The 72,089-nt window shown below is 38.2% G+C and overlaps 5 protein-coding genes across 7 annotated transcripts; 4 read left to right on the top strand and 1 right to left on the bottom strand.

Moving 5' to 3' along the window:
- Window positions 1-3,923: 3,923 nt before the first annotated feature.
- LOC145768882 (uncharacterized) lies at window positions 3,924-4,667 on the top strand. The gene is made up of 2 exons (XM_082580488.1): window positions 3,924-4,151; window positions 4,453-4,667. The coding sequence occupies exons 1-2, from the start codon at window positions 3,941-3,943 to the stop codon at window positions 4,665-4,667; spliced, it is 426 nt and encodes a 141-aa protein (XP_082436614.1). The 5' UTR covers window positions 3,924-3,940.
- A 10,054-nt stretch (window positions 4,668-14,721) lies between these two features.
- Window positions 14,722-19,389, top strand: LOC145768587 (zinc finger SWIM domain-containing protein 3-like). Of its 3 annotated transcripts, none has more exons than XR_014288958.1 (5): window positions 14,722-16,085; window positions 16,352-16,522; window positions 16,677-16,829; window positions 16,988-17,638; window positions 18,099-19,389. XR_014288958.1 is itself a non-coding variant. In XM_082580115.1 (4 exons), the coding sequence occupies exons 1-4, from the start codon at window positions 14,786-14,788 to the stop codon at window positions 17,362-17,364; spliced, it is 2,001 nt and encodes a 666-aa protein (XP_082436241.1). In that variant the 5' UTR covers window positions 14,722-14,785; the 3' UTR covers window positions 17,365-19,389. The 3 variants fall into 3 exon arrangements, 1 of the variants encoding a protein (XP_082436241.1); XR_014288957.1 differs by having other exon boundaries at window positions 16,988-19,041; window positions 19,167-19,389; XM_082580115.1 differs by having other exon boundaries at window positions 16,988-19,389.
- A 4,887-nt stretch (window positions 19,390-24,276) lies between these two features.
- LOC145768767 (baculoviral IAP repeat-containing protein 3-like) lies at window positions 24,277-46,297 on the top strand. The gene is made up of 13 exons (XM_082580356.1): window positions 24,277-25,757; window positions 27,461-27,653; window positions 28,700-28,864; window positions 32,951-33,344; window positions 34,000-34,189; window positions 34,416-34,641; window positions 35,556-35,695; window positions 39,577-39,716; window positions 40,189-40,299; window positions 43,518-43,664; window positions 44,162-44,308; window positions 44,506-44,670; window positions 45,424-46,297. The coding sequence occupies exons 1-13, from the start codon at window positions 24,845-24,847 to the stop codon at window positions 45,565-45,567; spliced, it is 3,075 nt and encodes a 1,024-aa protein (XP_082436482.1). The 5' UTR covers window positions 24,277-24,844; the 3' UTR covers window positions 45,568-46,297.
- Window positions 46,298-54,711: 8,414 nt separating this feature from the next.
- Window positions 54,712-58,693, top strand: LOC145769555 (uncharacterized). The gene is made up of 4 exons (XM_082581208.1): window positions 54,712-55,346; window positions 56,960-57,113; window positions 57,647-57,894; window positions 58,548-58,693. Exons 1-4 carry the CDS (start codon window positions 55,187-55,189, stop codon window positions 58,691-58,693), a joined length of 708 nt encoding a protein of 235 aa, XP_082437334.1. The 5' UTR covers window positions 54,712-55,186.
- Window positions 58,694-59,460, bottom strand: LOC145769556 (uncharacterized). Its single transcript, XM_082581209.1, has one exon. It carries the CDS (start codon window positions 59,451-59,453, stop codon window positions 58,809-58,811), a length of 645 nt encoding a protein of 214 aa, XP_082437335.1. The 5' UTR covers window positions 59,454-59,460; the 3' UTR covers window positions 58,694-58,808.
- Window positions 59,461-72,089: the final 12,629 nt, after the last annotated feature.

Raw genomic sequence — 72,089 nt, 5'->3', positions numbered from 1 at the left:
TGTTATTTGTTCGGGACATTCCACAGATGGATTGTTTATCCCTTCGTTTGGACTCCCGGGATCCGGCAAACTAAGAGTCGACTCGTCAAGGCCACCACGAGCAGTTGGAGCGATGTCACGAATTGACACTGTGGTTTCGCGTCCGTTCGCGAAACGAACGTGCGCGTAGTTCGGAGTTGCATGAGTCATTTCCACTTCTTCGACAAGCGGTTCATACTTGCTAGCACGAACGTGTCGTCTCAATAAAACCTTTTGAGGACATTTAACCCAAGTAGGTATGGAAAGACCTAGACTTGAACGACGCTGAAAATTAAAAAATCGCTCGTGTGGTGTCACGTTTGTTGCAGTACATAATAAAGAGCGCATAGAATGTAAAACATCAGGTAGAACACACTCCCATTTAGAAATAGGAAGATCTCGAGTTTTCAAAGCAAGTTTTACAGAAGTCCAAATTACGTCGTTGTATCTTTCGCATTGGCCATTAGCCCGTGGATTGTATATAGAGGTTCTGCTGGTAGGAATACGCAAACTGTACATGTAAGACACAAAATCCTTAGACATAAACGATGCACCTCTATCCGAATGCACATAACCACATTTACCAAACATTGCAAAAAGACTAGACATGCACGAGATTACAGTTTCAGTGTCTACTTTACTACAAGGAAAGGCGAAAGGAAATCGAGAGTACTCATCTACTACAGTCAGAATGTATTTGTTATTCGTAGCAGAAGGTAAAGGTCCTTTGAAATCGATGCTTAAGCGCTCCATAGGTTGCGTAGCTTTTATCAATGGAATTTCAATTGGCTTGTAGAACTTAGGTTTCAACTCAGCACAAATTTCACAAGCGGATGTCATTTTACGGATGTCATCAATAGAATAAGGCAAATTCTTTGTTTTAACATAATGATGCATGCGAGTTACTCCAGGGTGGCATAAGGCCGCATGAATTTCATACAACGAATTGTCCATCATAGTTGCACAATACACTCTAGATAAAGTGTCGGGAGCAGTATTATACTTCCCTGCTCGATAAACAATTTCATAATCGTACTGTGATAGTTCCAGTCGCCATCTCAAAATTTTTGCGTTTTTTACCTTGCCATGGTTGTTGCTGTTGTACATGAATGCCACCGATTTTTGATCTGTGACAAGTTTGAATCGGCGTCCCGCTAGAAAATGACTCCATTTTCGAATGGCTTCGATAATTGCCGTCGCTTCTTTCTCTATGCTTGAGTGAACTTTTTCACTTTTGTTGAGTGTCCTGGAAAAAAAAGCAACGGGTCGCCCGTTCTGATTTAAAGTGGCTGAAATGGCAATGTCAGATGCGTCAGTTTCTACTGTAAATGAAATTTCTTCATCTATCACCCCAAGCGTAACTTGAGCCAGTTCAGCTTTCAACGTCGCGAAAGAGTTTAGGGCTGCATCATTCAGAGGAAAGGTAGTGTTTCGAATTAGAGGCTGAATCTTGTCAGAATAACGCGAAATCCATTGCGCATAATACGCAAATAAACCGACAATCCTCTGCTGTTGTTTACTACTTTTTGGAGGCGGGATTTTTAGCAAAGATTCCACTCTTTCGGGGTTAGGACTTAAAGTACCTTTAGAGATTCTATATCCAAGCAAGTCGATTGTATCTGCCGAATAAGTACTTTTTGCTTCATTGAAAGTTAGATTGCATTCTCGAGCTACTGCAAGAAATTTTGATAAATTTTGATCGTGCTCTTCTTGGGTTTTCCCGCAAATGGTAATATTGTTAAGATAAGCGTACGTACCTTTGCACTCGTAGTCTTTGATAATGTTGTCCATTATCCGTTGAAAACCAGGTACTGCATTCGTTAGACCAAACGGCGTTCTCTTCCATTGCCACAAGCTTCCATCGGCTTCGAAAGCAGTGTAATTTCGATCTTGCAGAGGAACTTCTACCTGGTGGTACGCACTTTTTAAATCTAGCGTTGTATAGATGCTGTACCTAGCAACATTGTTCACTACGTCTGACATAAGAGGTAAAGGATACGCGTCCAAACAAGTGAATTTGTTTATGGTTTGGCTAAAATCGATGACCATACGCTTTTTGTGATTTTCTTGAGTGACCACAAGAGGTTGTGCTCGCCATGGCGAACGACTCGGCTCAATTAAACCTTCCTTATAAAGTCGCTGCACCTCTGAAGAGATAAAACTTCTATCGGCTTGAGAATACTTTCTAGGCTTTGTAGCAATCGGATGGCACTCCTTCCTTAAGTGTTTGAAAAGCTGTATTGAAGTAGACGTTTTAATAGCTTCTAATGCTCCGATCTGTAACGTTGGCATAGGCCCTCCAAATTGAATGTTCACGCTTTTGTGCTGTTTCATAAAAGTTTGTCCGATAATTAGGTCGGTGAGCAAATTTTTCAAAACAGTGACTCCTACATTATCATACTCTTGTCCAAAAAGCGCGACTTTTACGTTACAGATTCCTAAACTTTGCGATGAACATCCTTTCACGGCTAAACCAATGCGGCATTCACTTTCTTCAAGATTTAGTTTTAGACGCTTTCTTAAACGGTCGCTCATGTGACAAAGGGTAGAGCCAGTGTCGATGAAAGCATTGGCTTGAACTCCGTTAACTGTAACAGGGACATTGACCTTTGCGTGGGTGTCGAAAGATTCGGTTGTCATATTAATAATGACATCTCGTGACTCAACGTTACTAAATGCAATTAGGCTTTGAATATCAGTTAAATACGGTACTGCAAATAAGTTTGATGAGCTAGGAGGTTAAAAAATGCTTTGAGAACAATTGACTAAAAAGTAAATTGTGGTGTCACTGCTGAAAACTTAAACCAACAAATAGAGTGATCCTTTGATTTGAAATACGATTAATTAGGAGCGATATAAATAATTGTGCAAAAGACTTTAAAGATAAAGAAAGGATTATTGTTTAAATTGTACGGTATAAAATTTTAACAAGGTAAGGTTATGGTTCAAGTGAACACTTCAAGGAGAAAGGAAGTTATGGAAGATGCGTGTTTCAGATGCAAGAAAAGAAAGTTTGAATGGATTTGGTAGACAACTGGCAACACTAGATTACCAATACAGGAGTTTGAATGCCGAGATTTCGAAAATTAACTGAACAAGGGGGTTTAATTGGGGTAAAAAAGAAAGATTTTCGGATGGATTTATTATTGCTATAGAGGCACAAGTCTATGAATTAACCCTTTACACGCCAACGTTCCCAAAATGGGAACATGGAGTTGAAGTCGCGCACAGCTTTACACAGACCTCATTTTAAAAAAAATTTGTTTTGGATATTGTTGTTAAATGATTACTGTTTTAGATGCATTTGTTGAAAAAATAGTATCTGCAAATTTTTTCCTTGATGAAAGCGATAGATTTAGCCAAAAATCATGTTTTTCATCCTTCGAAAAAAAGTGCTTCTCGAAAATACAAATTAAACTTTTTTCGAAATATCTGCGTTTTTTATGTGAGATTATTACTAATAATTTGTTTCCCCTACCATTTGTGTCGTTATATTTAACATTTTTCTTCACATAATTAAATTTATACGTTGTTCCCAAAATGGGAACGTTGGCAACATGTGATACACAAATAACGGAGTTTATCTCAAAAAAGTTCTCACTACTTTCACGAAGTTCTCACTACTTTTGATCAGAACTGACGATGCATTGAATAAGTGCGAAATGTATTTTCTGTAACATCTACTGACAACTGATCCCTGTTACCTTAGCAATCGAGGTTTTAGCTTTTACTTTCACGAAGAGAACATTTTCACTGCTTGATGCTGTCACAGCTTTATCTTAGCAGAAAACACTTCTATGACGTGATAAAAGTAATTGTTATCACTAGGCACTAGCTGCAACAGGTAGGCTAGAAACTAGTAATCATTTCAATTTAGATAAGCTAAGTAGCCTACAGGTGGTTAGTTTTTGCAAGAGCAGTAATGAATGGAAGAATATTTTATGGGGCATCAAGGCCAAGGCCGCGACTGAGGTTTTTGGAATCGGCAGCAGATATTATCGAGTCTGCGGAGGCTGCTGATGATTTAGAGCTCGTGGTACTTCCACCCGACTCAGGTGATAAAGGAATAGACAGCGATGAAGAGATAAACGACGACATTCTTGACGAAGATACAATTCCTGATGAAGTTGCAGGTAAGCGATATTTTGAAAATATAAACTTGATGTAAGACGGATGATGGCGGGATTGTTAGGGCGCGCGGCTCACGATCGAGAGGTTGTGGGTTCGATGTCTTACCAGGCCATTCTTTATATCTCTGAGCAAGACACTTAACGCTCACTTGCTCACCTGGAAACTCGACGACACTCAGGAGTCTGGTTCAGACCATGTTATAACCGCAAGTGGTTCTGTACTCCCGAGGATAAACATGCAGTCATAACGTTATTCTTGTTACTGCAGGAAAGTAATACTAATAAAACCTACTTGAAATTACAGGTGAGATCGAAATACACCGAGGCGAGTTCATTGATGATTTAGAAGAGTCTATCGAAGGAACGGAAAGAGCTTCCAAATGGCGAAAAAAAGACAAAGCATCATTGAGCGACCCGAAAGAACTGCACCCATCCGATAAGGTTCAAGCTCATGGAGGGAAAAGCATGTTTGAGATATTTCTCTGTTCTTTACTGATGACATGTTCTCTTTACTCGTAGAGCAAACAAACTTATATGCAAGAAGAGACAAGAATAAGATAAACTTCAAAGTTGATAAGGCTGATATGAGAAAATTTATTGGTTTACTAATTATCAGTGTTTACCGCAGTCCTCCATCAGAAAATGATCATTGGTCCACAGCAGATGACATGGAGGCACCAATATTTTCTAAGACCATGAGCAGAGACCGTTTCCGCAATATAAAAACGTACTTGCACCTTGCTGACAATCATAATCTAGCTCAGTCTAGAATGGCCAAGGTACTGCCGCTGTTAGATCTGCTAAGGTCAAATTGTCAACAATTTGGTATATTTCACCAGTTACTAAGCATTGACGAATCGATGGTTCCTTATCGAGGACTACACAGTGCAAAGCAATACATAAAAGGAAAGCCAGTAAAGTTTGGTTACAAGTAATGGATGCTGTGTAGCTCCGATGGTTATCTTTACAACTTCGAAATCTACTGTGGTAAAGATGAAAGAAGAACTAAACCTTTGGGAGCACACATAGTTGAGACAATGCTGTCATGTGTTGCCAACAAAGATCAACATATTGTATTCGTTGACAATTTTTTTACAAGCCATCAACTACTTACTGATCTTGCTGGAGAAAATATCAGAGCATGTGGTACAATTAGAGAGAACAGGACCGGTTCCTGTCCTCTCTCCAGCAAGAAAACCTTCCAGAAAAAGCCTAGAGGAGAATTTGATTATCGATCAGACGGCACTGTAATTTGTGCTAGATGGAACGATAATTGTGCTGTCACTGTTGCAAGCAATTACTACGGTGTAGCACCAACTCAAACAGTTCAACAAAGAGTGAAACATGAAAAGAAAAAATGAGTGACACAACCATTTTTGATTGCAATGTACAATCAGGGAATGGGGGGTGTAGATGTATGTGACCGGTTGCTATCTTCTCACCGACCACGACTTCAATCGAAAAAATGGTGGTGGAATCTTTTTGCCCATATTGTCAACCTTTCTACTGTAGCTGCCTTCAGTTTTTATAATCACGTAAATCAATGTTCTGAAAAACACCTTCAGTTCAGGCGCGAGATTGCTCGGTCATTGGTGAAAGTGGAGAAACCTAGGCGTCGACTTGAGGGACCTACTGCACCTTCGTCTGCAACCGTGCGATTCGACTCGTTGAATCATTTTCTTGTATCATCTTCACAAGGAAGATGTGTAGTGTGTATGAAAAATACAAGGTTGCAATGCACAAAATGCGAAAAACAGATGCATAAGTTATGCAGTGACACATACCACCAAAAGTAATGTTAGTGACCCTTGGGTAGAAAGAAGCCTACATTTGTTGTTTATGGATCTCTGAAACGTGTGGACTTTTGTTTATTGTCTTTTTCAATGCTATTGCACCGAAAAAAGTAGGCTACCCAAGTTTACGTCGTATTCAAATAAACAACACGATGCGATACTTTTGGTACCTTTCCATGCCAACGTTCCCATTTTGGGAACATAATAAAAAACAAACAAAGCAATAAAATTTTTAAATTTTTTTCATAAAGATTTCTTAGTTAGACTAAAAACTACAATATACAAAAATACTACCGTACGAACAATAAGAGGTAGTCTTCGCCGCCTGTAAAGGGTTAATTAATTTAAGTAGCAAGATACTAACTGATTAGAATTATGGTTAAAAATGAAATAACAAGGCGAAACAGAAAAATAGGCTAGGAATTAATTTAAAAACTTGATAAAGCTGAATTTAGGTTGAACAATGAACATATAGCAATTAGTATACAATTAACACGACATAAATAATTACAGTTTTATATGATTCCTTTCTTGTGAAATTTTTTTTCCTTTTCTTCTGATACCTTGTTCTTCGGGGAAAAAGATAGGGATACCAAGCCCGGGCTAGAATTGCGGATCCCAGGGCTTGATTGGGGTGGAAATAGTTAACTAGGATAGGGGTGGGGATAAAAAAAGGGGAGTTTTCAGAACAACTTACTTTTTCTTTAAATTCTTTCTTCTTTTTTGACAGAGATTTGGAACTAAGCATCCAGTAATTCGCAGTCGCACGACAGAACGGTGATCTGATTCTAACTTTATGCTTTCTTTGTAGTCCTTTCTTTATTTATTTCAGCACTTCCGCAATAACAACTAATTTGTAGCCTTTTAACGGTGACCTGATGTTGAACTGTTTTATTTTGATCAACGACGCACGAGTACAAAATATTTGACACGGCGAGAAGAACACAATAAACATAGCCAGGTCAGAGACTTTAAAGAACCGGCCTGCCACGCCCGCGGAGGTGGGGAGCGGCGTGATTATGGGGTGGCGATGCACCCGGAAGGAAGTCCACCAGCTTTGGTCGCGGGGGCCAGGCTGGGGAGTCTAGGTAGCCTACCTGTGGAAGGAGAGTGTGGGTCGAGAATTTTGTGCAACTCGTCCGCAAAAGTTAGAATGGCGGAACGGGCCAAGGAGACGGGCTTAGCTTTCTGAAAACGCAAAAAGGTCAGCTCACGACGGGCCGGGCGACAGAAATTTTATAAAGCCAGGCAGCGGCCACGTCTCCATCACGTGACCGTAACACAGGTACGTTTGACTCCTATACCCGGTCTGCCCGTAGGCAGAGCGGATAAACTTTGGGGTCTCCCACGAGGAAGAGAAGCTTAGCTACAAGGACGATTTGAATACTCGTGGGAGACAAAAATTATATAAAATCTGGAGCAAAGGCTCAATTAATTGGTGTAAAAAAAAGAAGGTATGTGGGAATATATTGTATGCTTTACTTACTGGAAAAGTGTTGACGTTGAACCAACGAGCACTGATGTGCACTGGCCAGACGTTGAGGCAGGTTCGCCCAGATGGGTCGGGGGGACTAGCGATCGAAGCGTAGATATGACTAGGCTACATTACCAGGAAAAATATAGAATAGTGGGATGAAACTTTGGAGGTTGCATCGAGTTGATCGGGAAATCATGTTTATCGATGCAGTAGCGTAGCCAGGAATTTTGAAAGGGGGGGGTTTTGACGACCTAGCGGCGGGGGGTCTGGGGGGCCTCCCCCAGAAAGTTTTGAAAAATTGCTTTGAATTTGGTGCATTCTGAGAGCATTTTCAACAAGAATGTGAGTATGAATATTCCTGTAATATGGTGCTGTCCGGTGGCATAGCAAAAGGATAAGATCATGTTTTCTTCGGCATTTTTCGGAAATAAAGCTAATTCTCTATGTTTTCTTGTTTCTAATTCCTGGCTGAGATGTTTGGTATTGGCAAAACTCGGTCTTTTAATGCAGTTTTGTTTAAAATTAGGCAATTTTTTTTAGACTGAAAGCATCATTCTCAATATCGTGACGTCACACGTGTGCCAAAGGGGGGGGTTGTAACCCCCAAAACCCCCCCCTTGGCTACGCCACTGTATCGATGTGTTAAAAGCAACGCGAGGTTGATCCGAGCGGGAAAGAGCAGCATATCGGGAGAAGGTAGTGCGTGATATTCTAAAATATTGAAAATATGAAAATACAGATTTAGTGTTGTTAATGATATTACGTCATTGATAGATGATATGAGTCCATTCACGATATGCAATATATACTTAATTCATATATTGCTATTTTATTTTATTGATGATGATTGTATTCTTCATTGAGCTGCAGCATGCTGATGAAACGACAATTGTTTACAGATAAATTGATAATGAAACAATGGATTTAACATACTATGACGTCACACAATTACTGGCGGGTTTTGAGGTTTGCTGTCTTGCGCGCTCGGATGCTTACTGCAGAGCTTCTGTTGTTGGGGAATTGAGCTTCTGATCGCTAGAATCGTCTTTTATATGACGTAGCCCCTCCACGAGTGAGCCCGGCGTTCCAAGCTTTCCAGACACGGAGGGAACCTTCGATTGAGAGGGAGGCCACTTTTCTAGCCACCTCTGCTACCCCACGAGCAGGAACACCCAAGGCCGCCAAAGCCCGAGAGCTCAACGGAGCATAACAAGAATCTTGAAGGCCTGGGCTATCGAAAGCGTGTCGCTTTCGCGACACAGATTCAACACACCAAAGCCCCCCAATGCAGGCTTACAGTAAAAGAAAGCGCTGCACGCCCACCTGGGAAGACGCCACGCCACCTTCAAACACTGCAATACCAGTCGATCGAGCTTCAGAAGCTCATACTGTCTGAAGCGCCGCACTCGCAGATGGTATGACGCGGACGGAAGAACTGCCAACCTTGCCAAAGTGCTCCAACTGCAAGCAGTGAGCTTTGCGCAATGCATTGCAAGGTGCCCCCAGTAATTTTGCTTGTTCAATTTCATTTTGTGTTTGTTTAAAAGATCAATAAAAGTCGTTTGAGACAACTAAAAAATCTCAAAGTCTAGACAATTGCTGATCAAGGTGTAGGCTATATCATATTAGTATGGGTTGCCCACAAACCTTTGAATCACTGTGTGGGTAGCCCATGGTCTGCCCATAAAAAGTGTGGCAGCCCATGGTCTGCCCATGAAAAATGTGGGCAGTCCATGGTCTGCCCATAAAAAATATGGGCAGCCCATGGCCTGCCCATGAAAAATGTGGGTAGCCCATGGTCTGCCCATAAAAAAAGTGGGCAGCCCATGGTCTGCCCATAAAAAATGTGGGCAGCCCATGGCCTGCCCATGAAAAATGTGGGCAGCCCATGTTCTGCCCATAAAAAATGTGGGCAGCTCATGTTCTGCCCATAAAAAATGTGGGCAGCCCATGGTCTGCCCATAAACAAAGTGGGCAGCCCATGGTCTGCCCATAAACAAAGTGGGAAGCCCATCAATATTTCATGCTTAGCCCATGATCAATAATTTTATGTGGCTAAATTTATTAAAATGCATTTATATGATCACGCATTTGAAGACTGGAAGTTTTATATTCCACCTTGTCATACATTTAAAAACACATTCTGCAAGAAAGCCCATATTGGGCACATATGGCAAAAACACAAAAACCCACATGCCCACAAGCCCATTAAAATAGTATATGGGGCCCATATGGGCTTGCTGGCTGGAACGAGAATAACGAACTTTTATGATTTAATTTAGGGTGCTTTTAAGAGAACCTTTTTGAACGTAAACCATTAAATCACCACTTTGGGCCCCTAATTTGTGCACAATAATGCACTCAATTATCTTTCCGAACCCTTGCTACATTACGCCCCCCTCCCCCAGAAGTAAAGAATAACAACTTTTATGCTTGAATTTAGTCGTTTAGGATGGTTTTAGCCAAACATTTCTGCGCGTGAACTATAAAATCACAATTTCGGGCTCTCCAACAATCACAGGCCTGGGCATTCAAAGGTATGCCGTACCGGCGTACCCCCTCTCATAGGCCTTGAATCCATGTAGGCCTACATCTCTGGTGGCCGGCAGTGGCGCAAAGTGGTGGTGGCAGTTGGGCAAATAGGTGGCAGGTGTCGCACGAACTAGTGGCAGGTGTCGCATAAATTGTGGCAAGTGCCACGCAAACTGGTGGCAGGTGTCACATAAATCGTGGTACGTGCCACGCAAACTGGTGGCAGGTGCCGCGGCAGGTGCCACTGCCACAAAATTGTGACAACCCCTGTTGCAAAACCGAGCTGTAGCCTAGACATTCCCAAATAACACTCAACGTTTGCAGGTTACGGACGGTTTTAATGTTCACACTTTTTGCGATCAATGAAAAGTTTACATACGTTTGTGATAGGCCTACTTGTTTTTCAAAATTTTAGAATCCTACTAAGGTGTTTTGCGACCGTGCCATAGCCTACTACACTGACTCTCCTGTCTCGGAATCAAGCACGTTATAACGTTTGCGTTTTGTCGCTTCTACTTTTTTCAAACCTCTGCTATGTTTGGCAAATATTGTTTTTTGTTGTGATGGTCAAAAATAAAAACTAACTGAAAAACCTTTCCAAGATTGTTGAAATGACGAGACACCTTGGATGATGTGACATTTACCGTAACAGCAAGAACAAATATATAGTTTTTTTTATCAGAAAAGATAGATATATCTGCCAGCATAACTGAATAATTAAACGAATAAAATCGTTTTTGGTGATTTTAAGTGTGATGAGTAAAATACTTGTATGCTTCGGCTCTTTTTTTGACTTGTGGCAAAAAACTTGCCTCGTTTTGGGCTGGTTTGAAACTTGTTTTTCCTGGGAAATTTTTGCGGTCTGGCAATAATATTTTGTCTGAAATTCGGAAATAAAACAAGCAGAAATTCCGACAGGGTGATTACTGATTACCTATGATAACAAAATAAAGAGGTTCCTTAAATTTGAAATCCTAACGCTGAAAAACTTCAATTTTTTGTTTTTAACACTACCGGTCATCAGAGTTGCACTGTTGCTTCAGTCATATAACCTAGATTAGGCAATAACTTGATCTAGCTTATATATATGTTCTGCCATTCTGGATAGGCTATGAATTAATATTTTACTTCTGCTTTTCAAGAAATGTTTGTTGCAATTTAATTGATTATTATTATTATATACGTATAATCATACCAATTCTAAAAGTGGAAGAATCATATAGAAACCTTTATTGTATAATACGGTACGGTACCGTATGTTTCAAGTTCACAAATGACCACAACCCCTATTGGCCAGTGGCATACGCATGATTTTCTTAAAGGGGAGCGTTCAATTTTTTTCCAATCAAAACCCATTGGCAAAATGCCCATTTGCTTATAATACCGTAACCGATTAGTCATGTGTAAGATTAGTCTACTGTACCAGGGGAGCGTTAGATATATTTTGACATTTCTTTTTTCGAAGTGACTATTCTTACAACATATTGTAAAACTAGCCTCTGAAGCTATTCTTACAAGCACCACTCAAGCAAGACGTTGTTTACTCGAGCAAGACCTTAATGCGCTCAGGCGTTTCATCCGACGACGCTCATACGTAATTTCGCGCGCATGCGTATTGGCTTGTGCTGCACACTTGATCGTAGAGTGAACCGCGGTAGTTGCTGATTTTGCTGATCGAAACTACACGTCAATGAATCCATTGTCATCATGATTACGAAGGGAGCATTATATTACAGTTTTGAGACACTTTCTTCGGCTATTAAACAATGGGAAAAAGAAAACTTTGTCAATACAATACAGTATGCTTGTGTGCATGGAGGAAGAACACCCAAATCATGTAGTCAAGGAAAAAGACCAAATCAAAGGTAAGTAATGATGGTTTTGTCCTTGGTGCCCATAGGTTGAGCTACTCATGTAGCCTATATGCATAAGTTTTGCTAATAGATTGAGTTTTGCATAAGTGCAAATTGCCTACATTCCTTATGAATGCTAAGAACTTAGCAAAATGCATATATTCTACTGAACCATTCCCGCATGCTGTCTATTGTAATAAGTTTTGCTAATAGATTGAGTTTTGCATAAGTGCAAATTGCCTACATTCCTTATGAATGCTTAGAACTTAGCAAAATGCATATATTCTGCTGAACCATTCCCGCATGCTGTCTATTGTAATTTCCATTGAATTGTCATGCCCAGAATTATTCCTAAGTTGCATTGAATTACCCATTAGTTTTGTCAATTTACCCATATGTTACGTCGAATTGCTCATCAGCACAATTCGTCGAATTACCCGTAAGTCTCATGAAATTATCCATAAAGACATGCCTTATGGGTACTTCAACGCAGCTTTTTGGCAATTTGACGTCACTTATGGGTAAATCGACTAGATTTATGAGAATGCTCGGCTGAACTTGTGGTAATTCAACGTGACTTTATGGGTAATTCAGGTGGGCTTATCGGTAATTGGATGCAACTTATGGGCAATTTGACATGACTTGCTGTATGGCTACTTTAACGTGAGTTATGGCTAATTCAGGTGTACTTATGGGTGATTCAACACGGCCTATGTCACCTCATCTTTGTTGTTTTTCAGTACTTTTATCAAAGGTTGTCCATTTGGAATCAAAGTAAATGCAACGTCAGATGGAAAAGCGCTATGCATCACTGAGATTAGTAATGTCAATGATCATAATCATGATTTCAATGAAGTAAGTGGAAATAACCCTTTGTAGTAGTCATAGCCTTTGAGCTATGGTCACACTAGCCCTGTATATGATAAGGAGGCTTTCATCAGAAATTATGTGAAGGATAAAAAAGAGCAATAACATTAGGGGGGGGGGGGGGGGGTTAATCGGCTTTTTTTTCAAATTCAATTTTAACCCAGGTTTTAGGATACAACAGTACATTCTAAGACCACTAGTAAAAAAAATTGAAATTTCCGTCCAAAACCCCCTCTATCCAAAAAATTACTTTTCGTGTATAATTGCATTTTGATTATGACACTTGAAGTTCAAATATTGTTTGCTACTGTACTAAAACACGTTAAGAATGTTGCAAGACAGTTTTTCTGATCTTGACTTCATCGTAAGACACGGTAAAGTGGTCATTTCACTTTGCGCGCATGACTACGCACATGCTGAATATGACCAGTTTGTGCGAAACTGGTCATATTCAAGCCGCCGATTCACCAAACCTGGTGATCTTGCCCATCTCTGTGGGTTGGACACCTGTCAAAAGATATGTCGTTTTCTTGATTATGTGCATATAAATTATTTTTCAGAATGCATTTAATTTGATGCCTAAACAACGAAGATTAAATGAAACAGAAAGCAGTGTGATCGGAGAAATGCTTGCCACCAAAGCAAATAAAAAGTTGGTACAAAAGCACATTCCAGCTTCTACAGGAAAAACAGTTATTCTTGAAGATCTGCATAATATTGCCGCAAAACAGAGACCTTTGTATGAAAACACCTATGATGAACTTATTAATGAAATGAACAAAGAAAAAGGTTAGTCGACAGACAAAACTTTTTTGTCTGTTATACAGTACAAGATATGTTCATGCTAAATAGTAGAGATGACTTTCTAATTTCTATGTGCAGTATGATAAGTAGTGATAGAATGAGCTCCGGTTCCGGTCAAATTCTGGCTCCGTACTGGAGGTGATGTGACTCCGGCCTAGAGCCGGATGTGTGTGTGCAAGCTGTGGTCAGGGTCATGACCTTGGAAAAATCTAATTTTTTGCATCATTGTAGTACTGCAGCAATGCAAGAATAGGCTACCAGGTTGCCTGTAACATTGGTCAACACCGTAGGCGTATTTGCAATCTACAGGTCGCTGCTGCAGATTGAGTGTCACATGATATTGTGAGCATTCTTCTTGAACCATTTCAGATATAATGTCAATTAAGCAATTCGCGATTGACCTCTTGCCGTAATGGTTTAGACTGCAGATGAATTATTTCGATGACGTGGGTTCAATCTCACCATTGCCAGTTCAATTTAAAGTGTTGACCGCCTGGTTTACCGGTCAATAGACTCCGTCTACTGCAGCAAACTGCGGATTACCAGTACGCACATCATAGTAGGCTACACAAGAAAAATATCTAATTTTCAGACGTTTTTCTATTCAGAAAACGTTTGTCTAGTATAACCAACACAGAACATTAGCAGTACCCTACAACGTGTGGAAAATTTGCAACATTGAGCTATAAAGGGTCAATTGAGAGTATTTTTTGCTTCATTTTCTTCACAAGAATTCATTCTACTTTCCCAAACTCATGCTCCAAAGATTTTTGTTGCAACATAAGGCGCTATGGGGATTGTAAGATTGAAAGCGGGATCAAGGAATTCAATCAAAGGTCTTCAATATCTTGAAACAATTCTACTTTGAGTGGATAGAAATAGAAAACATTGCTAAATTTGAAATCTACGTAAAAGTTTACTCCTAATGGATCCTTTTAACGGACCCTAAGCATTGCAATGTGGCATCTTTTAGAGAATGGGGTGAGAGTGGTATACAACCGCTCAGTTGGAACATTGATTATATGATGTAAATATTACCAAAGGCCTAAACATCCTTCCTCTGGCCAATAATTAAAATAACATAGAATAGAAAACAAATTTCACTAAAAGTTGATGTTTTTGCTTTTAAATCTGATGGAGTGCCTAATAGGCCTAATTGTTTTGCGCTATTTTAGTCTGGCCCAGGATTGTCAAGATTCTTGCTTTGTAGGGTATACTAATCCTCAGTTTATTTTCATTTTAGGTGCTGCAGTAGATGTGTTTGCAGATGATGACAAACAATTGCAGGCGATATACTTTCAAACGAAAGACATGCGGGAAACCTTTGCGGCATATCCCGAAATGCTGCTGATTGATGCAACCTACAAACTTAATGACTTGAGAATGCCATTATATGTGATGCTGAATGTTGATGGCTTAGGTCAGAGTGAAATTGTGTGTCTGTGGCTTGTAGCCACTGAAGACAAACTGACCATCAGCAAGCTGTTAACTCAGTTTAAACTCCACAATCCAGCTTGGGATAAAGTGGAGGTTGTAATGGCTGACAAAGACATGGCAGAGCGGGATGCCATGATGAAAATGCTGCCTACTGCAGAAATTTTAATTTGCTATTTTCATACCCTTCGCACTTTTCGTAGAGAAGTTTCCATGGAAAAATTAGGCATTTCTTCAGCCCAAAGGCAGGTATCACTGGAAATTTTAGGAAAACTGGCAAATGCCAAAAATGAGTCAGCTTATAATTTACTGTATAACCAATTCGTTGACACAGTCCCAATTGCTGTCACAACATATTATAACGATAACTGGCATGCTATTCGACATCAATGGGTGGATGGACTGAGCAACTTGAAAGCTAATTTTTTGAACAGAACTAATAATCGACTGGAATCCATCAATGGAAAGTTGAAAAGTGTCATAACAAGATACTCAGGAATGACCATGTTTTTTAAAGATCTGATGGCATGTATCCAATCTCTTTCCACCGAACGTGACCACAAAGCGTCAAATGCTTTCCTTAAGGTTCCAATTGATGCGATTTCAAGTGTGGCGGAGAGACAATACCAACAGCTACTGACACCATTTGCATATATTCATGTGCAACAACAATTCAAGTTAGCGGAAAAGGTTGCCATGTCAGAGATTTTGAATGATTCTGCCATAGTAAAATCTCGTGTCCATGGGGAATTGGCAGTCACAACAACAGCATGTCCTTGTGGATTCACATCATCAATGCTGCTACCTTGTAGGCATGTCTTGGCAGTTAGAAGGCAGCTCCATATGTCAGAGTACAATCCCAATCTTTGTTCAGAACGGTGGACAATGCAATATTTTCTTAAATCCCATCGCCTGACAAGAAACTCACTGGACAACGGTCCTGCATCCACATTACCAGCTGTTGAGATTCTTAACAAGCCTCAAAGAAGATGTGTTTTATCAGAACAGCAAAAGTATCGCCGTGTTCAAGATATTTCCCAGAAGATTGCGTTAATGATATCTGAACAAGGAATGGATGAATTCCAATACAACCTGGATAATTTACGACAAATTGCAGAGTTCTTGCAGGAAGGAAAGAAATTCCAAGTTGTGAACTTTTTGGGTCAAACTCAGAAAGGTAGGCCTATATGCTAGCACTATTTACTAAATCAGAAAAACTAGCCTACTTTTTCAAATATCTGAAGAGATATGGGTTAGTTACTGCAACTTGCGTCGTGATTTTGCAGTCAATTTTTTTTTGAGCAATGATTTTTATGGCGTTGAGCTATCCAATATGTGGGCTAATATGTACTGCATGCGCAGTTGCGCACTAATTTACGATTATACAAGGTTGCAGATGCTCAGTAATTCTGCTTTTGTGAACAACTGCATGATCCTTTTCAGGCACTGATACTGGAAGTGCTGCTGCAACATCTTCCAGCAATGATCCTGGAATTGTATTTCCTACGGTCTCAAACAGTACTTTACAGCACACACCCGGTGACGTCTTGTCGACCGTTGATACCAGTGCGATTATGATGCAGACACCGTCCAGTTCTATTCAGTCTTTTACAAGTATGTGCTGTTTCTGAAACATTCATTTCTGATTAGTTGTTTTTTCTTGCATTGCATAATGCATTATGTTTATTAATTTTTTAATAAAAACGTTGAAATAGTGATGTTTTCTACGTTGTAGCCTATATTCGATTCTCGTTGTGTTTATTAACAGATGATGCAGGATCAATTAAATTTCCACCGAAGATGATGAAACGTGGCAGGCCAAAAGGAGCTGGATTGACAGTCATTGGGTTACCACGCAAGAGACAAAAAAAGAGCGGACCAATTTCATTCAGACTGAAGTCGTCTTTTCAGAAAGAAGCAGGTTTGTTGCATTTATGTTTGTGTGACTTCATTTTTGTTATAGCCTACGTTAGTTTAAAAAACTACACTTTGACTTCTGTGGGTCTGCCTAGCCGATAGGCTACGTCAAAGCGTACGTAGGCTACATCAAACAAAGTCACCCATGGTCATATTTTTCAGCAATACTCAGTTGGTTTGTCGATTCTGAGGTAGTAGAAGAGGTCTTGCGTCCATTCAGCGATCGACTGATCGAAGAAAATGAAATTGAAACGTTGCCCGAAAGAATTCCAATGAAGTGTTTAGATGAAAACATTGCCATTGCTTCTGTGCGAAGACATTTTTCTTTTGACGGTTGGACGTTGATGGAGAACCTACTGACCACTTTGCGAAATAAAGGCCGCTGGTTGTGCATCTCCTGTTATTTAGATCTTGATGCAGGCGACAGCATCATGTGCGACTCGTGTCTGGATTGGCACCATCTGAGATGTCTTGGTAGAACAATGCCGCCAAAAACGAAGTCTTGGTTCTGCAGGAAATGCAACCTTATGGAGAAGTGACATTGAATGTTCAGGTGATACTGCAATCTCGCTTTGTCAATTAAACCAAGGTTATGTAAACCGTGAACTACGAAAAGACTTATTGGCCTTGACGCGTTATGCTTGAAACTTGTAACATTTGATAAAAATCGTTTCTTCAATGGTCCTCACATAAAACGCTAACGATGTGTTCTTGAATGACTAATGAGTCCAATCCTGGCATTAAAAGTTCTGATGCATTTAGGACATTTAACATTCTTTGGGAGAGTTGGCTGAAAGTCATGGACTAGTACAGGTTTGTAATGTAGTTGCTGCAATATACTACGGTCCAACAAGACCTTCAACAGTTCATCAATATTCAACTATTTTACTGTTTCCAACTTAACACAATTAGTATACGTATGTTGAACTCTTTCATAGCAAATGGTGGTACAGAACTTGAAAATAGCAAGTAAAAGGTAGCTCGAAGCTGCAGTTTTTTTTTTGACTGACTCATCAGGAGCTGTCATCAGAATAAAACAAACCTAAATGTGGTGAAGTACTTATAGTAGAAGGAAAGAAGAAAAACTGGAGCTTCAAACTATCAGCTACCTTATACTCGCTAAATCCAGATTTGTTGCATGTGTGTAGTATTTACATTTCTTCACTGTAATCTTAGGCTATGGCATAAATGCTTTGATTTCTTATGGCAAAAAATGGGTGATGAAGATCCATAAGTTTATAACAGTAAAAAATCAATTGTTTATTGTTGAAAGTGGTTGGCTTCAGTTGAAGATGCCATGAGATCCATTGAAGAGTACGAAGCAAAAGCAGGAACGAAGCTTGTTGTTGTTCAGAAACGAGCATACGGTGCCATGTTAATGTTGATTTTTAACATCCTGTCATTGTAATTCACTAGTGTACTAAGTGTTGATATTCATACTACAATAATAAGCCTTTTCTTTGTTGACAAAGATTCTGAAAAGGTTTCTGCAAAGCACAGTGTTTTCACCAAAGTGGAGGTTAGGCATCATAAAAGAGGAAACGGTTTACTAACTGCAAAAAATGCTATAAACATATGTAAATGTGTTCTGTTTCATCAACTTTGCATCTCGTTTCTTAAAGACACTCAGTTTTCAGGTGTAAAAGCTTTGTTGATTCAGAGTAGCCTAGCCTACTTCACTGACCTCTTTTGTATTTTTTCCATCTAGTGTGCCAAATCCATACGCCTATGTGGTGTTATTGATTGGACCAAGTGACATGTCCAGCGGTAACCAAAGGCAGGGTTTGGGTCACAACCAATCTTTTTGAGACAATTTATTTTTTACCATATTCACGTAGTAGGCTTGGTGGTTTTCAATGTTACGTACAGTACCGTATATTATTTCTGTAGGCTACTATCATAAGATGAAAATTTAGTTGATTGTAACTCATCTTAGATGAAGATAATACGATTGTTGCATCGTTGCGGCCAAGGCATTTGCCTCTTGGATGCAACTTACAAGACGTCCAAGTATTCCCTTCCTCTATTTTTTCTTTGCGTCAGAACGAATGTTGGTTACCAGGTTGTTGCTACGTTTATTATCCAAAATGAACAAGCTTCGGACATAGCAGAAGCACTTTCTGTTGTAAAAGGGTGGTCAGAAAACTGGAACCCTTCGTTTTTCATGACCGATAAATGTGAGGCGGAAATCAAGGCCATCGAAAGCGTTTTTTCAAGTTAGTGAATTGCATTAACATTTTCGTTGCTTGTGTGCTGTCTCCATTGCTCATGCATTTGTGTCGTCACTGTTAAGTTGCTACTGTACTTTACCACTCAGTGCCCACGACTTCTTGTTCCGCAGATTGCTACGTGTTACTCTGTGCCTTTCATCGCGAACAAGCCTGGGAAAGGTGGATGAGGAAAAGTGACAATGGCGTTCGCGATGATAAAGCAATTGTGCTGACATACTGGACGCAATGAGGAAAGCAACTACATAGAACAGACTTGTTTGCAATCAAACCAGGCGACAATGAGCGAATGGCAAACGCGATACCCCCCTATTCAGGGATAATATGCGTGTCTGTGACCGCAGGGGACCTGGAGCCGAGTTGTTTTGCACGTTGATAGCACCATGCAGTTGCAAGCACAGTAATAGGCTACTGAGCTCACATTTTGAACAATTCTGTGATCTTCACACCAAGGCTTTTTTTCAGTTGCTAACACGGCCACAAATCGCAGCGCATATGCGTGCTTAGTGTTAAGTAACAGCCTAGTGGAAAGTGTTGTGGATTGAATTTGCTAGTTCAAATAAGTATATTAATTCCGGTACCCAAAGCCTCAAATGAATTCACGAATATCGCAATTGTTAACAATGGCATATAAATTAGGATGTTAGTGCACACAAAGTAGGGAAAGTATTGCTTGAAGAGTTGATTCCTGGGACAAAAATTGAACACTGTAGGCTATGTCGAGCAGAAACTGGTTTAGTGTTTTAAGGTGGTCAAAAATGTAAGCATGCGTCTATTTGCATCCAACAAATAACGAAACTCTAAACTTCTCAGTTTGGTCGGGAAACAAAAAGGGTTGCGAGGACAAATAGCAGGTCTCATCTAGGCAAGGAGAGGAGGGACACATGGGTGATGATCTGGCCTAACAGTTACTGTGCTGTGCTCAAAATATGTACAGTTTTTGTTTAACATGTGCGGTATTCACTTTTTGTAAATAGCCTAGCTTTTCGGAAATGCAACGAGTCATCTGGCGCTATTTGCTTGTGTTTGAAGCCCGGTTGCTCGCTTTGTGAAAAAGCTATCAACCTCAACTTTTGCTTGTCAATAGACAGAGATATGTTGTTTAGATTAGCGTTTATTAAATGCTGTTATCTTTAAAAATATTTGTGGGATAAATGGTTAAAGTCGGTCAAGTTCAACTCTTTACCTAAGAAATATTTTTAACTTTTAGAGTCTGGCTGACCTTAATTTGGATAGATGATAGCTTGTGCTTTCCAGCAATGGTTCAATTGTTAAAATCGAAGCAGAAACAAGCAACTTACAACTAATTTAATAAAGACATATAATGATCGCAGACCGGGGAGACTTGTATACTTGCTTCGATTCGGAAATGCAACGAGTCATCGGGCGCTATTTGCTTGTGTTTGAAGCCCGGTTGCTCGCTTTGTGAAAAAGCTATCAACCTCAACTTTTGCTTGTCAATAGACAGAGATATGTTCTTTAGATTAGCGTTTATTAAATGCTGGTATCTTTACAAGTATTTTTGGGATAAATGGTTAAAGTCGGTCAAGTTCAACTCTTTACCTAAGAAATATTTTTAACTTTTAGAGTCTGGCTGACCTTCATTTGGATAAACGATAGCTTGCGCTTTCCAGCAATGGTTTAATTGTAAAAATCGAAGCAGAAACGACAAAGATATATTATTGATTAAATGCTGGTATCTTTAGAAGTATTCTTCGGATAAATAGTTAAACTTGGTCAAGTTTAACTCTTTTCTAAGGAGATATGTGGTGTTTTTCGGGCCTGTGTTACATAGCTATTAGGTAAAAGCGGACACTTGCATGCTTTTTTTTGTCATGGTTGACTATTTTCACCCCACTTTTCCACCATTTTATGGTGGATTCCTCCTGTGTGACGTCATCGCCTTTTTAACCAGGGTGGCGACTTGTATACCAGTTCCAGATCACGCATGAGCGCATATTGATGTCAAACGTAATGCTTGAGTGGTGCTTGTAAGAATAGCCTCTGAGGCTATTTTTACAATATGTTGTAAGAATAGCCACAGCCTTCTTTTTTATCTAGAGTAACCTAATGCTACTTTCGAGTCTGAACAAACTTTAAGGTAGCCGAGGTTACGGTATCTATTGGTGAAATATAAACTCTCATGATTTTTATTTATGTCATTGTATAGTTTTAGAATGAATTGTCCGATATGTGATAATGTGAATATGAAAAGTATGATAAGCTATTAAGCTGAAAGGATAAGTAAAAACTGTAATAGTTCGATTATAAGGCATTGTCTTTAAAAGTTTAAATTAAAGCATAAATCGAACCTTTATGTGAAAGTTTAAACAGTGAATGCTATTTATGACAGTACTTTAAGCAAAAATAATTTTATTACGGTAGTTTTGCTGATTTAAAATAGTCATTCCAAATGAAGATCAATAGGCTAAAAAATCAATGGATGCAACCAAAGCTATGAAATTCAAGTTTTTGTACTGTAGCAATACTGTACTGTCACATTTTCTATTTAAAATTGATGCTGCACCAACTAAATATGAATATGGGTAGGTCCCTGAACATTCGGATGCAACCTACCGTACTTCGTACCCTGAACAGTTTGTACTATCAGTTTGTACCCTGAAAAGATCAAGAGAAAAAATTAAAATATCCAAAGTCGCTGATCGCAGTTTCCGCAAACATTTTAAAATTTTCCCTCTGTCCTGAAAAGATTGAGAGAAAAAATAGCACAAAGTCGAAGTCGCTGATCGCAGCTTCCGCAAACAAACAAAAACTTTCAGGATCATTACTGGAAATTTTAAAATGTTTGCGCAAACTCCAATCTCAACCCTAACCCTTTAAAATGTTTGAGGAAATTGTGATCAGCGACTTCGGCAAACTCTTAGGATCATTACCGTTAATTTTAAAATGTTTGCAGAAACTGCGGAAAAACGGAAACTGCAATCTGCGACTTAGGCTTTGTTCTATTTTTTTTCTCGATCTTTTCAGTTTGTTTGTTTGTTTGCGGAAACTCTGATCAGCAACTTTGGCTTTTTTTTAATTTTCTCTCTCGATCTTTTCCTAACCCTAACCCTTTTAAAATGTTTGCGGAAACTGTGATCAGCGACTTCGGCAAACTCTTAGGATCATTACCGGAAATTTTAAAATGTTTGCAGAAAAACGGATACTGCAATCAGCGACTTCAGCTTTGCGGAAACTCCGAACAGCGACTTCAGTGTTTTTAAAGTTTTTTTCTCGATCTTTTCAGGGTACGAACTGAGGCTCCGAACTTTTCAGGGTACGAGCTAGTTTGCACCCAAAAATTCATGTGGGTTCACTACAGCGCTTCCACTTTTGTGGTAATTACCACAATTGTGGAATTTTCATCATGCTTGTGGTAAAAATGTGGTAATGAAAAATTTGTGGTAAAAATGTGATAATATGGAAATTTTGTATGGAAATGTTGCCAAAATGTGGAAATTATAAATATTGAAAATTTGACATAAAGTACTATCAATAAATAAGAGCATTTAAACTGTTGTCCTCCAAAACCGAACAGATATGCAAAAAACTATTTATAACAGCATGTGACTAGCATGTTCCGCTGTTTTTGGTTTGATTTTGGAATGCGTCCTGACTTTTGACTTTGAAGGTAGGGTGACCATGTGATCATATTCATAGTCAAGATGTCTTTCAGATTCTAGCTGCGGTGTCAAGTACAGTACTTTGCAGTGGCGTAGCCAGGGGGCGGGGTACAACCCCCCTTGGCACGCGTGTGACGTTACGATATTGAGAATGATGCTTTCAGTCTCTATGTCTCTAAAACAAAGTTTGCCTAATTTTAAACGAAACTGCATTAAAAGAGCGAGTTTTGCGAATACTAAACATTCAAATATCTCAGCCAGGAATTAGCAACAAGAAAACATAGACTTAGCTTTATTACCGAAAAATGCCCAAGAAAACATGATCTTATTCTTTTGCTATGCCACCAGACAGCACCATTTTACAGGACTATTTATACCCACATTTTTGTTGAAAATGCTCTCAGAATGCATCAAATTTAAAGTAATTTTTCAAAATTTTCTGGGGAGGCCCCCCAGACCCCCTGCCGCTGGGTGTCGCCTTTGGAGAAGAGGCCGGCGGGCGAAGCCCGGCGGCCGTCAAAACCCCCTCTTTCAAAATTCCTGGCTAAGCTACTGGTACTTTGCTTTCTTATTTTGGACGTTCTGTTAATAAACTGAGTAGTTGTTTTAGGCCTTATTTTACACTATATAGTGTAAATATAACCAAATAATAGCATTGCCGGATAAGGAATTCTGTCGTAATTTGAGAAAAGTTTAAAGCTGTTGAAAACAAAAACTTGCATTTTTGAAAAAATTTTAGTTCTGGGTAAAGATCAAAACCCTAACCTTATTCCTAAGTCTTACCTTAACTCTTACTAACTTTAATCCTAACTCTGACAACACCTGATATTAACTATGGCAACAAGTGGGTAAAAATAGCCACAGTGTTAATGTAAAAGTAAGTCGAAACACGGTTAAGATCGGGTAAAAAATGTGGTAATCTGAGGACAAATGTGGTAATACAAGTGGTAATCTAGCTTTGTAAAAGTGGAAGCACTGGTTCACTATCCAGGTTTTAGAAGCGGTAAATAGGGCCTTGGGCCTCTCGGAGTTTTGGAAGCTGTATATAGAGCTCTCCCCCAGTAAAAAAATTCTGCATACGCCATGACCTCAATATGCGGGATTCATTGGGTTGAGAAAGCCAATTGCGTTAGGCTAATCTTATCTAATATAACTTGCTAGTTATAATTAGCAAATTAACATTTTATAAAATTTGTTTTTGAGTCAAAAACATTTTGAATGCCCCCTCTTCTGAGAATGCATACGGTACGCCGCTGTCTGTAATATTATTATCAAGCATTTAATGACATAGACTTTACTGAAAATAGCACCTAAATGACCAGGTGTCACACCTAAATGTCCTAACACCACAATGTGTGCACCTATTAGGCAGGCATCTAACTCTCTGCACTTAAAACACATGCTTCGTTAAACACTGTCTTGTGATAATTGCTATAATTGACATAGTTTGTTGCCTTGCAGACTGTATGTGTTGTGCATTGAAGATCACATGCAATTTGCTTGATGTAAACATGTTTTTTCCTTTTGCAGATGGATTAAAAATTTGTCTTTTTTTCAATTTCAACACAATTGAAAAAAGCATAGGAAGAACTGTGGTATTTTGATCCAGAAAGTTTGTGTAGTGCCTGTTTTGACAAAATACAGTATAATACAACTAAAGTTCAAAACAAGAGACAGCCAAAAGCAGTAAAATATACAAATCATCATATAATGGCTAGAATGGAAGCTACACCGTTGTGGTTGCAAATCGCAACTGCTCACTGCACTAGTGAGTGCTCACTGCTCAGCCTTCTGGTAATAGCCGGGAAGAATGCCCCTTTCTTCACAATCATCAAATAAGTTGCTCTACAAAGCACACATAAAAATGGACAAATTATGACTACTAAATCTGCTTATTTTTTTGTTTATGGGTAGGCTATGTTATGCAGTTGAAGAAAGTACAATTTTGGAAGCTTCAGCTTGAGGGACGCAAAAGAAAACATAGCCTCAGACTAGGCTATGGTTCCCTGTTCGGTAACTATGGTCAGTGTTTTTATTGTATAAGTTATGATTCCTATGTGAAGCAGGTTTTGCCACTCTTACTGTGGAACTTGCTTGTTATTATGCACATGCTGTAAGTGTTATTTGTTTCTATACAGGCTGAGAACGCATAATACAAACTAAAAAAAATGGAATACCTAGAAAACTGTCCTGTGGGAAAGATGGTTGCACTTGAATTGTTTATTGCATTTGACCATTTAAAAAGAGTTGTGTTTATGATTTCTTTCATCATCATAGCTATATCATTTGTGAACATATCATTGAAAAGCCAAACTTATCAGTTGATGAATTACTGCAACAAACTTGAACCTTCTACTGTTAAAAATAAAATTAAAGACTTAGTTCCCATACAATTGGGTACTTCCTATACAAGAGTGTATAATCTTTATGAAACTATAAACCTACTTCATGGAATGATGAGGTATGGGAAAACTATACAAGACTTTGTCAACTGCATAGTCACATATTTTGACATAAAAAGACATTATAAAGATCCAAACATGCATAATTTATCATATGCATCTCTACATAAATGCCAACACCAACTATCAAGCGAACATGCATTTCCATATAAATACCGAAACCAACTATCAAGTGAAAGTTGTACTCATTTAAGACCACATCACTCTGAAAAAAATGAAAGATTATATATAATCAAATCTGTAATTACCTACAAGATTTTTAGCCTGCCACCGGAATTGAAAAAATTGGAATACTTTGCAGTTATTGCACCTACTACTACTCTTTATGTACTTTTCATCTACGGTGTTCATGAACAAAGGCACAGAAGATGCATATGTGAAACAGATTGTTCAACAAAATCAGTTGCAGATGTTAATGCTGCAAAAGATAAACAAGGAAAAGGAGATTTATTTAACAATGAAAACAACTTTTTGTTGGGTGTTGCACTTTCACCATGTCATGCAAAAGACAAAGACAGTGAAGCAGATGTTCAACAAGTTGTATGTTTTGTTGAAGATTTGGAGATTTCATCAATTAAAAATCTTGGTCCTCCTGTTCAGTTACCTCCAAATATTCAAGGTGAAACATGTCATTATCAAGTATGCGATGAAGAAGTCAAACACCATTTTTTATGGTGTTTGACTTTTCCATTTACAGATCTAAGATTGTAAAGGCTTGAATTGAATATTACAGTAGCCTAGCTTTGTATTTGGTAGATTTCGATCACCACTTAGAACGAAATTTTATATGTGTGTAAGTACTTTAAATAGAAACTGTGGAATTGAAAACTTTTCAATCACACTACCGTATTCGTATATACTTATTTGTATATATAATTTGTATGAAGAAATTGGTAATTTGCTAATATGTGATAAATATAGTATACAGACGAAATCGGTTAATCGAATCACCTATTTGCCAGACGTTTTGATACGATTATACGATTGATTCGTTTAACCAATTTACTAAAAAAAAAGGTTTATTGTGAATGGGCGTTACTGTTGGGAAGATGTCTGTGCTGACTAGGCTGCAACGCACATTACAACTGATGCTTCCTACAACTGTTTACAATTCTGGTTAAACTTTAAAGAGTTTACTAGTTCTGTGATTACATAACACTATGCTGTATCTTCCAGCTAGCAAAACTGGTCCTTTTTACATTGATTTATTATCTGCAGACGTTAAAACAATGTAAAAAAAGACTAGCTTTGCTGACTTGGCTGAGCAGGTATGATCAAAGCATTTTTCTGCAAACTGCGGCAATCGGACTTCTTTTAATCTCACCGATCTCTGTGACGTCACAACGCGAACTTTGACGTTGACGTTTTTGATTCAAGCGTGCTATTTTTAGCTCGTACCAGCTGTGTAGTTTTGAGTATGGAACGTGGCCTACGAAAATAGTGGTATGATAGAAAAACACGGCTCACACACATTGTTTTGAAATCGCAAAGTTTTTTTTTCAAGTCTTTTGCGCTGTCTGGTAAAATAATTAATTTGCAATGTTCTTCAACTGAACGAAACTGCACAAATGAAATTATGCACTGCATTTCACAACAGTAGGCTACTTTTTTTCAGCAATTTAAAAAAAATTCTACAAAGTTTTCTGGTAAAAACTTTTGGACATGCTTTCCAACACTTTCCTCTTAAGCCGAAATAATTTGTCCATGTCCATTCCTTGGAAGGCCAGTCGCCGGACGGATGACATCAAAAGCATTTAAACTTCTTGAGTGTGATTATTCCTTTTGTGTGCTCTTCTGTTTTAATGAAGCCCAGCTGTGCGAAAATTGGTTCTTTGCAGTGCGATGTCTAGCACATAAGATTATGGCCTGGGATTACAGACACTTGTCTTTGTTTTGAGCGCATGCCTCTGTCTCACCTTTGCTTCATTTCGCCTTTGAACATTGCAGACAATAATGCGAAGCAAAAAAGAGACATTCTCTTTTCGCTAACGGGTATAATTATACGATTAAATGAATGAAGTATGCAAACTAGAAGCAAATCCTGATGCTTTTATCCGACGTATTCTTTTAAGCGGTATGCGCTTAACCGATGTTTTTACTTAACATCAGATTGGATTTGGTTTGGGATTTCAGGTTTTGATTCAGATAAACGATTGATACGTTTAAGCAGTATATTATTAACCAATTTTGTCTGTATCTGTACTTCACAAGTTAAGTTGTGTTTGTATGTGTTTTTGTATTGCTCACAAGGTTGGGCACCTATATTGCAATTGCACTTTTTAAATACAACCACAAACAATGTTATGCATGCACACTGCACAGGTGACACAAAGAGAGAATCTTTCAGATTGACGACCTTTCAAAGTTTCCCAACATCTCTTTTTGTGAATGTTTCTTGGTTGGCAAATGCTGGGTTTTTCTATACTGGACATGATGATGTTGTTCAATGTTTTTCCTGTCTCAATACAGTATCTTCGCAAGCATCTGAAAATCCATTTGATCCCATTATGCACATGTTGGTTCAAATATTTTGTTATATAATATTTATATAATATAGATTAGTTCAAACTGCTTGCAGAATTGTATCTTTGCATAGATTATGCAATATTTTTATTACTAACTGATGTGAAGGGTCTGCTACTATTCGGTGAGAGCCTTTTCGGTGAGAGCCCTATTCGGTGATTTTTTTTGAAATTTTTGTTGAAAATTATCGGGTACCGTAGCCTAATTATCATTGCCGCTTTTACATCTTTTAACGTCGCTAAACGTTGAAATAAGACCCTAACCGTAACCCCTAAACCCATAACTCCTAAACCCTTACCCCTAAACCCCTACCCTTAACTCCTAACCCTATAACGGCAATGATAATTACGCTACGGTACCCAATAATTAAAAAAAAATGACCGAATAGGGCTCTCACCGAAAAAGGCTCTCACCGAATAGGGAACTCACCGAATCGGACTCACTGAAATGGGCCATTTCGTGATGTGAACACCTGAAAGCAGTGAAAAATGCAGAAATTTAAGCTAGTTGACACTTGAATCATCTTTCATTTTTTTGAACCATAGGCATACAAAGCCGAGCAACGTGATCAAGTTTAACATATTCATTATTCAAGTTATATCACGTTTCTCAGCTTCGTATGCCTATTGTTCAACAAGACAAACTCTAACTTATCATAAGCTCTATCAGTTAATTTTTGTTGGTCATGTAGAACAGCCCTCACAGTTATTATTGGATAAAAATAGGTCAAAATATTCGGAAATCTTTTTATGATGTTGTATATATATGTTGGGTACCTCATAGTTCTTCTGACATTCGGATCCAAAGCACTGGTTTTATTAAAACAACTACATCAATTAAATATATTTGACATACCGTAGCTTTCAGTTTTCCATTCCTAATTAAAAATATCATGATTACTGATCAGCCACTGCTGTCAGATGGTCTCCGCTCCGCATATGTTTCCTCTGCATTCTGTCATTTTCTGTTTTCATCCAGGTGATTTCAATCGTTTCCCAATGTCATGCTGCCATTGTTATCAAACTTACATACATTCAGGTCAAGGTGTGCCTTTCAAGAACTTAGAAGAGGCTGCGGTAATGTACCAATTGATCAAAGTCTTCCATCCTTTGATTCTGGATATGGAAGTTACCCAAGCAGTGGCTTCAATTCAACTCCAGCTGGAGAAGTTTTGATGAAAGCAGACTCTGGTTTTCATTCCCAGTTAGTACTTCCTTGTAGATGTATCAAAAGTAGACCACGCTGCAAAAGTGATTTTGTTTTGTACGGGTTTAGTTTTTAAACTGTGCAACTATCTTCACATTTCATCTACCGGTATATAATATGTTTGGCTGTAGTGTGTCAATTTCTTGCTTGAAAGTCAGCGGTACTGAATGACGAGACTTTGTAAATAAAGTTAGTTATAGGCATACGAAGCCGAGCAACGTTATCAAGTTTAACATATTTAAAGACTATTTAAAGATAATTCGCACCTTGCCTTTCTACCATGTCATGTGATCTGTTTAACACCTTTTGATGCAGTTAACTTTGATTCTCGTGGAGCCTATCGTTGAGTTTGAGCTAGTCAGAAGTACTGTGCAGTTTTTGTTTTTTCTTGTTTATAGATTTAGTTAACCATTGTATTTTATTCAGATGTAGTTAAGTTGTATGTATATTATTCCTGAAGAGGACATCTTGTGATGTCGAAAACGTTCGATATTTAATTGTTGCGTAGTTTTGTGTTTTTTTGTAAATATAATAATCTTTAAATATGTTAAACTTGATAACGTTGCTCGGCTTCGTATGCCTATGGTTCAACAAGACAAACTCTCTACCGAAGCTGTATAAAGTTAGTTATCATTTCCAAATCTTGCGCTATAGCTTGTGCCGTGTAGTCATCATAAGCATGAAGGGACTTTCTGATTTGAGGCCAAATGAAGAGTCTTAATCTATATTTAACTCAGGGATATCTACCGCCAATCACGACACAACCAGGGCGGTAGTTGGTACCGCGTTAAACGTGTGTTCTTTTTAAAATTGTGGAAAGTTTTGTTGTGTAGCTGGTACAGTCAGCTACAGAAGACATGTAGCAAATGTTATGTAGTGCAGATTTAAATAATACTTGTTTGAAAAGACAGTTGAGACTTAAAAGGTGACCTGTTTTTTTTTAAACGAGGCCTTTGCAGTTGTCTAGGTTTAAAGCAAGTATATGGGTATTTGAATTAACAAGTAATTACGAGCATTCGGTGAATATCCGTGTCTGATGATAATAGAGCAATGCAGGTTATCGTAACAAGGTTTATTGAGTTACTATCGATGCCAATGATCATTTTACGATAAGCAGAAGCCCTTCTATTGTCAGATGTAATAAAAGCCTTCGTATATCTGTTCAAATTCTGCATAGAAAACTGTTTTTACACATCAGTTTATTGCAGCCTAGATAAGTGGAGCCACTGTCTCATGTATAACTGCTGATATACAGTACATACTGTATGTACTGTCATATGTGCGTATATGTAGGGGGTATGTTAAAATTAAAAAAATCTCAGTACCCCCCAAAATTGTGCCACTGGGTGTAAAAAAATATATTATGAAAAAATTTTTGGGTTGCCCCTCCGGGAACTCCCCGCTACCGAGGGGTCTAACGAGCGATTTCGAAAATGCATGGGATTTGACACTTAACTTTTGAACCGGTGGTCATAGAAAGCTCGGACTAGTCTCGAAAGTTTCGTCTTGAAAAGTTAAGATAAGAATGTAACAGTTTCGGAAGTGTCAGGTGTATAGTTTGGCCCGTACAAGCCCAATTTGGCCCAAAATGACCCATTTAGCCTACCGCGATAGTACAAAATCGAAAATTTGGCAATAATTGGCCTTAATGAGTTGGCAATGGGCCTAAAATTTTTGATTAATAAGCTATGGTGTAATATTTTTATTTTTTTGTAATATTTGGGTTGTAATATTTTTTCATGAGTCATATATGCCCGATTGCCCGACTTGACTATGCTTCAGGCACATCATTTCCTGCAAACATCAGAGTGTGTTACTTCTTTTTCGTCAATTGATATGTTCAAATCGACATTGCCTAAACCAATAATTCTCAGCTCAATCGATGTTTGCTTGCAAGAACACTGTAACGAAGTTAAGAGCTTGCTTGCTCTATTCCTTCAATCTTTTGCAAAAGGCTTGGCAACTCAAAAAGGGTCTCTGTTTGGTTTTGGTCCTGCTGCAAATGAGGACACAGGGTCGCTGTTGAAAATTGGATCGGCAAGTGATGATGTCCTACAGAAACTGGATAGTCTGCCAGTCCACAACCTGGGTGAAGAACGTAGTGTCGGATTAGCAAACTACAAGAAAAATATTTATGGTAAAAGAAATCTTGATACAGTCTCCAGAAGCGTAGTTCTCAATAAAAGCACGGATTTACTTGAAAATATTCAGAAGATTGACAAAAAGAAATGGGAAAAACCAGTACAGAAATAAGACAGCAAAGAAATTAGACTGCAATGGAATGAAAAGATTAAAGCTTATGAAGAAAAAGGTTACTCTAAAAAAGAAGCTCTTAATATCAGAGCAGAGCAAAGTGAACTTGCTGATTTAGATTTCCTAAAAGCGCAAAATCCACCAGGGCCTTTTACCACTTCTGAGGAAGTGAGTGCTTACCTTCAAAGTGATGCTGTAACAGATCACATAAAGAACAAAAGACTTTGCACTGAAGTTCGCTATGCAAAGAAGACATGCCTCTCCCTAAAATCAAGTGCTTCAATATTCCGACTGAAACGAGACTATAAAAATTCCAGATTTGAAGACTATGCCAACAACCTTACCAGCTAGTTAGATAATTCACGTTCATGTGCAACTATAACAATGTCAGACCTCCAAAGTGTACTTTCTGCTATGCATTTGCTTACAGAGGCAAATTCAAGCTCCACATCAAATGAACAGGAATCTGATTTTGCAACACTAGCCTATCAAGTTGGTGAGTTCATAGCTGCCATCTGGATTGAAGGAAGCTAATAACACTGGTACTTTGCTAACATTGTTGAAGTTGTGAATGATGATGCCTTACTACTTAGGCTACATACTTCAAGAAGGTTGGCAACAGTAGAGATGGAGAAATATGGATTTCCCTGAAAATCCTGAACTTCTTATTACTGTGTCATATGTCAGATCTGCCCGAATCAAATGCTGTGTTTCGAATGAAACAGTTCAACTATTGAATGAAGCTCTTGATGAAAAGATAAAAAAACGCTAATTTGATATCTGGAACTACACAATACTTCCATAACATTGGACCTTTGAAACATAACTATTATTATTACTTATTTGCGACAGACAAAGCTGTCCATATCCAAAACAAAACAACAAAATAATACACAAACTGCAAATGCACAAACTATCATTTATAATTACATAGCATCCTGTTCTTATTATTTTATCAGTATATATACAGTATACATATAATACTGAATATATATATACTGGTAGAATATGTCGCATTGGTAACTGACACGTACATATTATATTTATATTCCAAAAGAGCAAACATGGGCAAGAAAATTGAAAATGCTTTATAATGACTGGCTGTATGCTTATACAGTACCGTACTACAATTTTTACGACATTACCCAAAACGTCTCTGATTTTAAACGTAATGACGACATATAATCAATCAATTTTCTACAACTAGACATGCATATGATTCATTTGAAAGTACTAATTCGAATCATAACGTTTTAAACAAAAAATTACCCCGATTTCAAACTTATTAAGGTAAAATTTTGAATTTCATACAATCGCGATAGGCCAAATACGCTGTTTTGGGCCAAAATGGGCCTGTCCATACACCTGACACTTCTGAAACTGTTACATTCCTATCTTAACTTTTCAAAACGAAACTTTTGAGACTGATCCCAGCCTTCTATGTTCAAATTTTAGGTGTCAAATCCCATGTATTTTGACAATCGCTCATAAAACCCCCCGGTAGCGGGGAGTTCCCGAGGGGCAATCCAAAATTTTTTTCATAATATATATGTTTTTTTACTCCCAGTGGCATAATTTTGGGGGGTACTCAGAGTTTGTACTCAAAATTCGTCTTTTAACATACCCCCCTAGTATATGTAGAAGCTTTTTAAAGAAGCTCACTTGTCACAATGTCACAAGCTTTATCATGTAACAAAGCCAAGGAGAAACGTTTTACAGCAATTAATACGTTGCCATTTTAATTTGTGACACTGCTCTGTTTTTTAAAAAAAATTAATCAATTGCTTTATTGAATTTTATGTGAATTAAACTTTTAATGTTTTGTTTCAGAACTTACCAATCGGCACAACCAAGCAATGCTCCTGTCACTACCCCAATACCTCCACCCCCACATGAAATTAACCAGCAACTGGCTGCCATTCATGATCCTTCTCATAAACAACTTTTACAAGGATTAACCTTGTCTCGAGAAAATGATCGTTATATTACTTTCCGGAATTGGGAAACAAGTTCTCAGAAACCCCGTCCTCGCGCTTTGGCAAAAACAGGTTTTTTCTATCTTGGAAACCTGGACAGGACACAGTGCTTTTCATGCGGTGGTGTCTTGAGGAACTGGGGTTCCAATGATAACCCTGGAGCTCAGCATTTACGACATTTTTCTCATTGTGACATGGCTCAAGGACGATCAAGAAGCAATGTTCCCGATACTTCATTTCAGCCTCAAGTAATTTACGCTTTTTCTTGTTTGTATCATAACCGACACGTGTTTTGATAAACTAGAGATCCTCTGTTTCTCGATTTTTCCAGCTATGTCTTTGTTAGCTGATTGATTTACTTTGTTGAAAATTAGATAGAAACGTAATTCGTTTAGGCTACGTCAATTCACGTTTTAACTACCATCGATATTTGATGTCTTACATTACCATGAAATTTTCCTTCTTACGTCATTTCAACGTCACCAGACAATAAGGTGTTGTTAAAACAACCTTTCCTGGCTAGGTGACCCTTAAAGTTCAGTGATGACTTTTCATTTTCAGTTCAAAGCTAATTATGTAATTTTGGTGCCATCAACAGTACATAATGAAATACTATTCAACCGATAATTACAACAAAATTTTCTGCTTAAAAAGTAGACAGTTTAGACAAATTTTGCAGCAATAAACATTTTATTTTCGTGCATGCTTCACTGTTTGGTTATTCATTGTAAAAAAAAACTCTTGTTCAAAAAGGTCATGTGGCCTACAAAATTCAGTATACACAATTTCTCAAGGATTTTAAAACTAAACAAGAACCTTTTGATGCGGATTCAGTCATCTAACTACTTGGCATCCTCAAGTGACAAAGACTTGACTATCAGTTGGAAACATTGTATATTCCAGGGTCAAAGTTCTGTGTTACCTCATCTATTAACGGAGGAAGAACAGCAATGTTTTCGGGAAATGTTTCCTTGTCTGACTCCTGCAAATCCTCGCATGCGGTATATGCGAGATCGTGTACAAACTTTCCGTAATTGGACTTTCACACGTGTTACTCCCAATGTGATAGCTGCAGCTGGATTCTTCTCTTTGGGTATTGTTCTGTCAATACTATTCAATTCATGCTAACTTTTCCCTTTGCAGTGCATTATAGTAGCGGCGAGATTTTAATACCAACCTAAAAAGTAGAAAAATGACTTTCACGTGATCTGGCGTCCACACAATCTTGCGGTTACAAAACTTGAATTTGCATTCCAGAGCGCAGCAGCATGCCGATTGGCTTTTTGTTGAACATTCAAATTTATCTTGGTTGATTCCAGGCGTTCGCGATAGAACCAAATGCTTTTACTGCAATGGGGGTCTTCAAAACTGGCGTTTTTATGATGACCCGTGGAAAGAGCACGCGAAATGGTACCCCACATGCGACTACCTGCTTCGCTGTAAAGGTCCAGACTTTGTTCATTCTGTTACTGCTATGTTTCCTGATCTTGATAGACCTGTTCTGCGAGCAATGGGTCAAGATGTTCCACCACCACAACGACACGGGTATGTTTTGCGTTGAAAGCTCATTATTTTGCATTAATTTTATTACCGTTGCCAAACATTGGAAATCATGCCTAAAAGTGAAAGTAACATGAATTGGAGGTTATTAAATGTCATCGTTTGCTTGCATTGACATGAATAGGAGGGATAGTGGCTTTTCTTTTTTAAAGTTGCTTTCATGACTCAATGTGCTTGAAAAGCTGAATCTATTTATAACACGCTTTGCATTTAGTTGCGAACTTTTGGCCATAGAAAGAAGTAACTTAGTTGTCCTCAAGACTTGTATTTACGGTATTGCTTTGCACGAATTGCCGATGATCTGCAGACAGTTTTGTCAAGCCATTTTTGCTTACTCAGCATTTTCGGTTCCTCTTTTTTGAATTGACCAATGTTGTTGTGTTAGCTATCTTGTCGTGTTGCTATCTTGTCGTGTAGCAACAAACTATGGTGCAACTTTTTGTTGGCATAAGTAAGTGTATGACTTGTAATGTATGCAATTGAGTGTGTTGGTGCAATCGGTTCTTTATTCTTAATAATCTGACGCTGTCAGAATTCGGCAATAAGCCGGCTGCAATTACTTGTGAGTAAAAAGCGGAAGCTGCGAATTGCCAAGTGATGGCATCATTTGCACAATGCACAATGCCTCTATGAAAAAAGGAGATTAGCAGAATGCTTGTAAAAAGGCTATCAGATGTCGCAATTTGGTATTTTGTTGCAATTTTTAAAATTCTTGATTTGAATTGAAAGCATCTGTTAAATATAATTGCAATTTCAGCATTACTTAAAAAACTTGCAACATCAAATATTGTAATTAACATTGTAAAAAAATGTAATTCAGTTAGGGACCGTCGATTTTTGTATACATAACCAAAGTATATTACATTCAAAATTTCAAATCATTCGCTCGACCATCTCAGGTTGTCAAATGGCCATGGCGCTGGCGCACCTGTTGTGTCTGCAGCAGCGACAGCAACTGTTAACTCTCAGACGAGCAAAACTGACAAAATGCAACTGTTGAAAGCCTCTTTGGAAACAGACATTGCGAAGACTGTTATTGGTGAGAAAGCAACTCTTTTTGTTTGATGAAGTTTTTATTGCTGCAATTCTTCTGATGTTGTTTTCAAATGTGCATCTTAACGTTTCGACTTCATTTTCTTCTACATGTACATATAAACTACATGAAAATGTCTTAACACATACAATACATACTGAAAATTTTGTATTACAGTCTTATTTATTCTGATCTTCAGTACTGCATGTCTACTCCAGCTGGGGTAGATCTTGTGACAATGCACTAGATCATGTAATTAAGCTACATAAAGAAGTTGTTAGAGTCATGACAATCAGCAACTATGCAGCTCACACATTGCAACTTTTCCATAAACTACAGCTGCTAAATATACAAAAAATTTATAAACTAGAAATAGCAAAATACATGCATAAAGTCCATTTAGATTTATTGCCCTGGAAACAAAATGTGATATCTTCCACCGACTATCGGAATGCCACTCACACAATACTCGCCAATCATACAGTAGTAACTATTTTGTTTCAAGAGTGCGTACTGAATTGGGTCAAAGGCAGTTGTTAGTAGGGGATTCTAAAGTATGGCATGAGGTTCCAGGTGACTTCAAACGTTCAACTTCTTTTTAAAAAAAGTTTAAACTCTGCCTTCTTGATTTAAATGAAGTTGAATAAATATTAACCGTTTTGTATATATAATATACAGTAATTACAGTACATTATACTATTTGCATCATCTCATTGGTATGGATTATTTTTGGTACCCGGACATTTTGCCGAAAGGACATTTTGCTGAATCTACATTTTGCCGAAACTCATGTTTGTGTTATATGTGTCGATATTCTCCACAGTGTGTTTTAGTCTATCGTTCACAACCTTAGTCCTTTCGGCAATTTGTCCATCGGCAAAATGTCTTTCGGCAAAATGTCCTTTCGGCAAAATGTCCGGGTACCAAAAATAATATATTAAACTGTTCTATGTACTGTTCAACAGTTCGTTCTTTTTTACACATTTGGAAACATGTATCTGTATCAGGAAATGCATAATTTTTTTGTGTGTATTGATATAACGTATTTAATGTTATTTTCATCATTTAACACGAGGTGGCTGCTGACTCGATGGCCAGCTGGTCTGTTCGCAGTTTCCTCGTCATAGGGCACACAACAGTTTATGACATATTTTTTATTATTTTTATGTTTGTGTTATATGACAAATAAACTGATGATGATGGTAGTATGTACCAACGTGACATAAACCAATCTATTACACAAACAACTAACCCAGTTTGCATTGCCAATACTGTTTGACAACTCCTGTCATATGAAGTTATAGGCCAGTTGTAATTAGCAATTCTTGCGATTCATGTTGTTTGCACAGCAATACCGTACACTGTTTTTTTTTTGGTATTATGCTGGCTTGCTTGTGTCATGCGATTAAAAACGTTACTTTTCGTCATTTCGAAAACTTGTACCTGTGGCAGTTAAAGCCAAAGCAAAAAAAATTATATCTAATGTTACTTCCAAGTTACGTACTTGTTTGGTTTATTGCTGTTCTGAGCAAGGTTGAAACCTTTTATGTACATTTTGGTTCTTTTCGTGTTGATTGAACGTCATCAGACGTTGAATCAATGTTAAAAGTACTAATTTTGCTATGTGGGAAATAACCACAAGCTTTTATCAAAATGTTTGAAGCTGAAAACGTGATCTATCCATTCCTCTTTTAAAAAGAAAAAAAAATGCACCAAATGTAAATAATTATTTAATAAAACTACCATTCAACGTTTTATAGGCAGAGAAAACTTTTTTCTCTCCACATTGAGAAATTTCAAGTCTGACTACTTAGCAGAGGTGGGCACCCGCTACTTTTAAAGTAGCGCGCTACCCGCTACCGCTACTTTGGCCAAAGTAGCGCGCGCTACCGCTACCCGCTACCAATTTACAAAAGTAGCGCGCTACCCGCTACCGCTACTCGGGCTAAAGTAGCGCGCGCTACCGCTACTTCTTCCGCTACTTTTGTCTAAAATGACACTAGGAAACACTCAAGTCTCTAGTGACGCAAAAATGACCTTGAAAACGAATGTTATCATTCGTTTACGCTGTCATTTTGACGTCGTTATAGAAAACACATTCTAAGGGAAATTTCTTGTTACCCATCTTTCAAAAATACGAGCATTTCAAAATGAGAGTCACTAAGTCCTACCCGCACTTTCGCTTAAGCACATCTTTTCCAACAGAGAAAAGTCTCTCCACCGCAGCACTGGAAGGAATGGGGGTGTTGTATTTAATGAACAGATGTTTTAACTCGGTATTCGAAAAGCTCAAGGACTTGCTCTTGTCCGAAAAAAAGGCGTCCACAATTATTGTTGCTTCCTTCTGCACCAACGTTTCACGGGATGGCGCAAACACTCCAAAAATACATTCTCGAGTCATGACTGGTGTTGGTGTCACTCTTCTCGGTATCTACCTGGCTTGATGTCTCCCGCAACAGTCGAATTGCATCTGTCTTGACTTTTTCTCGCAGTGCGTCAGCATCATCCGTGGAAACGTAGTGCAGAAATTGTAGCCACGACGTCTTGAAGGAGGGATGAAGACATGATGCCATAACGCATTTCATGTTGTTGAAGCACTTATTGAATCGTTTCTTCACCACTTCAAGGACTTTCACTTTCAACTCCTCACAGGTCACATGATCACTGATCTCGGTCAACTTCTTCGTGCAAATTGTAATGGTTGGAAGCAAGACTCCGTCATACGCCTTGGACTCTCCCTAGAGAATGTCTAAAGCCTGGCAGATAGGCTTCATCACACGGAGATATTCCCCGAAGAAATTGATGTCAGCTAGAAAAGACCGAAACTTTGCAACCAAGCCGATTATATAGCTGCTTGACCACGCCAGTATTGCAAAAAAATCAAGCATTTTTTTCAATTTAAATTAAAAAGTAGCGGTAGCGGGAGTGCGACTGAAAAAAAGTAGCGCCTCTCCCGCTACCGCTACTCTGGAATAAAAGTAGCGCCGCTACTGCAGCCGCTACTCCAACTAAAAAGTAGCGCCGCTACCGCTACTTTTACCAAAAAAGTAGCGCCGCTAGTAGCGCCGCTACAAAAGTAGCGCGCTACTGCCCACCTCTGCTACTTAGATTGCTGGAAGATGGAGAATGTAAGAATGTAAATAAAACCAAGATTCGAGCACTGTGTTTGGATAACTTTGTTTAAACACTTCAGTACTTTGCAATGGCGCAATCCAACGATCCGTGTTTATGAGATGTGTTGAAATTCACCGACTGTAAACTCCCCTGGCAACACTCTACAATTTGAACATTTACGTTTGACATTCAAACGACTCTTTAATTTTTCTTCACTTCCTCCTTGTTGCTTTGAAGTTTCAGGAATGCAACCGCAACGACTATTGATGGTGACGAATGTTGTTGAGTGACATTTCCTGGTGTGGTGAAATTCTTTTAAACGTTGTTTGGCCCTGAAGCTATTGCAAGCATTTTGTTTTGAATTATTTATTGACTTAATTCTCAATAGCTAGTCCTCTCCTGTATTTTGACAACCCTGGAAGTGTGTTGTTTCAACCAGTGCGAGGGATCGATTTTTCTTTCTCATTTCTTACCATAATTACCATTATGATTTTCAGTTGATTACCATTTAAAGCTAGGCAATTTAATCATATCATTAGGTCCTCTGCTTAGATCATGAGCTTTCTTAGGCTTGAAGAGTGAGTTCTCGTCTCAGCAATACAGGACTGTCGAATTCATGGCTTTCTAAACATGTTTTCTTAGGTGTTGTCGAACCTCTTCTTCTGTGTGCAAATGTTAACGTCAAGATTCCCAGATTGAAAACCAATCGCTACTTCTTTAAAGACCAACTCAACTGTCCTTAATTCATATATTCAACTGTTTGTTTCATTCAGGCATGGGGTACGACTTGTCATCAGTGAAAGAAGTTAACAAGCGACGAATCGCGGAACACGGTCAGGCTTATCAAAAAGCTGTTGAATTACTTGAGGCTGTTATGGCATATGACGATGAAGTGCCTATGGATACCGACGAAGTAAGTAATCTCGTACGTCATAAAATAAAGCTTTTATTTCTACGAGGCTTAAATTGAACGTGGTTCTGTGCTCGTTTGACAAACGTAAAGGTAACAAACGAAATAACTTATTGTTTTCGTTCTTTTTTTTACATTGATTCAACATCTGTGGACGTTGAATCAATGTAAAAAGCGTTTGATTTGCTGTCTGGGTCGGCCTACGACATTCCAGTTCCTTTCTTTGTCTGGCTCTCTTATGTGATTGATGTATTGCCTATCGGCAGCAGCTCATCCTGGTATCCACCTGGTTTGAATTATATAGGCCGTCAAACGCCATAGTCAAGCCTGCATTTTGCTTTTATCGTTTCATATCAAGGAAAGGCAAAACACATAAAATTTCTTTGGTAATGTATTATTCAACCTTATTATAGTTCTGACTTACATCAAGGCTTCATTTCCTTTCCGTACATAACCTGCATTTGTTTTTTTGTAGGCAACTGAACTCAAGAACAAACAATCCTTAAAACCTGCTTTGCATCAATCCAATCAGTTGTCGGTATCATCATCTTTTCATGACCCACTTGATGTGCTATCATCGCTATCTGTAAGTAACCATCCTCTGGTCATATATTAGAAGTTTTTCGTTGTCCTTGGCAATGTATAAAGTCTATCTTGATAAATACCAGCAGCTGATTACTATTCGAGAATAAGTATTTCAATCATGGTTCTCTTGCGCGCCTTGTTTTTATACCATGTTTTCATTACTGTGCTTTGTATTCACACACCCAGCAAACGTTGTTATACATGGCACAACAACTCACGTCTAAAGCCTGCCTGTGAGTAAGCCTTCCGAAAATAACCCAAGCAAATTCAATGGTTGATTGACTAAACACTATCGCACTTAAATCCATCCGTATACCTAAACTAAGTTAACCCTAGGGTTACTTCTGTGAATCTGTGCTTCGTGCATTTGCTAGTAATACTAAGCTGGCCGTCCAATCAGTTGAGGGTGTGGTAACTAGACATCTAGTGTATATATATATAAAGAAAAACTGTCAATACCCGGCGTGTTTTCTTGAACAGTAGATCTATGATTATGGTGTGATTTGACCGCTTGATCTTTGCCGATTCGAATTCGGATTTTGATGACTCCGAGTAATGTCACAGTCAGCAAATCAACCGTTTCTTTACATTGCTTGAACATATATAGACTGTTTGCAATTGTGGCTTGTTTGTTTGGTTTGTCTCGTTCAATATAAGGTGATCGACATATGGTCACTATTGCAACATTGTCGTTTGTATTCAGTTTTTTAAAAATTGCATGTCAAATATTGACTTAAAGTGTGTATCGTACGATGGCGTCTGAGTATTGCTACATGATCTTACTAACCTCACTACCTATCGCAAATCGATCAACTTCTATTTGCAACCAGGGGCTGATTGAACAAACAGCTGAGCTACACAACAACAATTAACATTATAACAAACAAAAATATAAGATAGCAAACGTTTTCGATTATGCATATAGTCCATATCCACTAGAGTGGTTCAAAAAAATACAATTTTCTAGGAATCTTCCTCCACAAGGCTTAAAATGTGCCATTTCCCCATAAAAGTGCCCTTGCAAAAAATTAGACTGATTGGAGGTCGTTTAAAGGTCAATCAGATTTTCACTTTTTTACCACATGATGCATGAAAACAGCATTTTTTTCAATGTTCTTTTGTTCAAAGATATTCAAAGGCAAAACTTTCGTATTCAGAATATTTTGCATTCCAGAGTAATAGTTGTGCTTGCAGTAACATATTTGACAGGATAGTCACCTGCATAAAACTAGGCTCACTGTTTTGAAAATGCCAACCACAAGAAGCTCACCAGAAGTTTGGCTACTTGGAAAGCCTACGCGGGAACTTTTGGGTTCTGGTCTCCCCACGAATGGTGCTATACTACGCAAGTTTATGTTTCACCACCGGGATGGAGGATTGACAATTGTTGACAGTGCAAGACAAACCATAGATGCTGTGGAAAATGCAAATATCCCGACTCAACGTGTGGACTCAGGTATACGGAAACTTCGAAAGATTCACAAAAAATGCATGGAATTGAAAGTTAACCACAAGCGTGTTCAAATCACTAAAGTTATTTGATCTGCTGTGCACAAATGGTAACAAAGAAGCAGGAGCCTTCCTTGCCAAACCCCCCAGCCTCTGGGCATCAGATCCTGCATACAATAAATTTAAAGCCAGTGTTAGTCTCCTAAAAGTTGTTAATGACACAGCCGAGCGATAAATTGCACTAATTCACTTCAGTCCTACAATTCAGCTTTAACCAAAGATGAGACTCAGAACAGTACCTACAGTACTGCAGTTCGTAAGCACCCACAGGAAAAGATTTACGGTGCCAACCAAAGTAACCCTCAATCTCAACAAAGCCTGAAATGAGACTGAGACGAAAACAGTGGCCGAATGTCGTATCTGATTTAACACCACAATCTTTGACGCTAACATTGTATTTTAATTCATTTATTGTGACATTCATGTCTCTTTGTGATGAAAGGAAAGTTGTATATATCACTTGTGTTTAAACTTATTTAACCTACGAAAATGATTGAAGTGATGACTGATGAAACTACCGCCTGTTTCGAGTGAATATTTTTCAATAATAATGGTAGATGCCGAATTGCCGATATTTTAGTATGGAAATAAGATTTTTGCTTTGTTGGCTGTTAAGTTAATAAATATTGATTACATACACACTAAGTTCAATCCTGCATCATACAAAGTCTAGCTCATTCTCTTGTGTGGTTTTCAAGATAATAGGGGGCATTTTCCCTTCTGTGAGTCTTGCACACAATATCGGCCTGTGTGCTATAGGGTTTGACATAGGCAGAATGTGGTAAAAAAGTGAAAATCTGATTGACCTTTAAACGACCTCCAATCAGTCTAATTTTTTGCAAGGGCACTTTTATAGGGAAATGGCACATTTTAAGCCTTGTGGAGGAAGATTCCTAGAAAATTGTATTTTTTTGAACCACTCTAATATCCAGCCTTTGAAAGAAAAATAATTTTACGTGTATAAGAAATACTAGAAAAACATACAATATAACAACTAAAATATGGTCTACCTCTAATCCAAGCATTGAGAAAATGCTTATCCTGCTCACATACGAAATGATTGCGCAGCACAACTGGTCAAGTATTTGATTTGAGGAAGTGGTTAGTTTGCCTGTCCACGACCTAAGTTGGTTTACTGGTTCAAATGTAAGTCAGACTTACACTTAGAGCATGTTAGACTGCGAAGAGTTTGCATTAAAAAATAATCAGTGGCACCTTTGATTTGAGAAGAATCTGCGGCATTCATGTCTTACGGCATTCGGACCGCAGCATGAGGACTTGCTTCATTAGTTCACGCTTATGCCACTCCGACAACTACATAATAGTCTGGGATTTTTTCTAAAATTGAGTACATCCGCTTCATGTTCTGAAGCTCACATCTACAAGCGTTATATGCATCACTTTTTGTTTATTGTTCACCATTGTATGCAAATAGGAAAATGATAATATTAACGTGTCACTTCGATATGGTTGTGCAAATAGTTCCTCCGTTTACGGCCTACGAAATAGAGAAAAGAGTCTGTGTGTCTTGGGCGACGGAACCAAAGATTTCTTTCAGAAAGTGACGTTTTGCGCACGAGAGTTCCTCTTGTTTTACAAACAGTGGCCTACTTCAAGGACATGATGATACACTTGACGCGCATCATTCAAGCACCACTTTGAAATTTTGTTTTGGTTTTTTTATGATTTTATAAGTCCGATTTTTTACAGCTTGACACAAGAGATACACCAATCGCTGCTACAGAGCCTTCCACACTTGTTCCTATACATTTACGCAACGGACATGCGTCGCCTGTAAACAGTAACATGAACTTACCAAGTAGCAGCAGTCAATGGAACCGTGATTCTAACATAGAGGTAAATATTTTATATTTTGTGCTGGTTTCAATCCAGAGGTTCCCGTCGAGCACTAATTTACCGTTCATAGATAAATTCATTGAACTGTGGGAGGTAAACTGCCATAAATGTACAGATTTTAATACAAAAATATTTGGCTGGAATTTACCAGCTACATAAGGGAATGTGGTAACCATAGTTAAGACTCAATTTTAGTACTCAGCTTTGGCAACGTCTGTTTTAGAAAGGCATTGTCCACGGTGTGTTAGAAATTTAAAACGTTAACAACAGAGGATACGTTACGTTTTTGTAGGGAAAAACCACGATCGCGAGGCTAAAATAAAACAAGAAAAGATGTAATTGAAACATAAAGAGTGACATGTTGCGCACGAGGGCTTGTCTTATGCTACAAACAGTAGCTTTCATCAGGAATATTATAATACATTTGGCATGATTCATAAAAACACTACTTTGGGGGCTTTTTAACTGCTAAGAGTCAAGTCCGTTTTTTTTAACAGAATAACACGAGAAATGAGCCAAGTACTGCAGCAGAGGCTTCCACACTTGTTCCCACACAATTACGTAACGGACATGCGTCGCCTGTGAACAGTAGCATGAACTCAGCTAGAAGCAGCAGTCAATGGAACCACGAATCTAACATGGAGGTGAATTCGGTTTTCAATGACTTTTGTTCGATTGCAATCCAATTGATAACTATTGGTGCTATTTTCATTAATGCATATGCCTAGATGTTGTACGCTATGGTTGAGTTGCATTAACCTTTTGTTCAGTAGTCGTGTCGTCATTTTTGTATGGCTATCATCTTACGTGTTATCATCATTTCTGTGATGCCTATCTTCAGAGTGAACCTCGAGATGCCGCAGATGCGTCACCTGCTTCTGGGATGCTGTCGTCATCTCTAAACGGCGGTGATACCACCCTTGCTTCCACAAAGATCAAAGATGCAGGGAGTCAACACAAGCTTGAGAGTAAATTTGAAGATTTGTTGGACGAACAGCTATGCAAAGTAAGTTTTGTCTGATAATATAATATAAAAAACATTTATGCAGTGGTTATGCACTGTCTTGCATTACCTACGTTTTTCATGCGCACTGTAGTGAGTAGTTTGAAGATTATAAGTACTTACCGTAATCGAAGTTACGACCGTTTATCAAATCATACTTTTGTAGAGTTTTTCTTACTGAGGTAATCGTAATTTAAAATAAGTTGTTTTCTTTTCGGTATGCAGTTGTAATTTATTAAGTTGTGATGGCATCTGCAATGATTTAACAAAACTCTTTTAACTCAAAATCGTTTAACTCAGTGGTTCTCAACCTTTTTACTGACACGCCTCATTTTAGCAATAATCATATGCTTTGCGCCCCCTTCAATTTTGAACACATTAATAGCAATTTTGTTTTTGTTGATTTGTTAATCACGGTATATATTATTGAGATACCGATGAAATTTCTTAGAAACTAAAATTTTAATGAGAGGATTAACTCCAGAAATTGCGTAACGGAACGTCTTCAACTCAGCCTGTCCTTGGTCTTGGCAGAAACTTCTGTAGAACATGTAGATTGTAGCTTTCCAAAGACGTGTGGATCCGAGCACTGTTAGTATTTGAATATCTTGAGTTGAGACAAGAAGCAAACAGAAAGTTGATGTTGAATAACTAATTCCGAGAATCCGTATGTATGCAATGCATGCTGCTCAATGTGACTTTGAATGATATAAACTATAATAAATAGCAATAATAATTGTGTTAATACTTTCTTAGGTTTGTTTGGACAGAAACAAAGAGGTTTTATTTTTTCCTTGCAATCACCTGTGTTGTTGCATGGAATGTTCAGTTGCTTTGCGCAACTGCCCCATGTGCCGGACTAAAATCGAAAAGGGAATGCGAATTTATACAACCAATTGAAATCGAACTGGATCATCCAGCGACAAAGAGCTGAAACAAGTTTTTGAACACGAAGATGTTGCGTAATTATAAATGGACAAAGCCTCCCACGACGATGGTTTTCAAATTTCTAATTATTCAACCTGATTCATGAGTTATTTTTGGTATCAAATACCAGTCTGTTGCCTGCCATATCATTCATTCTATTTCATGTTGTAACAGTGAAGAGTTCTGAACTCATCGCACTATTACTGCTTCATCTATCGGTTGAAAGTCAATTTACAACGTTTACGTTTACATAAGATGTTCTGAGATGTCAATTTTCATATTTGTCAATTGTTAAAGTTTAAACAAGCAATGCTAAACTTAACCATTAAAGCAGGGGTGGGCAACGTGCGGGCGCATGCGGCCCTTTTACATTTTTGTGTGGCCCTTCATCTTCCAACTATTTTCATGTTGGAACTTTTGCTCTTTCAGTTTCCTGTTTGAAGTGCGATGTACCCCATAGGCTACACCGCTACACTAAACTAAAGCAGTTGAACTCGAAAGGGAAGCATCTATTACAAAACAATCTTCATTCATAAAGTTTTACTTATGTCACGTTGTTATGGTAAAGAATTGTTTTGCAACAATAATACACTTGTCTGGTATGGTCAAGGGGTAACAGAAATTTGCCACGCAGATTGACTGAGATGTTATATTTCACAGCTGGTTTTGAATGAAGGCTGTTAAGTTGTACTGAGCCGATCCGTATGAGAAAGGCATTATTGGAATTGTAAGACAAAGTTATTTCCGAATTCACAATCGAGGTGTGGGAATTACATCGCACTATAAACGCATTTAGTACCTGGCAACATCAGCGCATAGATCGATCACACGACGACACGGGCTCCTAGGGAGGTGAAAAGTAGACAACACTTACAAAACTGCCGTAGAATTAGTCAGCGTTGTAGCCTAGAAGCTCATTAGTCAGTACAATATAATCTTGTTTGTTTTAGGCTTGTTTTTTTGTGTGCTAATTTACGTATTTCGTTTTATGCTAATTTGTTTTAGACCTATGAAAATATGAATTACTGCTTATTTGATTTGGGCCCTCCTGTGAGCATTACATTTTCCTAACTGGCCCTTGTGTTAAAAAGATTGCCCACCCCTGCATTCAATATCAGCTTTTAATCGTCTGAAAGTCGCATATAACAACTCGTTCAGAATTTTGTTTAAATTGCCTAAAATTTGCGCATTAGTCACATCCAAGTAAACCACAACGTGAACACTTTTTATGCCCTGCTACGGAATAGCATTGCTAGCTTTGTAAATCGGTGTTGCAGCTCTTCTAACTCCTATATCAAAGCGTTAATAACCTCTGAGTGTTTCGCTCGTTCAATGTATTTACAACATTATAACCGTACAATGCTAGTTGTTTGATTTTCAATTATTTTATTTGTATGTGTGTGCTGGCGTGTTTCTATGGACCTCTATCTTCTGGTCTGAACCAAATATATAAATAAATTAAAGTATGTGTAATTGCATATTATTGTATAAAGGACATAAAACAGGTCATGTCTTACAAATGTGCAAATTATAATAAAAAGTTATTGTTTATATTATCATTTTGTTTGCATTTTGTGGTGTTACGTAGTTAGCTGCTGCACACGAATCGACCAATTACATTCCACGCCAATACATTGCACATAATTTTTTTGATTCATTGTAGTATGGTCGTTGTTATTCTTGTGCTCCCAACCTGTGCAGTCTACCAACACTCTAACCAATTTCATTACTTGTCTTCAGTGTGTACTGGATTGTAGAATACAGAATTAATACACATGGTAAGCAAACTGAGAGATGTTTTTTAGAAAAGAAAAAACGCTTATCGATGAATTCATGGCCCATTTGAGGAACCTTTCGTCCAATTTGATGGATGCGTGTAGCCCACCAATAGTTCCGCAATTGCCAAGATAAAGTTACAACAGATTACACTGAAGCTCTGCTTTTATAAACATTTCTACACTGGATTAAATATAGTTGAACAACACGCTTTAGCGGCACGTTATTTTGAAGCGGAATTCGCAAAGTCAATCTCCGTGATAAGCCGCAGCTATTAAATGATGCGCGAACTGTGACGATTGTTTGTGCAATATCTTCAGGGCACCACAATGTTGGGGAAACTTTGAACTACACCAGAAAGTACCAAACACATTGCTGTGATGACAAAAGATGATAACACAGTACGCTTGGGTCCGCTTCTTTCAGCAAATACAATAGTTTCTTCACTATGTCCAAATGTGTACTCACGTTTGTTTTGTTAAGGTAAGCTGTCTCGGGCTCGAAAGCATTGGTAAAACAGTTTTATTGTATCGCTCCCTTTGTAACGCCAAAAAACTCTTTGTTGAACTTTTTTCTTTGTCCGTTTTGTTTACAAAGCCGCTGTTTTGAAAGTTAATTGAACACAAGCCCGCGTCCCCTGAACATCCAAATTGACTCTTCTTGATTGTAGTCCGGCTTGGTTTTGATGGCGCAATACAAACAACACTTAAGCTACGTAAACAAATAAAATTATAAGACTAAACAATGCCAACAGAACACAATATCGAAAGTCACGATACAAATGCAAATACAAACTCAATGTGAACATTTTCATAACCAGAGAGAAGCTAAGCAACCGTTACTCTGAAAGCAGCACGCTACCTCTACCAGTCGATCCAAAGTAACGCATTTCCGTTACTCGGATCATAAGTAGGTCGCGCTCCCTCTACTTGTGTCTTGAGTTGACACTGGAAAGCTCTATTGAAGTACCTTGTGAATTCAAAGTGGTTTTCAAAATGAAAGATATCACATTTCAGTAGGCCTACCCATGGCCACCTGGAGATGCGGCCTGATTTGTCACATTTTGCAGATTTTGATTACAGCTACTGCTAGTGCTTGACTGACATTTTTTGAGAAATTTTTACTTTTTGCAGTTTCCTAATGACAAAAAACTTTTTTGTTGCCTTGGGGAAGCAGTAGCAAATGAGAAAAAGTAAGTTGAAAAACGCAAAATCAGACTGTTATTGAAAATTAACAGTCTGACTAAAATTTACAAAATCAAATTTTCTTTGTTTTTCAACATGTGAGGATGTTAAAACCTATTGTGTCATCTGGGGAAAAGAATACAGAAAGCGTAAAAATCTAATTTTTAGAAAAAATTATTTAAACGTTCGCCCAAAGTTAGAAAAACCTAGAAATTTCTGCAAAATGTGACAAATCAGGCCGTATCTTTAGGTGGCCATGGCCTACCACATTCACTTGCACTACCATTTAAACGTCGTAATGTTTTCACACGTTCCAGAGGCATCTTTTAAAAGGAACTATTCAACTGCAACTTCAAAAATACAAGCGTTTTAAAATTTAAGTCACTGAATCCTGCCCGATTGGGCTTCAGAACGTCTTTTCCGACCGAGAAAAGTCTCCACCGCAACACTGAAACAGGCATGGAGGAACCACGTGAGCCTGGACCCACCTACTTTACTGTCTGGGTGGGCCTGGCCCACCCACTTTTGACAGCCAAATCTCTTTAAAAACGGAAAATCAGAGAGGGAGTTCCAAAAAAGGTCTTCACTCATTTGATACACACTAGTATCTTTGATAGCTCAATGATGAAATCCAATCTTCAAACTTTTCTGTTAACCCCGCTATTGATGGGCAGCACATGTGGGTGTGGTTGCGTGTGATTGGTGGAGCAATCAATCAATACAATTCTCTATGGTTAAAACAATGATATCATTAGCCTACATATGCACGTAGTGTATATGTATGCACCTATGTATGCATGTATGTATATGTATGCACCTACTGTATAATGCTGCAGATTATTACTCCTATGTGGTATTATAGCTGTGTGTGTATTGTTGCCTAAATTTTTGTTTGTGTGCATCGCCATATTTTGTAACTTACAGCGCTATAGAGCAATTTAACAATTTTGTAATTGTTTTGGCCAAATCGGGCCCAAAAATGGAAACTTTTCGCTTGTTGGCACGAAAGACAATCATGAAAACACAATGTATAAACGATTTCAAGAATGCAACAATGTTATGGAGATCTGGGGAGCTTTGCCCCCCAGAAGTTGGTTTGACTTTGACTGCTGCGCCTCTGGACCCGCCTACTTTTAAAATGGTTCCTCCATTCCTGTATACTGATAGGAATGGACTAATAAAACTTTTCTGTTTTTAGTGAACCACCCAGCAAACTGTCCACTTGAAGCGGTTGACTGTCTCTTATCATTAGTCTCGTCCTGTTGCTCAACACAACAAACAGTGTACCAGCCTCATTTTTGTAATCAAATATCGATTTCGCTTTTAAAGCATCTTCAGTTTGATATTGTCAAGAGCAAAATAATAATAAAAATTTTTTCAAAGGTTAAAAGTTTAGATATTATGACGTAACAACCTGTTGCGCCACCATGGAAACAATAAAGCAAATTACTGTATATGATAATTTGCAAAATTATATGATACAGTAATTTGTTTCATTGTTTCCATGGTGGCGCAACATGCATTGTTACGTCATAATATCTAAACTTTTAACCTTTGAAGAATTTTTTATTATTATCTTGCTCTTGACAGTATCAAACTGAAGATGCTTTAAAAGCGAAATCGATATTTGATTACAAAAATGAGGCTGGTACACTGTTTTCTGATAGGAATGGGGATGATAAAGCGACGTTTCAACTCGCTATTGGTGAAGTTTAAAGACTGGCTTCTCTCCGAAAACAAAGGCTCCCTTGTCAATTGTTTCTATCTGTTACACGTAGAGATGTAAATGCAAAAAAAACGAACCGTTTTTTTTTAAGAAAAACGTGTTTTTTTTCAAAAAAAACTTGAGCCAAAAAAAACACTCGTTTTTTGGTTTTTTTTGTTTTTTTTCATATTTTTCTGGAAAAGTTGCAATTTTTTTGCAATTTACAGCTTAGTTTCATTATAGTGCTCTTGAAAAACATTAAATTACTAAAAATAGTTTTATTGGTGTGCTGAAATTCCTAAGTGTTTGTGTTTGGCAGCATATGTTCTTGCATAGTCCTATGAGGACCTATGTTGTTTCGCTTTCTTCTTCATTCTCTGGCATGTTTTGTGGCAGTAGACCTGACAAACATTGAATTAATGAAATTTGATACATGACATAATGTAGATGAGTTAATTTCTTTTTCCTTTTATGGAAGTTAGCCTATGATGTTAGTATACTGTGGTACTGGTTATTCTTGTACACACTCAATGGGTTGACGAAATTTTGACAAAACAAGGTGGCAGTATTCAGTACACACATTTACCTTGTTTGTGGACGTGATAATTTACTAATGCAAGCTATTGCCAATAGCTTGTTTAAACATGTTTTGTAACTGATAGCTTGCCAACGATGTATATGCTTTATAAATGTTGAAACAGAAGTATTCTTTTCGTGTGTTGTAAGATCTTGGATTGGACACTTCGTCATTGATGCTTCTTGCAGATTATTCGGGACATATAATGCAAGAGACCTTATCACTGATATTTTTAGCTGTCAAAAGTTAGTGCATTTGTCAGAAAAGGTTTAGGTTAATGTTCCTTTCAAATGCCCACCACCCATGTTGACTATTGCTAGTAACTACCATTCTACCAACCTTGAATGAAGAAGTTTTTCCTTTAAAGTGGAGTTTTTCAGCACTGCTCAGTGCTTAGTGTTCACATAGTGAATAAATGCTTTATAATGCTTTTCCTGACAAGAATAAAGTTTTACCCATATTCCCACAATGCAGGATAAAGATACAAAACAAACATCAAAGATGAAAACTTATTTTATTTGAGAACTAGGCCTACTGTTTTTTGAGATAAAAAGAAATTGACCTCTTGTCGTTACGCACCAATAAAACCATGATGCAAACTTTAATTTTTTTTATTGGGCAGAGGAAAGATTGACGAAAAGTTAGGCAAAAACAAAAAAAGTGCTAAAGTCTCAAAGTTCTGCAAACTAGTTCAAATTGGATGGATTAAGTGCAACCAATAACCATACTTCTTTTAAACATGTCTATGACAGCACAATGGTGTGATTAAGGGAAAACAAACATGACTATGACGTCACAAAGGATTATTGAATCTCTTCAGGGAAAATAAAAAAACATCAAAACGTTTCCATCTTTCACTACATTTAAATGTGATTTGGGCTAAAAGTTGGGACTTTAGCACTACACTGCTTTTGCCAAACTTGTCATCAATCTTTCTTCTACCCAATTTTTTTTTTTTTTAATTTACGCACCATGGTTTTATTGGTGCGTAACGACAAGAGGTTAATTTCTTTTTAGCTCAAAAAGTAGTAGCCAAAACTTGTTTTAATATTCATAAACCGATAGCCCACCCCATAAAACATGGGGGTAGAGCTAAAACTTATGTAAATATGTTGAGCGGTTCTTGAGATATGGCCGTTTTTCTATTGCTCCTTATCTATAAAGCCACTTAGTGGCTAAGGTTATTTCACTTATAACTCGAGAACCGCTTGTGTGATTTTCATCACGTTTGCACCAAATGCACATCAACTGGAACAATCTCTTGACGTTGTACTGGTAATGGTGTGGTGTGCTGGTGAAAAGTGCCTTTGTGAAGTAGAGAAACAGGACCCTGACCACCTGGTCTTAACGTAACATGCCCATTAACCAAAATCCCAGGTGGCTTCGAAACTGTACACGAGTGTGGTACTGCATTTAACAACTGGCTGAACCAAATTACAGACAATACTGGAGATGTGCCAACCATAGGACTAGAGATGTAAAAAAACGGTTTTTTTTTGTTTTTAAAAAAAACGAGCTCGTTTTTTTTGTTTTTTATCGTTTTTTTTTGTTTTTTATTCGTTTTTTTTTGTTTTTTTTTACCTATTTTTTTATTAAATGTCACAATATGCAGCAATTAGGGTAAACTCATTGCAATAGCGTCTCTTTCAACAAAAAAATAGTCTCATAACTCGTATAACATCTTTCAAATGAGACAATATGTCTCTCAAGTCTCAACACACGAGCCATAAAGGTTTCTCATCGACTCAAATAGTAACACAGTGTCCTATGGTTGGCACATCTCAAGTATTGTCTGTAATTTGGTTCAGCCAGTTGTTAAATGCAGTACCACACTCGTGTACAGTTTCGAAGCCACCTGGGATTTTGGTTAATGGGCATGTTACGTTAGGACTAGGTGGTCAGGGTCCTGTTTCTCTACTTCACAAAGGCACTTTTCCCCAGCACACCATTACCAGTACAACGTCAAGAGATTGTTCCAGTTGATGTGCATTTGGTGCAAACGTGATGAAAATCACACAAGCGGTTCTCGAGTTATAAGTGAAATAACCTTAGCCACTAAGTGGCTTTATAGATAAGGAGCAATAGAAAAACGGCCATATCTCAAGAACCGCTCAACATATTTACATAAGTTTTAGCTCTACCCCCATGTTTTATGGGGTGGGCTATCTGTTTCTGAATATTAAAACAAGTTTCGGCTACTACTTTTTGAGCTAAAAAGAAATTAACCTCTTGTCGTTACGCACCAATAAAACCATGGTGCGTAAATTAAAAAAAAAAATAATTGGGTAGAAGAAAGATTGATGACAAGTTTGGCAAAAGCAGTGTAGTGCTAAAGTCCCAACTTTTAGCCCAAATCACATTTAAATGTAGTGAAAGATGGAAACGTTTTGATGTTTTTTTATTTTCCCTGAAGAGATTCAATAATCCTTTGTGACGTCATAGTCATATTTGTTTTCCCTTAATCACACCATTGTGCTGTCATACACATGTTTAAAAGAAGTATGGTTATTGGTTGCACTTAATCCATCCAATTTGAACTAGTTTGCAGAACTTTGAGACTTTAGCACTTTTTTGTTTTTGCCTAACTTTTCGTCAATCTTTCCTCTGCCCAATAAAAAAAAATTAAAGTTTGCATCATGGTTTTATTGGTGCGTAACGACAAGAGGTCAATTTCTTTTTATCTCAAAAAGCAGTAGGCCTAGTTCTCAAATAAAATAAGTTTTCATCTTTGATGTTTGTTTTGTATCTTTATCCTGCATTGTGGGAATATGGGTAAAACTTTATTCTTGTCAGGAAAAGCATTATAAAGCATTTATTCACTATGTGAACACTGAGCACTGAGCAGTGCTGAAAAACTCCACTTTAAAGGAAAAATTTCTTCATTCAAGGTTGGTAGAATGGTAGTTACTAGCAATAGTCAACATGGGTGGTGGGCATTTGAAAGGAACATTAACCTAAACCTTTTCTGACAAATGCACTAACTTTTGACAGCTAAAAATATCAGTGATAAGGTCTCTTGCATTATATGTCCCAAATAATCTGCAAGAAGCATCAATGACGAAGTGTCCAATCCAAGATCTTACAACACACGAAAAGAATAGGCTACTTCTGTTTCAACATTTATAAAGCATATACATCGTTGGCAAGCTATCAGTTACAAAACATGTTTAAACAAGCTATTGGCAATAGCTTGCATTAGTAAATTACCACGTCCACGAACAAGGTAAATGTGTGTACTGAATACTGCCACCTTGTTTTGTCAAAATTTCGTCAACCCATTGAGTGTGTACAAGAATAACCAGTACCACAGTATACTAACATCATAGGCTAACTTCCATAAAAGGAAAAAGAAATTAACTCATCTACATTATGTCATGTATCAAATTTCATTAATTCAATGTTTGTCAGGTCTACTGCCACAAACATGCCAGAGAATGAAGAAAAAAGCGAAACAACATAGGTCCTCATAGGACTATGCAAGAACATATGCTGCCAAACACAAACACTTAGGAATTTCAGCACACCAATAAAACTATTTTTAGTAATTTAATGTTTTTCAAGAGCACTATCATGAAACTAAGCTGTAAATTGCAAAAAAATTGCAACTTTTCCAGAAAAATATGAAAAAAAAACAAAAAAAACCAAAAAACGAGTGTTTTTTTTGGCTCAAGTTTTTTTTTTAAAAAAACGGTTCGTTTTTTTTTGCATTTACATCTCTACATAGGACACTGTGTTACTATTTGAGACGATGAGAAACCTTTAAGGCGCGTTCACACTACAGTTATTTTCGCCGCAGCAAAGCGAACCTTTTGTTTGTTTTATTATCGCCTGGTGTCGCTTACTTGCGGTTGCTTTGCTTCAGTTTCACAAAGTGAGCGTGTGACAAAGATCGATCCTGAGCGTTTTTTCTGCTCAGCTGCGCTTGGTTTCTGCGTGACGTCATGCGTGTTTTTGGCTCGAAAGTTGATTTTCTGAGTCTCGGGTGTCTGCTTCGCTTAGGCTGGAGTCTGGACAACTACCCTGTTTGAAGCTGGTAGTTATACAGGGATATTGAATAGCCTGGGAAAGTTTCTGTAGCAGATAAGGCAATTGCTGGGTCTCAGTAAGTTATTTTGGCTTTACCTAGGACAGTAGTTAAGGAAAATTATTATAAAATGAGTATGGTTAGGCTACCTAGGACAGCAAGCTTGTACCCAAAGTGCTCAGTTTCATGACCAGTGAATCAGGAATATATCCAAATTATTTTAGTTAGAATCTGTAGTTAGAACAGTAACTTAGAAAGGGTATCATTTAGATCATAACATTATTGTAGCTAGCCCTACTAGTTGTTACGTTACTCTCAGTAAAAAAATGAGCACATTTTTCAACAACGACCAAAAATTGGAAGCTTTGATTTTGGCCGTACAGGACTTTTCATGTCTTTGGGATGTGAAGACACAGTCCTACCACAACTACAACAGCCGTGAGAACGCTTGGGTGCAAGTTGCGGCTCAGTGTAATTGCCCTGATGGTGAGTCTTGTAGTAGCCTACCTAGTACCGGTATACTGTATAATATTAGAGTGGTCCTTATTTGCTAACTTTTGAATTATAACTACATATAAGGACCACCCGAATATAACATAGTGTAAAAGTGTTTTTGGGGGTATATTTAAAGTATTATTATTGCTTTTCGTAGTTTATTGTATTTGAAGTGCATAATAACGATGTGAGATCTATACCAACATAACCCATACCTCTACAGACTGCCACAAAAGAATTTCTTTTTAATTAGGCCTATGTTGTTGAAACCTTGCAGATAAACAAAATGATTAAGAAATCGTAGCCTATCGGTATATGTTTCCCTTGGTAGCCTACAATTTACATGTATCATATGTCACATTGAGGATTGCAGTGTCCAGTCCAATGCTAAGCACTGCTTGAGGATTATGTTAGATAGCCTACTGTGGGATAAAATATTAATGTCACTATTATCTCTGATGCAGTCTTTTTGTATACAAGGTTATTTGGAATCTTATGCCAAATATGGATTATGGATTTCTCAGTATTGTTCTCAAAGACATTGAAAAACCTCAGTGTGTACTTTGTATGAAAATAAAATATTTTTAGCAACAGTTTCAAACATTGACAAGCTTGTAAAAAAATAAAGCACCAACCATCTCACTGAAACTGATTTCCATAAATGCATGAAAGATTACTATACATTCAACTGGTGAAAATGTAGAGTTTATTCAACTGGTATTTTTTCTCTAGCCTAGCTTGATAAGAAATGGAAATAATTGGTGGAATGTCATAAAAGCAGTCATTACATTGCAAAAAGATTGCATTTACCTCGTATACAAAAAGACTGCATCTCAGATAATGGTGACATTAATATTTTATCCCGCAATATTGATTTCAAAAATTTGTGTTAACGCGGAAAAACGAGACACACCATAGATTGGTTGTCGGTATGAATCAAATTTAGTTCAATTTTGCATTAAATATGCTTTTATTGAATATTTTTATTTTCCGGGCACAATCCAAAAAAGGTTGAAAACCACTGATTTAGAACTTTTGCCAGAAACTTTCTCTAAAATGTAGAACTTGTACTAGATTTAGAACTTTCACTTTTGATTCCATCAAGACAGCTTCATCAGTAGGTTACCAGTAGTCATATTCAAATATATACAACATATTCTCTTTGAATAACCCTGACATTTTAGGTGGCAAAAGCTCTTAACCCTTTGAGGACCGTTGGTACATATGTGTACCTGGTTCTTAGTACACATATGTACCAACGGTCCTCAAAGGGTTAAATAAATTTTAGTTATATATATACTTGCCAAACTTGACTGTTTTTATTTACTAGTTTCATTCGTTTGGTTGCATCCTACAATACATGGATCCAAGTAAAATTTATCATCTGCATTTCTCCTAACATTGAGTACGGTAACCACAGTTACTTTAGTTAAGAGACATATCAGATTCACCATATTACTCAATGTTTTGCTTGATGGGATCCTTGTTTTTTAGCCATGTAACTGTTCATGGTAGCCTGTTACAGGACCGAACATGCAGGACAAATCAGTGTCATACATAAGTCATTAATATGTATCATGTTAGATGAAAATATGCTTGTTTAGTTTCAGACTGTTCCAAAGTGTGGAAATCACTTCGGGATAAATACAGACGAATAAGGAAAAAAATCCCTCGATCTGGCGATGCAGCTGCCACTAGCAAGCCATGGAGTTTGCTCAACATTATGAGCTTTCTTGACCCAGTCATGGCATATAGAAAGTAAGTACTTTCAGGTATTACTTAGCCTATGTGGTGCAAAATAAATCGATCTGTACCTGTATGTAGCCTACATTTATCTCAATCAATATGTATTTCATACAAACGTATGTTGCCATAACTGAAAATTAATTGCTCAAGGATAAGCCTGCTAGCCCATGTCAATGTCACTGAAATGTTTTGTTGCGTACCCAATACTAAGGCTGTTCGAAACGAAATTCTTTTTAAAGATTTTTGCTCCGAAACAAAACCAAGAAAAGGAATTTTGTTTCGAAACAGCCTTAATGCGAATTCACTTTGATGAATGAGTTTTTGCCACTTTTTATATTTCCAAACTCTTGTATATTTCGTTTCGAACACAGAACGAAACGAAATGGCTTGGATTTCGAAATGAAACGAATTTCTTTACTCAGAAATTATTTCGAAACGAAATCAAGAAAAAAAATTTCGCTTCGAAACGAAATATTTTTGTTTCGAATAGCCTTACCCAAATACCCATGGGCCATGGCACTGAAAGTATACAAATGTTTTCACAGAACTACTTCAAATCTGACGTTTGGAATCTCAGAGGAGCTTCAAGAAAAATCACCTCTTACAGAAAATGAAGCTGACTACCACATCGCTGGAGACATACAAGCTGACACTCAGTCAGTTTTTAATTCATTGCTAGACAACAGCCAATCATCGGAGGCTCCAAATGAAAATGTCGCTCTTTCTCTTGAGGGCAACGAGCTTGATTCAGTAGAATCACCGTCAATTTCATTGAACCAGCGTATGAGTTCAGGTAAATAAGCGGAAGTAGGCTACGCCTGTAAATGCTGAATTCATTGCAAATCATTTGTGGGTTATGTTGTGTGTGTTTATGGACCTGTTAACAGATGTCAGTGACTAAGCACCCGACTCAAGATCAAGCGGCGCCGGTTCGGTTTTCGCGGTGTGCGTTTTAGCGAAAGCCTCTACAATTTACAAGCATGCGAAACGGACATATTGAGGCTTTGTCAGTTTGAGGATAAAAATTCAAAAACCAAACATGTCATAGCTTAGGCTTCATATTGCTTTACGTCTGTCACATATACTTGTACAAAGAAAAGAACTGGCGGTCGTAAACGTAAATTTAGCGATTGTACGACATCCATTGCTAGCTTTTGCATGAAGGAGTTAAAAGACATACAGAAGGAAGCTCAGGTAACCAAACTTTCTGCTGTTTTGAAACTGCAATAGCCTACCTTTCTTTACCATAATAAACTTCAAAATGTTCTGTAGTTAATTTCTATTCAGTAAGCCTACTCAACTTTTAGCTTTATTTTTCTGCTTTGTTGGTCAGAAATATAAATATACTGAACTGGCATTGCAACCTCGAGAACTTCACACAAGTTTGAAAGCACATGAAATAATTTAACACAATTTGTTATAATGTATCTGTTTTTATTTTTGCAGAACAAGAACATGATTCCACCGGCTCTTTCTTTGACTTTGTAGCTAAAGAGGCCAGACAAATGCCAAAACTAATCAGGATGAATTTCCAAAACGAAGTGATGGAGCTGGTTAAAAAGTACACACAACAAGTGGAATCATTACATTGAACTAGTAGCCTATTATATTAGTATGCCATTTCTGAAGTTTCTACATTTTTCATTGAAATACATTGTGATGAAACACACTTGAAAATGGTTATTTCATGCTACAATTCATCTTAAGCTACGTAGTGCTCAGAGCTTTTTCATTTTGCCATGAAACTGCTCCAACGTCACTGAAATAATCTTTGAAAGATTCGCGTACATTGATGGCTTCAGATGAGCTTCGTCTTCCGATGCGACGCATTTGAGAAATGCCCTCCGTTCTCCATTCACCTAGGTGCACGGTCCCATTCCTATCTTCATGATCAGTGGAATTCGGACTTTGATATTGTGTACCACACTCACGTCGGAGAAAATTGTGAAGAACAACGGCTGCCTTAACAATTGCATCAGCAGAAGTAGGAGCAACTAGAAGAGGACGACGAAAACATCTAAACTTTGAAGCTAATATGCCAAAAGCATTTTCTACAATTCGTCGCGCACGCGACAGCCTGTAGTTAAATATTTTTTTATCATGAGATAGGCCTGAACCAGGGTAAGGTCGCATCAAGTTTTGACTGAGGGCAAAAGCTTCATCTCCTACAAATACAAACGGCATTGATGGTTGGTTTGTACCGTGTAGCGGTTTATCTGCTGGAAGTCCAAGCTGCCCACTGACTAATAGTTTTCCAAATTCAGACTGAGCGAATATAGTAGAATCGCTATGTCGCCCGTAGGACCCGACGTCGACGAAAACAAAATTGTAGTGAGCATCAACAGCAGCCATTAACACAATACTGTGAGTTCTTTTGTAGTTGAAAAACGATGACCCTGAATTTGGTGGTGCTTGAATAACGATGTGTTTGCCATCTACGGCACCAACGCAGTGAGGGAAATTCCAAAAATAATTAAAATCTGTTGCAATCTTTTCCCATTCAGAGGTAGTTGGTAAAGGCATCAGTTCAGGGCTTAGAATATTCCAAATGGCTCGACAAGTTTCTGGAACAATCTGGCACACAATGGGCCTACTCATTCTGTAGGCTGAAGCTATTGTGAAGTAGCTGTCACCAGTCGCCAAAAATCTGCAAAACAAGCAACATAAATCAACTTCAAATGGGCTTTGCCGGATTGCTTATTTTTAAGAAAGTCGGTCTGTAAATGTTAGCAAGTGTTGTTAGCCTATAGACTACTGTGCTACTAAATGTTTTGTAGACTTTTAAATTATGCTACCTGAGGGTGACAGCAATTCTTTCTTCCACAGAAATGGGTTTTCGTAAGTGCGTGTGTTGCTTCCTGATTAAAGGACCCACTTTTTCAACCAGTATGTCGAAAGCTTCAGGTGTCATACGAAATGTAGTGAAGAAGTGAGGCCGCCTTAAATCTCGTAAATCCTTTACCAGTTTGCAGTAATCACCTGCAACATTTAGGTTGTCATAGGCTACTATTTGTTTGTTTTATCTTTATCCTGCATTGCGGGAAAGCGGATTTGAGCGCTATGCATCGGTGTACGCCTTCCGACGTACATCTGACCCACGCTGCAGCCGACGGCAATGTCTGTTTCCGGTTGTCTACTCTACTTATGACTTAAATTTGGTACTACCCATTACTCGAAATCGATCACTGGGTAGAGGCAATTATCGTGAAGGTTCTTGCCCACAGAAACAACAGCAAGTGCGGGTGGCTGGAGTCGAACATGCAGGCTCTCGACTGCGAGCCCAATGCGCTAACCACTCGGCCACTGCTGCCGACAAATTTGTAGGCCTACTACATAGACCAACAGTGAAAACACGTGTAGTTTTTTATTAGACAACCATTAAACTATAATGAAAACTTCTTACCTTCACTATCTCTCTTCTGCAAAATAGGATGAACCCAATATTTCCGCTCTTTCTTCTTTTTCTGTGCACGCTCCAGAGCATGCAACATTTGCAATAAAATAACTTTTCTTCGAGCTTTTCTCACCTTGTGAAAGTGCATCTTAACCAAGTTTAATAAAAGTAGCAGCAATAACACTGTGACAGCACTGCAGTGATGATCTGACAAGTGACGTGACACTGATCAAACCATTTTTACAACAGATGAAAAAAGCATTGTTGCGTCATAAAGGCATTGGTATTCGTTTTGCTTTGCCTGCACTGAAATAACTGTAGTGTAGACATTTTTTTTCTCGTCATACGTTTGCTTCGCGTTGCCGCCACGATATTTTCTTATAGTGTGAACGCGCCCTTATGGCTCGTGTGTTGAGACTTGAGAGACATATTGTCTCATTTGAAAGATGTTATACGAGTTATGAGACTATTTTTTTGTTGAAAGAGACGCTATTGCAATGAGTTTACCCTAATTGCTGCATATTGTGACATTTAATAAAAAAATAGGTAAAAAAAACAAAAAAAACGAATAAAAAACAAAAAAAACGATAAAAAACAAAAAAAACGAGCTCGTTTTTTTTAAAAACAAAAAAAAACGTTTTTTTACATCTCTAGTTACACGTAAGGGACTTTGGAAAGATTGATGACGTAACGTAGTTTATTGGGATATCAAACGGTAAATGTTCGAATACGGGAGTTCTACTTATTAAATGATAGATGAAATCCTTGAACTGACGATTAGTTAATCACTTCCAGCACGTAAAGAAATCAAATTCCGAACAGCAAACGTCTTCGTCGATTTCAAAATAGATACAAGTTACACTAAGTTACTGGGCCTATTTGCAACAGCTACTTTACGATTGGTAATAACTTCCACTTTCACAATTTATTCAATATCGGCTGGAACTCTACAATCGTTTTCAACGTACTTTTCATTACAATTTCTAATCAGGACCGGATTTGTCAGTAGGCAGTTGCCTAGGGCGGAAAATTATTGGAGGCCGCAAAACATACGAATATATTACATTGATGATAGGCGTAGCCTACTGTACGTGAATATAATAATTCACAACAGATAGGCTATATTCAGATATATAGCAGCAATTAATAAATATGTTATCACACACATTTATAAACAGTGCAAATGACTTTTTTGGAAAGAATTGAAAATATAAATCGTAGCGCACCATCGAAATTTTTTTTGGGGGGGCAGCACTTTTCTTATCTGCCTAAGGCGGCACTTAGGCTAAATCCGGCCCTGCTTCTAATCCACATAATGCACAACTCTAAGGGTTCAAGTTTTAATGATTAGCCTACAGTTTCAGGGCCGGATTTAGCTGATGGGGGCCCCCGCACAAAAAACATTTTTGCGCGGGTGCGCGAAAAACCACCTCTAGGCTATAGTAGGAGTAGCATTAATCCAGCACTGTACGGTATTTTGCAGAAACTTCAAAGGCTAAAAAAACACAAAATTACATTTTTTCCATGTCCGGAGGCCTTTCAAAAGGGGGGCCGGGACACCTTCATCCTCTGCCCCCCCTTAAATCCGGGCCTGTACAGTTTAATAACCTAATGCAGGATTTTAGGTTTTTATGAGAGGATAATCCGTAGGATAATATTAGAACACTTTGAATACAGCAGAACCGCTGCTGACGTAAGCTAACTATCTTTCAATGACACAGAAATAACTTTATGAAAATTTTCTCCAGGAATTGTTTTATTCACGAGTCCAAAATTTAAGAATTAGGCTACAGAATTTATGATACCGTACAAATTTTTGAAAACTGTAGTAGCCTAACTATGAATTCAGGACTAATAAAGATATGTATAGGATTATCTACATAGTGGATAAAACTTGTTTGTGTGGAGGTAGCTTATTGTAGCCTATAAAGAACTCCCAGAATAAAAAAGCAAGCGATTATCGATATTTAGCCTAGTTTAAAATTTCAGAGTTTCAACAACACATTCACTTGGCTACGGTATTTTAAAACAAGAGTGAACTCATAGTAAGATTTCGTCATAGAGGCGAATTGCGGAGATTTTGGATAATTGTTACTTCACAGCAACTAGAAGCTTGTCGTCGTCTGAGCTTCTGGGGCCGAGGGTCTATCCCAATGGTGGGCAAACTGCGGCTCGCGAGCCGCATGCGGCTCTTCAACATATTTTTTGTGGCTCTTGTATTGAATCGTAAGTATTACAAAAAAATTAAGATTCTACTTTATAAATATATTATCTCGGACTGTCAACCAAGCAGTGGCCTACCTAGGGTATAGCAGGTATGGCTCGAGCCATGGGCGCCACATTGATAGGGGCGCAAAAATCGGTTGGTATAAATTAAAATTTATCCTACACTGTCTTCAAAATATAATTTTCGGCCAATACAACACAAAGATCAAACAAGAGTCTCTCTTTTACCGTAGCCATTGTTAAACAATGGAATTGTGACTTTGCAAAGCAACATTGTGCTTCTCCTGGTTCATTTTGCGTTCAGTCAGCAACAATTGGAAGTTTATTAGAGTCGCTATAAGCAGCGATTAGTTGAAGCTTAGAAGTAGTACCAGAACTTACTTATTCATTTTTACAAGAATTTACAACTTTGTAAAATCAAAATATCGTGCAACCTTGACAAATGAACACTTGGAAGAATTAATTCGCACAGCATTAACAATAGGGTGGGCCATTTTTGACTTTTTTTCGAAATTCAAAAACGGCTAGTCATAAAAAGTGGCACATGCATGAAAAAATTACGTGTGCAAACTTTCATCAGTTTGGGGACGCATCTTCTGCCCCCGCAGGGGGGTCAAACTTTCAATTTTTTGAAAAAAAAAAGGGAAATTTCACTTTCCGTTTTAACATAATTTTTTTTATAATTTTTCTACTGGTTAGTTATAAATTGTAAGTGGGATGTACCCAGAACTTTCCTATGTAAAGGCATGTTCGAAGCTTAAGGTTTACTGCCCCCGCATCGACGACTAAAATGCTGAATTTTCACCAATTTGAAATGCTATTTTGTCATTGCTCAATAAACAAACTTGTCGCAAATGGGCGAGATGGTGTTAACGCTGTACGCTCATTTATGTTCTGTCAACTAACTTTGTAGGATGATACGAACTGACAAACTATAAGACGTAGTCTTGCTTAAATTAAAAGCAATAGTAGCCTAGGCTACGTTTGATCAGTTGCAGCTATCAAACGCAACCTATAATTTACTTCAGATAAAAGCAATATGATCTGCAGGTTCCGTAAATGAAATGTAGGCTACTGTACAGTTCCACGTGAATTGTTATCATGATTTTGTTAACACAAATTTGTCATTTACAAACCATTAAACGTTCACTTGATAGGCTACTACAGAACCACATACAAGAGTAAACTTTGTTTGACAGCAATGTAACGATAAAAAAGAACTTGTGCTAACAACAATAGCCCCGATAGCTCAATTGGTTAGCGCGTCACTTCTGGAACGAAGAAGCTTCAAGATCAAGCGGCGCTGGTTTGACTCTCGGGGTGTGCGCTTGAGCAACGCACGTAAAGGACTGCTCTCCATTCAGCGGCATCTAATGGATGGAATAGTTCCCCGGCAACAAGACTTCAACAATCGGAAACTTCACTCTGTCAATCTAGGTGACCGGGCCTGCGTCAGTGATTCAAAGCCTCTACAAGTATGCGAAACTGCCAGGATTAAGCTCTGCAAGAAGCTTTCCTAGTCCGAGGATAAAGATCCAATCAATCAACAATGAACGAAATTGTGTCAAAAATACAACAAACAACAAGGTCTTTTAGCCAGTTTCCCAAATTATTGCTCAAGTTTAGTTCTGGCTGAAGTCTAATGAATCATAAAATCTTGTTTCGACTGGAACCTAGAAATTTTTTTTCCTTGATTGTAATATTGCTTTAATGTAGGCTACCCATCTCTTTCAATGCTGTCCACCACATGTGATGAGCATCTGTTGTGTGTGGCAGAGAAAACGTAGAAAACAACTGTTGTGAAGGCATCTTTGTTTTGATGTGCTCTTTTATCACATTGCCAGTTGCTGGTACTGTTTGCCTATTTGCGTGAAAGAAGCAGAAAATTTAAATGAATTCAAAACTTGCTTGAAAACATTCTACTTCAATGAACATTATGACTGAAATTACCGTATTAACTATCACCATTGTCATGTAGCCTACAGCGCCCAGGAGCATAGTTTGACTGTGGATATGGCGCTATATAAATATTGTTATTATTATTATTATTGCTGTCAACACCACGCATCGCTGGGGGTTTCGTAACTGGAATATTTTGCCAGTTTATCATCTCAAAGTAACGTTCGGAACTGAACTGCAATATTGACAGGGTGAATTTTTGCTGACGAGTGCTGTGAGATGATAATATTCTTGAATTGAAAATTCTTCTCCATCCTAGTTCCCTTACATATTCTTTGGTATAACATTTGATTGCAATCAAAATGTTTTCAGGATGGGCATAAAACGCATTCCTCTATATTACTTTGGTGAGGATATTGCGAGCTTTATTCGATAGCTTCTGAGCAGAGTGTAGAATTTTAAAGAAATGTTTTTGGCCATTAGTGAAATTGCTTTCCTTTATAATGGCAAACCATACTTGAATATAAACATTCATAATATAGTCCACACGTTCCACCAATACAGCTGACGCGTTAGATGCAACATATAAACGTAGAATTCTATTGGCTGTGTTCAACCATCTTGAGTGGTTCATCATACCTGGACTCCTATATTATGCGAAATTAATTGATATATCTCCACTTTTCACTGTTCTGTGCATGTGTAGAAGATATTTTTGGTCAGTGCTGAGGTCATTTTCATCAATTTCAATCTCTGGTGCCGGAACTGCTTTATATTTTACAACATCTACTTGTGTGACAGTGGCTAGCTGCTTTATAATGGGCCTAGTGAAGCTATCAGGTCTGCTAGTATTGCCATATCTTTTATAAGATGTCTAAGAGGAAATTCATTACCGTGGAGTAGGCATATTAACCATTAAAGTGGCTTTTGGAAATGATCTTCCAGGAGCTTTATCACGACGCCTTTTTGACCTGTGTTTATTAAGGTTCCATTGCATCCAATTGCCATTACATTATCGTAGCTAATTTTATTGGATCCAAGATATTCAAGAATCCCGGTAGCTATTGACACACTAGATCCGTTGGCTGCAGTAAAATGACCAATGAAATAAGAACTTGGCTCCTCAAGTAAAGTAATGTGCTCTTCAACTGCGAAACGTTTTCGAAGTTGCCCACCAATTTCATCTTGTTTGATGGTTTAATCTTTTCGGCCATCAAAATATATGCTTTGCAAATTTATGCACATGATAGGCCTACTTTCCATTTGAGTTGTAAACCTCATTTCTTTTCTCGCTCTTCTCACTTTGCTTTTATCTATGACTGATTGAGATTGAGATTCGCTATCCGTTACAACTCCCGCAGCTTGTAGAAATGATGAAGCAATAAGTGCTGTAGACCTATCTGAAACACCAGTATACGATCGCATGATTCAGCAAATACTACTTGTTATGGTGTTTTACGAAACGTAATTGGAAACTCTGCTCGTTCTCACGAGGAGACCATTGTTTAATTTCGTACTTTTTCGATTGGTTTAAAATGAATACAAGACATGCAAAAACGGTCATCTTTGTTTACAGTTTCCGAACTGAGAAAGCTTAGTTTAGCTTTATTCATTTGTTGTAAAAACACAACAAATTGGCGACGAGGTTTCAGAACCACCACATTGATCTAGACTTAACCTGTCCAGCAGTTTAGCCTAGCAAGAATGAGCAACAAAGATATCATTGAGTTGATGAAAAAGCAATTGGACCAACAACAGTCGCAATTGGCTTTGCAAAAAGAACAGTTGGAGCTTCAAGGTAAGCAAAATCAACAACAGCTTGATGCCATTTTGCAATCTTTTCAAGCATTTGCCAAACCAAGTACTAGTGATGCTGAAACTAATGACAGGCAACTTGCTACACATCAAGTGCACTACTCAGTTCCTGCATTTTTAGCATTTGACCCTTCTAAAGAATTGTGGAATGATTATTATCTTCGTTTTCAAACATTTGTGAAAGCACATTCAGTTCCTGAGCAAAAAGTTGCACAAGTTTTTCTCACAAATCAATCAGTGGAAACATACAAGCTTTTGCAAAATTATGTTGCACAACAACCAACTCCAACAAACATCAATGAAACTGATTTAGACACATTAACTAAATGCATGTCTGAGCAATTTAATCCTAAACTATTTGTGATACGAGAGCGATACAAGTTTTGGAGTGACCTGCAACGAAAAAAAGGAGAGTCTATATCTCAACTGGCTGCAAGAATTCGCCAAGATGCACTGACATGCGAATTTTCTTCTATTGAAGACCCCCGGGATGATGCCATGTGCACTCGTTTCATTTGTTCTATGCAAAATGAATCTTTCCTGAAAGCAGTTTTTAAAGAAAAGGGGGGAGAACTGACATTCGCGAAAGCAATCCAGATGGCAAAAGAAATCGAAGAAGCAACAAAGGTAGCTAAAGAGACTGCTAGCAACAATATTGATGAGACATTTGTTGTCAAGAGCCATACTCGCAAGCCCATGTTGAAACCTAATTCCTACAAGACTGTTAAACATGAAAAACTAACGGTCCAAAATAAGCCCACACATCCTTGTGGAAGATGCGGAAAGCATGGACATACAGGTATATCCTGTCGATTCAAAACTTTTACTTGTAATTATTGTAAAAAAGTTGGTCACATAGAGCATGCATGTTTTAAAAAAAGAAAAGACACAGCAACTCAGCCAGTTCAAACAATTAAGTTTGTCGATACCCCTCACCTTGAACAAACCCTCTGCTTAAATGGCAAAGATGTAACTTTTGAAATAGATACCGGGGCAGGGGATAGTTTTTTATCAAAAACTAGCTGGCTTAAATTGGGAAAACCAACACTTGAACTTTCTAAAAAGAGGTATGAATCAGCCTCTGGGCATAATTTACCTGTTCTTGGTGTTTTCAAACCAACTTTGATTTCGTTTTCTCAGAACAACTGTACTAATGCTTGTGCCAATGATGTTAATTTTGTTGTTACTGAACTACCGCAATTGAATTTGTTAGGTAGAAATGCAATTACTCAACTTGGAGTATCGGTAGATAATGTATTGTATCCTAATCAAGATCGTCACTTGACAACTGAATCTGTTCATAAATGTACGGATGGTGACTCTAGCCTGCAAAGTGCATGTAAACAATTGTGTGACCAGTTTCCTGATGTATTTAAAAGTGAATTAGGTTGTTTAAAAGATATTGAGCTTGACATTAAGTTTAAATCTGATGCTGCACCCATTTTTTGTAAACCACGTCCAGTGCCATTCGCACTGCAGGACGATTTGTCTCATGCTTATGAGCAAGGCATTGCTCGAGGGGTGTGGAAACCTGTACAATTTAATGATTATGGCACACCTGTGGTACCCATAAGAAAAACATTACTGCCGGGGCAAACTGCACCATCTCTTAGAGTTTGTGGGGACTACTCAGTCACTGTCAACCCACAACTTGAGATTCACAGACAGCCAATACCAGTACCTGAAGAACTAATGCATAAGTTGGGGGGAGGATATGGCTTCACCAAAATTGACTTGGCCGATGCATACAACCAAATACCTCTTAGTATAGAAAGTCAAAAGCGGCTAGCACTTAGCACTCACAAAGGAGTGTTACTGCAAATGCGCTTGCCTTTCGGTATTAGTTCAGCCCCAGGGTATTTTCAGGAGATCATGTCCCAGTTAACCTCAGACCTGAAAGGTGTTGCCGTGTATTTGGACGACATCCTTGTCAGTGGTGATAATGCCCAAGAACATTTACACAATTTACGTCAATTATTGCAGAGGTTGCAAGACAAAGGACTGCGTTGCAGACTAGAAAAGTGTGAGTTTGCACAGCATAGTGTCGAGTATTTGGGTCATACCTTATCCCACCAAGGCATTTCCAAAGGACGCAAAGTCGATGCTGTACTCAGCATGCCTCGACCAAATGACATTTCAACTCTCAAATCATTTTTGGGATCTATTCAGTTTTACAGTAAGTTCCTACCTAACCTTGCCACTATCACAGAGCCGCTCTACTACTTGACCAGAAATGACACTGAATGGAATTGGGGAGAGCAGCAAGAAGTGGCTTTCACTACTCTTAAAGAAATGTTAAACACAGATATGGTATTAGCTCATTTTGACCCTACACTTCCTATTGGGATAGCATGTGATGCATCTGGGGTTGGAATCGGAGCTGTGCTATTTCATCGCCTACCCAATGGCAGTGAGCGACCAATCGCTAATGTTTCAAAAATTCTGTCTGCCACACAAAGAAAATACAGTCAGATACAAAAAGAAGCACTGTCGATTGTGTTTGCCATTCGTAAATTTCACCAGTACTTATATGCTCGGAAGTTTATTTTGGTTACAGACCATAAGCCACTTCTGGCATTGTTCAGTCCCACTAAAGCCACACCAGTTTTAGCTGCAAACCGATTAGCGAGATGGGCACTGATTCTTGGACAATACAGCTACACCATCGAGTACAGAAAAACAACTGAACATGGCAATGCTGATGCCCTGAGTCGTTTACCAAGTGGCCATGATGAGGAGTTTGACAACGAAGAAGAGGAAGATGACATTAACATTGTGAACACCATTAAAATAATCAGCTCCCAAATCAAGCCAACTGATTCAGAATCCGTTCGCAAAGAATCAGCAAAAGATCCAGCTATATCTACAGCCATGAGATATACGCAGGAGGGATGGCCAGGAAAACTATCCGAAAACCAAAAAGTTGAAACTTTCAGAAAAATTGCTGACTCATTGTCAGTGGAACATGGATGTTTGTTATATGGATCGAGACTGGTGATTCCCCAAAGTCTACAAAAATCGGTTCTTGAATTATTGCATCTTGGACATTTCGGCATGGAAAAGATGAAGCAACTTGCCCGCACTGCTGTCTATTGGCCCGGCCTGGACACAGACATTCAAGAACAATGCAAACAGTGTTCCAATTGTGCAGAGTTTCAGAATAAACCTTCTAAAATGGACAACCACCCGTGGATGCTGCCAGAAAAACCGTGGAGTCGGATACACGCGGACCACGCGATACAATTCATGGGAAGAAACTGGCTAGTTATAGTTGACGCATATTCTAAATACCCCTGCATTTATCCAACCGGTTCTGTTTCGGCAAATACCACTATGGAACTGCTAGAAGATTCGTTTACTCATTTTGGATACCCGCACAGCCTTGTGACGGATAATGCAGCGACCTTCATGTCAAACGAATTTCAGCAATGGTGTAAGGAAAGAGGAATTGTCCATCTTACTGGAGCACCTTACCACCCTGCTACCAACGGAGCTGCTGAAAGACTTGTTCATACCTTCAAACAAGCTCTGCGAAAGTCCACTCTTTCACCGAAAGCCGCTCTGCAGGAGTTTTTGATACAGTACCGACGTACGCCTCTACCGTGTGGATACTCTCCTAGTCAACTACTTACTGGACGCCAAATCAGAACGAAAATCGACGTCCTGTTGCCGTCACCTGCCCATGCTGCACAAAAGAAACAAGTCATAGAAGCTCGCCGATCAACAAAGGGAAATGGCGATAAGAATAAAAACCCATACACAGAGGATATGAACGTTTACGCCCTAGTGTGTGGCCAAACACAAAGCAACAGACCGCGCTGGGTTCCAGCTGTTGTTATCAAAGTATTGGGAACCCGCACTGTTAATGTGCGAGTACTTGACAGTGGACACATATGGCGCAGACACGTTGATCAGCTTCGTCCACGATACGAGAGTACAGCTGAGCCTTTGGCTGGCACCGGTTTGGGTCATGAGGTTGACGGTGATATGAATAGTCCCCAAAGATCGATTCGGCCTAAAAGAGCCATCAAACCCAGGGTGCCATATGATATGTAGAATCATTTTACATCTTCATTCTTGTTTATGTATACCTTCCTTTAACGTGCATTTTACGACATTGATTTATGTGCTTTCATAATTTGCGTGGGAGGTGTTATGGTGTTTTACGAAACGTAATTGGAAACTCTGCTCGTTCTCACGAGGAGACCATTGTTTAATTTCGTACTTTTTCGATTGGTTTAAAATGAATACAAGACATGCAAAAACGGTCATCTTTGTTTACAGTTTCCGAACTGAGAAAGCTTAGTTTAGCTTTATTCATTTGTTGTAAAAACACAACACTACTAAACTGGAAGTAACCTTGCTTTTTCTGGGGTTTTCCGAGGCAAAACTGGGTTGATAATCAAAATCTTCGCAGCGTTCTTCATTGGATGACAAAGTTTCTGAGCTTGAATAAGAAGTTAAAAGTGTTAACCAAAGCGCTACTTGTGCCTGCTCCTGGGTCTTCACGTAAAGAACGGAATTGTTCTGATCTTGCGACTCTCCTCGGAAAACGTTTAAAATTAGATTTTGTGGCCGATTTATCATGTTTATCAATCACCATTATGCGAGTTGTTCTTTGATCAAGAAGGAACTGTTGTTCTGTAACAGGGACACGATTTTTCTGCGGGCAAGTACATTGCAGAAAATTGGAACACTTAGGCTACAACAACCGATTTCAAATATTTTTGCCTTGCAGATTCTTTCATTTGGTTCAAGTTTTGCTGAAATTTAGGCCCACTTCTAGAATTTGACTTCAAAGGTTTTTTTTTGTAACTCTTTATCATAAATATGTACTGATGTTCGTACCTCATTCGTATCATTCTGCAAAGTTAATGGACAAAACATACTGTAAATGAGCGTACAGCGTTAACACCATCTCGCCCTTTTGCGACAAGTTTGTTTATTGAGCAATGACAAAATAGCATTTCAAATTGGTGAAAATTCAGCATTTTAGTCGTCGATGCGGGGGCAGTAAACCTTAAGCTTCGAACATGCCTTTACATAAGAAAGTTCTGGATACATCCCACTTACAATTTATAACTAGCCAGTAGAAAAATTATAAAAAAAATTATGTAAAAATGGAAAGTGAAATTTCCCCCTTTTTTTCAAAAAATTGAAAGTTTGACCCCCCTGCGGGGGCAGAAGATGCACCCCTAAACTGATGAAATTTTGCACACGTAATTGTTTCATGCATGTGCCACTTTTTATGACTAGCCGTTTTTGAATTTCGAAAAAAAGTCAAAAACGGCCCACCCTAATTAACAACTTATCGTCCAAATTTTCAGAGATTAGTGAGTCAAGTACAAAACTCATATGGATAAACAATCATTGTATTTTTATTGCTGTTATGTTATGTCAAATGATTTTGCGGCTCGCTGGTGTTTATGGTTTATCCGCGAGCGGCTCTTTCTTTGAACAACTTTTCCCACCCCTGGTCTATCCTTTTACCACCCCAGATTCACGATGTTCCCGGACTACACTGGAAGGCTGCTAGAGAGCAGCCAGTCTTTAGTTTCATCATCCATGACACGCAGACCTTCCACTCCGTTAGGGAGCGTTCAAATATTACGTAACGCTGTTTTTCCGAATTTTTGACCCCCTCCCCCATGTAA

This window comes from Aplidium turbinatum, chromosome 4 (assembly GCF_918807975.1).
Source record: "Aplidium turbinatum chromosome 4, kaAplTurb1.1, whole genome shotgun sequence".
Lineage (NCBI taxonomy): Eukaryota > Metazoa > Chordata > Ascidiacea > Aplousobranchia > Polyclinidae > Aplidium > Aplidium turbinatum.
The sequence above is the reverse complement of the archived record's forward strand: the minus strand, read 5'-3'. Positions and strand labels throughout refer to the sequence as shown.

Bases quoted from the DNA above. Each gene is read 5' to 3' on its own strand.
- LOC145768882 (XM_082580488.1), top strand. From the start codon at position 3,941: ATGAATGGAAGAATATTTTATGGGGCATCAAGGCCAAGGCCGCGACTG. The intron at 4,152-4,452 runs GTAAGCGATATT...TTGAAATTACAG, and splicing joins AATTCCTGATGAAGTTGCAG to GTGAGATCGAAATACACCGA.
- LOC145768587 (XM_082580115.1), top strand. From the start codon at position 14,786: ATGCGGGAAACCTTTGCGGCATATCCCGAAATGCTGCTGATTGATGCA. The intron at 16,086-16,351 runs GTAGGCCTATAT...GATCCTTTTCAG, and splicing joins TTTGGGTCAAACTCAGAAAG to GCACTGATACTGGAAGTGCT. The intron at 16,830-16,987 runs GTTTGTTGCATT...CATATTTTTCAG, and splicing joins GTCTTTTCAGAAAGAAGCAG to CAATACTCAGTTGGTTTGTC.
- LOC145768767 (XM_082580356.1), top strand. From the start codon at position 24,845: ATGGAATACCTAGAAAACTGTCCTGTGGGAAAGATGGTTGCACTTGAA. The intron at 33,345-33,999 runs GTAATTTACGCT...TGTATATTCCAG, and splicing joins ATACTTCATTTCAGCCTCAA to GGTCAAAGTTCTGTGTTACC. The intron at 43,665-44,161 runs GTAAATATTTTA...TTTTTTTAACAG, and splicing joins ACCGTGATTCTAACATAGAG to AATAACACGAGAAATGAGCC.
- LOC145769555 (XM_082581208.1), top strand. From the start codon at position 55,187: ATGAGCACATTTTTCAACAACGACCAAAAATTGGAAGCTTTGATTTTG. The intron at 57,114-57,646 runs GTAAGTACTTTC...ATGTTTTCACAG, and splicing joins CCAGTCATGGCATATAGAAA to AACTACTTCAAATCTGACGT. The intron at 57,895-58,547 runs GTAAATAAGCGG...TTATTTTTGCAG, and splicing joins GAACCAGCGTATGAGTTCAG to AACAAGAACATGATTCCACC.
- LOC145769556 (XM_082581209.1), bottom strand. From the start codon at position 59,453: ATGGCTGCTGTTGATGCTCACTACAATTTTGTTTTCGTCGACGTCGGG.